Here is a 72089-nt window from a genome sequence, read left to right on the forward strand (position 1 = left end):
CTTTGTATGTTTTGCATATAGACCATTTCGGCATTTTTACTGGAATTCGTTCATTTTGTTTTGTTTTGTTTTTTTTTTCGTATTTCAAAATCCACGTTTAAGTTTTCTACTTTAACTTTCTTTTCTTCGTATGGTTCATCCTTTCTAGCGTGATATATTTACCCATTCAAATGATTACACATTATTTTAGTAATCAAATATTTAATCTTTAAATTGGATGCCATCGTCAAATAAAACACTTGTCAACATCTCAACAATGTACAAAACATTTCAATAAAACAAATTTCACTGTGCCTTTAGCATTATTCAGTATCTATTGACACATCTAAATCCAGTTACTGTCTGACACGGAACCCCATCCGATCCCTTTCCGGACCTGTTATATAACCAAGCTCAAAGCAGCGGTAGACGAACTCGTACCTCACTATTGGAAGCCTTGCGTAGGAAAATGGATCGTTGTTTATAGCTATCATATTGATATTTAAAGCGGCTGTCGGAGCCCTTCAAAGGTTGTGTTGTGAAGATACTGATTAGAAATAACAGGGATATTTGTTAGCCACCCTCCATCCAGGCTATAGACCTAAACGTTCAGAGACTCTGCTAATTCGAGAAACTTTAAAATCCGAGGCCACGTGTATTTATTAGGGTTTGTCGATAATCATGCATGCTAATACAGATTGCCATACGTTAACCAAGACAGACGGGAAAGTGTTGAGTTGGCTGTACAACCATTCGAGACTACCTAGAATGCCATTTTGTTTAAATTTAAAAGCATTTGCCAACTTGAATTGAGACAATTATAAACAATAAGGAAAGTCATTTGTAATGTTTAGACGTAAACATCTGTTTAAAAATAACAAAAATGTAATAACATTTCTAGGGTGTTTTCTTTATTTTTTATAATCTGGGCCACGGTTTCCCATTTCGAATAACTAGACAGCACCAAGTTGAGAATGGGAGTTACTGCAATATTTTCATCTTACGGACAGTAATATCTTTTATAAGTTTATCATTGTTACCGATACATAATTTCGATCAATCTCAATCGAAAAATAATAACCAAAATCCCGAAAGTACCGACCCTTCCAACACTTTATTCGTTGAGAAACAATACACAATGAATTCGGAAAACATACGTACTTGTATATTATTTGGAGTTTCAAGCAGAAAATAAATTGTATTTTTGGAATTAAGCGCAGGTGTTTGGTTTTCAGTATTGAATACTGGTCAAAATTGTCAAGAGATTGTCCAATTTGTCAACGCAACTAATTATTTATCATCGCCATCCGAAGGTATCAAATATTGATGTCTTAAATAATTGATGGGTTTCCTAATTCAATAATGACTTTTCCGATATTTGAAAATGCCAGATGAAAATACTGGAACATAAAGCAAATCCTTGCAACTAAACACACAACCGTAACACTCAATGATATCGTTTTTAATAATATTGTTAGCGACTTCTTGCACTTGTAATTTCACATTCGCATATGATTTGACTTCTCCTCATTAAGCAGCTGATCATTGCCGTGTTTACAGTCACAGCTTCGTAGTTCTAGCTTCATACGAGATCAAAATATACATCTTAAATATCATACACAATGTGTTCTACGTGTGTTTTTGCTTGTAAGAGAAAAGATGAATGATCGATTGGCATTGAACATTACCCAGTTTTCGATTCAGACCCATGGTTCGTTACAATTGACTGTATAGGTCATATACATTATCAAGGCCCCGATATCTATATATAGCCATTGCCAGTTCTGTAAGCAGTTACTGTTACGAAAGAGTAATCATATCAAGGGAACCAAGATTCTGGGGGGTGGGGAGAAGTCACCAGATTTTAGACCATATCGCATTCATGCCATTTCGGTAGTTGAAAGTAAGCCAAAATCAGTGGCATAGAATATTTGACGATTAGGGACTTAGGAGACTTCAGTCTTTGATTTTTTTCACATAGACGGTATACAAAATACATATATTGAGTAGTACCAAGAACGATAACTCAAATTCAACACAAATACCAATCGGAATATGGTCTCAGTATCGTATTAATTTTTCCATAGATTTCTACAGTGAAGTGCATATTTTTAGGATTTTTAAAAAATATGTAAATTGATTCAATAAAACTTTCACTTATGTAGCATTTCTAAGGACATGTGAAAAAATAATTTCCCGCAAAGAAAATAGGGCGAGTCCACGAAGATCGGACAGAAAAGTAGTCTTGAACTATAAATAGCCATTTTCCCTACTTTCACTTTCATTTTGCACTCACCAAACCAACCTTTTCAGTGGAACATTTTTAGATAAGATTAGTGGCAGATCCAAGATTTGAGTTTGGGTGGGGGGTGTAGCGTTAATTGAATTAAATGCCGTGCAAAGTCAGGCAAAAAATATTATGGAGTAAAACTTATATATTTTTCATCGATTAAGGGGGGGCGTACGCCCAGCACGGCGGTCCTTGGATCCGCGTCTGGATTATACCAATAAGTTTATGAAATATAACGATTTAGCCTTTTTCCATTATTTCTTACAACAACCTTAAGGGGGTGAGTATTTGGTTCTGATGGGAAGGGATAGCAGTTTATTCTTGTCCTGAAAATGTTAAATGAAAATAAATATTCTGGCCTATACCTCCTTGAAAAAAATGTTCTGTCTTCAGTCCAGATACACCATACAGTGATATAGAAATAAATAATCTTTTCCCAATGTGGTTGAAAATAAATTTTCTTACTTGCAAATTTTCTGACCCCACAGATTTGCCAGGCCTCCCTAAGAATCAGAGTCGTCACCTAAATAATTTTCAAATATCTGCTTAAAAAGAGATCAACAAATTTGGAACATTCAAAGCACAACTAAAATTGTAAATGTACATACACAGACATATATTCTTTGTTCTTAGTGCAGTCAAATATGACGCAATGAAAACTATATGACCTATATGTGATTTCATGTTTGTTTTCATTGCAAATGTCAAAGGCTGCATTAGTTCATATCCTAGACATAATGTTGACTTTCATTTTTCTTAAAATGATTTAAAGGGGGGTGATCATTTGTTTTTGGAGGACTGGCTGATTGTTGGGTCAGAATATTTATTTTTGAAATTTCGCGAGTATGAAAAAATATTTTTAACCAGGTCAGAACAAGATTATTTATTTCCATTTCACTGTATGAAGTTATTTATTTCCATTTCACTGTATGAAGTGTCTGGACTGAGTTCCAAATTTAATTTATTTTCTAGAAGGTGTAATCCGAAATAATTATTTTAACTTTTTCTGGACCAGACGATATTTATTTCAAAAACCTAACCCTCCCCATCAGAATCAAATTTTCGTTCCCCTATACATAAAAGCCAAATTATCTTTCTTTTCTTTTTTTCAAGGATATTTGAAGTTCAAATCGTAAAATCCCTGATCAATAGACAAAATGTATCAAATAGAGGGAAAATACTTAGTTTTGTTCCTTTCGTATTTATCTTAAAAGGTTTTGATCTGTTACATTTATACATTTATAAATTAGCAAAGTGATGGTTTTAGGATACAAACATTGGTGTCTTCGATTTGGTAATGAAGTAGCTTCATGGTTTATTGTTTACAGGGTAATGCTTCAGCCGCCCTGATATTTGTTTACAGGGTAATGATGCTTCAGCCCTGATATTTGTTTACAGGGTAATGCTTCAGCCCTGATATTTGTTTACAGGGTAATGATGCTTCAGTCCTGATATTTGTTTACAGGGTAATGCTTCAGTCCTGATATTTGTTTACAGGGTAATGCTTCAGCCCTAATATTTGTTTACAGGGTAATGATGCTTCAGCCCTGATATTTGTTTACAGGGTAATGCTTCAGCCCTGATATTTGTTTACAGGGTAATGCTTCAGCCCTGATATTTGTTTACAGGGTAATGATGCTTCAGCCCTGATATTTGTTTACAGGGTAATGCTTCAGCCCTGCTATTTGTTTACAGGGTAATGATGCTTCAGCCCTGATATTTGTTTACAGGGTAATGCTTCAGCCCTGATATTTGTTTACAGGGTAATGCTTCAGCCTGATATTTTCGAATTGTTCATTGCAGGTCTTATATTATGTATGTTTGAATAATAATTTGTTAGTATATTTCATTAATCGAATTAAAAAGATTTTTAAAATATAGTTCTAAACAGATATGTTAGGTAAACCTTATTAGGTATTGTTTATTAGGTACTCTTTGAATTAATACGTAAGTCACATTTTTTTACACTGGCTTATGACTTGATAGCATAGAAACTCTTTCCCTGTGTGCATCTACATGTATCAGCATTTGGTAAACATCACACAACTTCAAAATTTAAGCTACAAACGGTAGGTAAAATTACGTGTAGTATTGTATAACGAACATCTGGCATAAAATGAAATTTTGACCAGAAAGTTATCTTAACTAAATGGATTAAATACATAATTTGGACATTTTTCAACATCTCCAGTATATACGTGCTTACTACTTGACAAATGCATTTAATGTATAAGAATTCAAAAGTATGTCCTAAAAAGAATGACAAGTAAAGTTCATTCGAGCATGACAAACGTGTTTCCGTATTCTGATACATTGTTAACGATACGTTTGAGTCTATTCACTTCACTCTTGTCAAATTTCAGAGGAATGCAAACTAACCATTGTATTGTTTGACAGATAAAATACATTTTATTGACTCTTTAATGCTGTTTTAGCGATTAAATAGCCAGGGCCAATTTATTCCGCCCTGTCCGACACCCATTAAACACACCGTTTAATTTGACAATTAGTGAACTCAAGACACATTGTCAAAAGAAACCGTTATGCTAATTATCAGAACATGAAAAGACTCATTTCTCAGTGGGTTGTACCGGGGAACAGTCGTGGGAAAATAAAGCTATATAAGTTTCTGGCGATGCATTGAAATCGCGTTTAATCAAAGACTAGATGAAACAATTCCAAGTATCCAGCTTTAGACTAATATATATACAAGTATGCTGTCAACAGACCTCAGCGTGACCCCGATTAAGACTATGTTGTCAATAAAAATTCAGAACAAACTGCAAGGCAACAGAATGAATTTAACAATTGCCATTTACATCCATTTATTTTAGAGTCTGTTCTGTGCCACTCCGAACATATCTTACCATTTGTATCTTAAATTGTACATATTTTTTTCGGTATTTCTTGGCCTTCGAACTCTTCTTTTTCCTTGAGGGTTCCTCTGCAATGCTTGCCTGGTAAAGGAGTTATCTGGCTTTCATAGCATGTATACTATCCAGCACCGTATCTGCTTTTACGAGCTGCCAATGATAGATTGACATTGATGATTTTCTTTTTTTGGTGGTGGGGGGGGGGGAGGCATCTGATTTTCAGTTTTCAGTATTTGTCTGAGGCAGTTAATTGTTGGCGAAGACTTTTACCTTGTTTAGGGGTCATTTTGTAGTTTTCAATTTTATGTAACTATATTTAAGGTTAAAGTTCAATATTTTAGAGAGCTCTGAAGTCACAGCATTTGCTATTTATTTCAAACTTTTGTCATTGTTTTATGCAAAACGTCAGTGGTTGACTTTTAAAGGTTCTGATAAGGTATGATAATGGCTAGTTTGATGGCGTGGATTTATGATTGCTGTTAATTCAGAATGTTTGTTAAGATTGAGTAGTGTGGAAATTATGAATATATATCTTTTGCAAATCCTTTTATACATTGCATCTACACCTACTGAAGATTTTAGGCACAAACTGACGATAGTCTCCTTAGAATCACATATCTTGCTTCATTCATGAAAAATGATGGTAACAGCTGAAGAAGATGTTAGTAAAGATACAAAAGATCACAACTTTTCGTTGAGGGTATTTCTCAAGCCATTATTATGACATTTCAATGCAATTTTTAACACTATTCGCAAAGAAAATCACTGACTACCTCAGCTGTTACTTTGATTGTGCTATTGCGTGTAGATAACTCGACAATTACCCATAATGAGTTTCAACGGCGAGTCATTAGTCACTTATATCATTAAAACGTCACTAAATGACAAGCTAATAATAAGATACATCTTAATTTTCATTTTCGAGTTTAATTTTATTTGTTCAAATTTCGTGAAATTAATTTTCCTCAAACTCAATAAGCAGGTGTTGACGAATGAATTTTCTGGGTTAGAAATTGTCATTGTTACAAATTTGACATCGCATGTCTACAATGGAGTGTCAGTTACGAGAGCAAGTTAGAAAATGGTCGTAAAATGATAATTGATGTAATTAATCATAATCTGATAATGAGTGACGGCCATGGACGTATGTTTCATAACAGAAAAGCAGTTGAATGCAAGTATCTATATAAGCCATGGATGCTTAAAAGTCTTTATGTCAATAAATAGAAAGTTAAAGGTAGAAATAAAACATAACGATACAAAATGTGAAAATCTTTAGTTCGCGGAAAAGGAAACTGATAAAAGATATTTTATTCTAAGTCTCAACCCAGCTGTAAAAAATCTAATTAATTCTAGAAAATGCTTGAAATCCTTTAACAGGCACGCATTCGACTTCATAAAACGCTATCGCAACAGATGTAAAATCAGACTTTACACCAATTAAAATAATAAAATTTACATCTTATTCAAACTAATGTTTTGTTCTGGTTTAATTCGGCTGGAAACAAGCCACTCGACGGAGTTGTTTCGGGTCAGAGGTCTACGTCTTTAAAGGGCATATCGTCACGTCGCGTGCTACCAAGGAGCAGTTTTGGCGTTTGAAGTGGATAAAAAGTTAATTTGTCTTCGTGTTTTGAAATCCTGAACACATAATCGATGTTTAGGCCAAAGGGTTTCCGTCTGCAAGAATTGTTTTGTTTGGAATTAAGATAAAAGTATGACTGTTCTTACGGACTAAACAATGAAAAAAAACTTTGAAAATTATGTGTTGTCTCCATGGACATTACTACACAATCAGGAAGAAGTAACTGCAGTTGAATCCTCATCGTTATTCCCAATATTTTATAATTATTGTTGTCCCTATAAAATTCACATACAGAGCTAATCGTTGTTCAATAACAATTATAACATTATACTCGTTACATCAACTACCGAATTCAACAATTTTCTATTTGTTTTCAAACATTATAATTCAAGAATGTCTGTTTTATTCAAAGATGAAGGTATTCCAGATTTTACAATTCTCCATTGTAAAAGATGGAAACAATTCATATTTTGTCTCACTTGATGTACATCTATAATAAAATGTGACATGAATATAATGCGAACATGTTTCTATATTGATATGAACCAACTGCTGCTCAAATAATATAGAAACGTATTACATTAAGAAATATTTTATATACATAAAAGCATTCTATAAACGGATATTAGGGTGTATTAAACACAAACACCTGCATGTCTAGATCTATAGAACAACAAATAATGGTACTCCTCAACATAAAGACATATTCCTTAATGCGCATTTTTATAATAAAAGTAACAACATTGCACTAAGTAACCTTCCTACACGTTTTTGTATAAATGTCATTATACTGAATACTACCATTAATATAAAAATGCCAACTGCTTTTCACATTCCAAAAAATAATCATTATTAACGATATCATACGAGGGAATATGATGACTGTTGTGATGCAGAGTAAAATATGCCATCCGATGATTCCATGAATTTAGAATAACTAGTGAATGTACACCATGATACTTTGATTACCCAAAAACGTTCGAATAACACAAAAAGTACATTTACTTTATCATAATGCAACTAAATATCAAACCTACATCAAAACCGCCTAGCTTAACGAGCCAGGTGCATGTCATTTTTGGAAGAAATAACATTTTTCTGCTTGTCAATTTCTGCAGTATAGCCAGTCAGTGGAAGATTCGTGTCTAGATAGGTTGAAAATTAACACCAATCGCCCTTGATGACCAGTGTTGACGAATTGCCGTAACTCCGTACTAACAAAGATATTAACCAAACATTTTGTGTGCAACATTTAAACAGAACAGTCCACGCAAAACAGATCTCAGGAGATGAGGAAAAAGGACGATATCGCGACAATGTAAAGAATGTAGCCTTTTTGAAAATGAAAAGAAAAACATTTTATGCTGAAGTGTCCATAGTATTCAGACAAGAAACCGTGCTACAGCTGCTTTTACGTCTAATGTAACTGTTATTTTGCTAAAGTTGTATCAATTATGGACAAATCGAACCAAATCATTCACACTGTTAATAATATTCCTTTTTTAATACAATTCTTAGATAGGATAAAATTCTTCAGATGATCCAATTGTGCTCTTACTTAATATTTTTACGATAAAAAGTACATCATACATAAACCTTTAAAGGTCGACTGACTGTAATAGAACTCGTGGTTGTACAGAATGTTTAATATATATATATATGCTGTGAGCACTAATTACTTTTTTCCATAAAAATGCGAATTCAATACGCCATTCACTTTATAACTCATCCACTCAGTAACCACCCAGAGACATGTAATACTGTATATATATTCGACCAGTTTGTTAAAGTGGACGTCTTTCGTGCTTTAGGGACTTACGATTTTTTACCGACAGTGGGACTCCTTTCCTCTGACTACTGAAAACAGAAAAAAGTCTTTATCCTCATAGTCATTTGCAAAGTTTTTGGTTGACAAGAATTGGAGAGCGACCTGTAAAAATTATGTGTGACCGTTGCATTGTTGTGTGAAGCGATTTGCGCAGACTTGGCATCTGACATCGTACCTCACGATGAATGGAACCATCTGAATGATTAGATATTCGTCACAACAATTCATTACGAGGGACAGTCAAAGAACCCAACCGAATGTCGGGGATGTATATATATGGTTTGAGGAAAAATTTAGGTAAACAGGATTTTTTTACAAGTTTGGCTAAATCTCGAGATTTGACACGAGCACGTAAGCGCAAAACTTTTGAATTTTGTATATGAAATATGGGGGATCCCCACCAAAAGCCGGTAACTTAACGTCTATGCATCGATATCATCCTCATCTTTATGCCCGTTTTTCCTCATCACTTTCATCTGTAGTTTCTGTTTTTTCATCATGATTTGTACTAAAATACCTACACCAAGTATCTGCCCTTCGGCCAAATCGTGTAACTGTATTTTCACACAAAAAGGGACGCTTCTTTTTTCTGGTAATTATCCCCCCTTTATAGCAACATGAGCAAAATGAAACCCCCCACTTGCCAGTAAAAAATGATAAGCCTTTATATCAGTAAATAGGACATGAATAAGAGGATACTTAAGTATGATGCATTATTTATTTTCTCCGACATTTTTATATAAAAGTAGAAACCTTGAACTATTTTATATCGATATACATCGAGAGATAAGTAAAGGATTTAAACCCTTAGCAAAACAAATTTACTATTTTCTTAATCTTTCCCACAGGAAAAAACACTTGAAAAATTGCAGAAAAAGTTGAATAGTCTATTCTCTCCAACAATACTTTTTAATGATCTTTGTCAGGTTAAAGCGGGTCACTTATTGTTGCCGAGTGAATCAAATGGTTATTTAAGCTCTTCAATTTGTCAACCTTCATCTGTAAAAAGGATTTTATATGCCACTTTATGGACACAAGGTCACGTCAAATGCCATTTTGAAAATTGATGTCAAGTGTTAATTGAACCTTAAGTCAAACGACAATAAATGTATTCTTTTTGGTCTAAAATGCCTCATTTCACAAACTACAGTAGACTCCTCATTGAAAAGTCGGAAAGTCCTTAGTTGCAAGTTAGGATTCAACAAGATATAGTCAGCATCCACCACCGAAAAAAAGCTATATATGTTGTGTAAGTGACTTGCTACAAGTCACTTAATCTAAATTTAGGAAGAAATGAAATAGTAGATTGATCACATGCCTCGATCTGAGAGAAAACTTACTTTACGTTGCAAGTAAGAACTAAGCCACTTTCTCAACAGGCACAAGTGGTGTTATCAGAGAGGTTAATTACACAGAAAATATTACAAAGGGACTCGTAGTCGGTATAGATATGTAGATAAAAATATATTCTTTCTAAATATGAAGCCGCATGATTTGTAATGTTATTTTAAGAAACATTGCGTATTTGTAAGATATTTTAAACTACAAACTGCACGTATCATATATTTTCGTTGCAAGAACAGCAAAAAATAGTAAATGTGATCGTTTAAACGACAAGTTATGATTATGACATTAACTTTATTTTACCGAGCACAACCCTAAGTGCCACGCATGAGAATCATCTGGTTCACACCATATGATTTTCATATGAGTCGAGCATATGGCAATCTCGAGTTTCGCGTTTGCAAGCGCATGACAATCATGTTTTTTTTACGTGTTTCCAAGTTAAAATCAACATAATATGACTATCATATGATTATCATATAGATGACACATTTAGCAGTGTAGGTCTACAACCGGTAAAATTGTATAGGCAAAAGCAAAGTAGAATTTCTATTGTGAAGCATTGATCTTTTTATAAATGAATACTTATTAATTAATTTGACTACTTTTGTTTGCCATATTTTCGTGGTTCTTAACAAATTTTATTAGACATTACACACATGGACAAAGGGGAGTAACTATGTTTCAAATTATGCACGTTAGTAACTACTCTTGTTCTTAAATAAAATATTTAAACTAAGTTTGAAAAGTAATAAGGAGTAGCTATAACATTTAGACGTGAAAAATCAGTCAGGTCATCTAATCTTCATCTACAACAAAGAAACAACATTGTGCTTCATGAATATAAATTATGAGTATCACTGACATTACCTTTACAGGCCTGGATTTGACAGGAAAACTTCCCACTATTCCAAGCATTTGGTCAAATAAGATGTTTCTTATCAGTGAGTGCTGGCGAAGTTAAACAATATAAGGTCATGTGTTAAGCGTTTCTAATTAAATTACTACATTCAATGGTTTAATATGATTTAAGTCTTAACCCACGAAGAAAGAAACGGTTTCACATACAAAGCCGGTTGTCCTCAGTTGATATGCACACATGCATATATATTTTAAAATACATTGATTGGAATAGCTTTAGCGCACTCGAAAAATAAAGTGACTTCTATGCCACATTCAAAAAAATTCATTTACCAACAACCTTGTCTATAATGCATGCGCACCGCCATGATGCTATGAATGACGTCTCGACCAGTGGGGATATGCAAACTTATTACATTCAATACTTCGCAATTACTTGAAATTTCATTTTGTTGTTTCATATCATTTTTGCTTCTTTTTTTCTTTCATAAATAATAGTAAAAAACTCTGTGTTCGTGTTAAAAAGTAAATCAATATTTTATGAAGAATAACAGCGATTTAGATCCACTTAAGTTTCAGATCGTTCTGTGTGAGGGCTTATAACTGTATCTGTCGAGAAAAAGAAATTGTTTTTACTTCAGAATCTCAATCATTTAGCGAAAAGAGATGTTTCTAGTTCGTCTGTTCTCTTATCTAGTTGACTGCAATCGTACCCAACTTGGCTTTGTCCCTGAAATATGACATATTATTTGATTCGGAACTCGATGGTTACCTGAGAGAGTTTACACTGTCTGGTTCGTTTCCCGCAAAAAGTGAATTGAAGAAATTGGTTAAATTCGTTATTATGACAGTACAAGACGATAAATGGAATATTCGTACTCCTTTCTGGAAGTTAGCAAGAACTAGATATGACATAAGAAACATCTATTTTGTGACAAAACTACTGACCGACCATCCAAATAGCACTCCTGGTTTATGTATGCTTTGTAACCGTGGGTTCACAGGCGTATATGTCCATCCGACTTGTAACTGTCCTCTACAAGATTTATTATGGGGCTTGTTGATCGAAAATTTTCCGCTTTATGTTTTCACTAAACTTTATCAATATAATGAAGACCAGGGTTTTGAATTGTTGTTCTTTGTCACTGTATCTCCATATTGTGTGGAAATAAAGGCACGAATAAAAGAATGAATGATCGCCCGCTTTAAATTTGCAACAAAATTTTCTTGCTTTACGCGTTCATGTTTATGAAATCCTAAAATTGGTCTATAGGTTAATTGTAAAAGAAACCTTTCATCTGTGGCAACACCCCTTCAGCACCTGCGTATGGAGTTTCCTTGTCACAACCCACGCGTTATGCCAGACCTTGCCGTAACTACGCAGACGTTTTGTACCGCGCAAGAGTACTTACCAATAGGTTCTGGAACAGGGTTATGTTGCTACAAGATTGAAGTCATCACTTGAAGTTTTATGGTCGTCATCATGAACTAGTCGAATGTTACAGTGTATCCATCTGCACCATGAAAACCAATTTTTCAATGTGTAATAGTTTTCCTTTCATTCGTCTACCCTGGACGACTTTTTATGAACAACTCGGCGGGTGTTTCCTGAAAAGCAGAGAACTCTCACCCAACTGGTGCACCTGGTCCATGCTCCCAGTATTTGTGGAGTCCGAGTTGCTCATTTACTCTGTATTATTTTGGTTCTTTTATGTTCTTTGTTGTGTATTTCTGTTTTCCATGTTTAGTCTTTGTCCCTGGATTACACTCTGGCTAGAATCTGGGTTCCCTTGATTAATCCTTCACAACTTTTATAGACTCGACGGTCAGACATCAATAGTTATTTTGTATGCTCCTGTTAGATTTTGTCAGTAAACTATTCAATAACAGAGGCTGATATGCAGAGAAATCTAATTCATTACACATTAAGAAGATATGTAAAAATTTATTTCTAACATCAAAATATTCCTACACAATATACAAAAAGTAAGGCGACTGTGACTTCAAGCACTGGCTTCAATGGCATCCCTCCATTCTCTGTAACATACAACACATATTTTTATTTTTAATCAATATCATCACTGCTTGAAAATTGTTCACATCTTAAATCATATTGCGAATCAGATAATTTGAAATAAAATAAAAATTCATTTTATACATTTCTTACTATTGTAAATTTGTTTTCTGAAATTCACTTTTAGACGGTATGACCCACATTTACGTGCAAACAAACTTACGTGGTCTTTTTTCAAAAACAATTCTGTAAAATAACAAAGACAATACAACTCCATTTTAGAAAGATGAATTATGATATATTTTTGCAATTAACCATTGTACTCTTAATTCTAATTATTTAACTAGAACTAATGGGAACAGGCTCAAGATATGGATCACCTAGGTACACCTGGACCATGAAAAAGAAACCAGCTTTAGTTAGATGACAAACCTATTCAAGCATTTGTTAACAAATATCTTTATTCATCTTTATCTACGAAGTCAATCTATGAAAAATATCCTTATTATCATTATTTTATTTATACTTTAAAATAGAAGCTAAGAAGTTAACGACCCTGTGATATACCAGTATAATTACCTGGTCTTTCGCTTTCCCAGGTAATATCACCAGAGGCTTCTAACTTAGTAAATTGATTGTAATTCAGGTGAGATCTCTGTGCTGTAGTTGTTGACTGTGCCTGTGCTGCACTGAAGTTCTCAAGTTGATCAGGAGTAAAATACTGGAGAAAGCAAGGACATTTGTGACTCACGTGATTCCTATATTATAATTTAATAACAAATTGTTTCTTAAGTGCATGTAAAACTGTGGATTAGATTTTTATTTTGCACCAGCAGACGTTATTTTACTAGACACCATCTTTTAAACATTAATTTGATAGTCTCTCTTAACACTTACACTGAGTATATGAACAGGTAACACTAATACAGAGTGATCAAAACTTTCACTTAGTAGTGGAACAGGTGAGTAACATTAATACAGGGTGATCAGACATTAACAGAACATACTGATACTTAGTACTGAGGCAGATATGTCATACTAACACAGAGTAATCAGACATCAACAGAACATACTTAAATTAAGTACTGGGATAGTTAAGTAACACTAATACAGAGTAATCAGACATTAACAGACTGAACACACTTACACTTAGTACAGGGACAGGTAAATAACACTAATACAGCGTCTTCGGACATTAACGGAACACACTTAAATTAAGTACTGGGATAGGTAAGTAACACTAACACAGAGTAATCAGACATTTACAAAACACACTTACACTTAGTAATGGAACAGGTAAGTAACATTAACACAGAGTAATCGGACATTAACATAACACACTGATACTTAGTACTGAGGCAGGTATGTCATACTAACACAGAGTAATAAGACATTAACAGAAGACACTGACACTTAGTACCGGAATGCGCAAGTAACACTAACACCGTGTATTCCGACACTAACAGAACACACATAAATTAAGTACTGGGATAGGTACGTAACACTAACACAGAGTAATCAGACATTTACAAAACACACTTACACTTAGTAATGGAACAGGTAAGTAATACTAACACAGAGTAATCGGACACTGATACTTAGTACCGGGGCAGGTATGTACCACTAATACAGAGTAATCAGACATTAACAGAAGACACTGACACTTAGTACCGGAATGGGTAAGTAACACTAACACAGTGTACTCCGACATTAACAGAACACTCATATTTAGTACTGAGGCAGGTATGTCATACTAACACAGAGTAATCAGACATTAACAGAACACACTTACACTTAGTACTGGGACAGGTAAGTAACAATAATACAGCGTACTCGGACATTAACAGAACACACTTAAATTAAATACTGGGATAGGTAAGTAACACTAACACAGAGTAATCAGACATTTACAGAACACACTTGCACTTAGTAGTGTAACAGGAAAGTAATACTAACACAGAGTAATCGGACATTAACAGAACACACTGATACTTAGTACCGGGGCAGGTATGTAACACTAATACAGAGTAATCAGACATTAACAGAAGACACTGACACTTAGTACCGGAATGGGTAAGTAACACTAACACAGTGTAATCCGACATTAACAGAAATCTCATATTTAGTACTGGGACAGGTAAGTAACACGAACACAGAGTAATCAGACATTAACAAAACACACCTGCACTTATTTCAGGGGCTGGTTTGTAACACGAACACAGTCTAATAAAACATTAATAGAACACATTAACACTTATATGTTGTACTAAGGCAGGTATGTCACACTAACACAGAGAAATCAGACATTAGCAGAACACACCTACACTTAGTACCGGGGCAGGTATGTAACACTAATACAGAGTAATCAGAAAATTAATAGAACACACTTACACTTGGTACGGGCACAGGTATGTATCACTAATGCAGAGTAATCAGGCAAAAACAGAACACACTCATACTTAGGTAGTAGGTAAGTGACACTAACATAGAATAATCAGGTATTAACTGTACACGTTTACATTAAATACTGGAAAAAGGTAAGTGACACTAATAAAGAGTAATCAGACACCGACAGAACACAGTTATACTTAATACTTAATCGGCAATTAAAACTGCCACAAAGTAATCCGACATCAACAGTGCAGACTTATACTGAATACTGGAACAGGTAAGTGGCAGTAATACAGAATAATCAGACACTGACAGAACACATTTACACTTGATACTGAAACGGTATTTTACAAGAACACAGAGAAACAGACTTTGCACTGAATACTGAAACAGTTTAGTAACATTAACATAATATACTTACACTGAGTACTAAAACAGGTAAGAAACTGATCTGGTTGGGAGCAATACTGTCTATTTGGTCTGATGTCAGGACACTTATCTCATCTTGTGACAATCCACCTAAATGAAGAAGATAATTTAACTCGGTTCTCATTGATCATTTCTCTTTGGACAAAATATCTCATTTTGGACCTGTTTTTTTTTTTGCATTTTTTGGCATTAGTATTGGTCGGTCTGCAGTATTCCAGTCACTAATGTTTTGATTAAGGGAAATGTTCTGTTTAGATTAGAATTAATTGAAATCAAATAAGGCGGAATGCTTTTTAATTTTATTTTACAAACTCATGATTTCACAACCAATTGTAGGACAACGTATGTTGTGAAAATGAAGCCGAGCAAACAATTGTACTGATTATAGTCACAAAGACAAATTTTAATATCAATGTTATTTTATTCCAATACTAACCAACGACAATGCCGACTGACGATACTGTGGCCCCATCCCAGGACCCAACATTACTTCCATATACATCACTATTCTTGGCAAGTGTAGCAAAGGCTTTAAGCTGATTCTCATCACAATTCGTTAATAATCCAACTGCATCTGATGCTTCCCTATATCAAGTAAATTTAATTGAAAGCACATTGAAAAAGATTTTTTTCCTCTTTAAAGTATTAAACTCGTCTGGCCACATAATGGGTAAACAAATTTTGAAGGGGAATAAGATCAACTAGAAAAAAAACTGTGAGCAAGTTCACAAAGAGAATATTCTGTTTCAAATGTATAAAATGCAATACATACAAAACCCTTAGCTGCATTTGCTCCCTTTTTCGCTTTTAGTGTCTATTAGTTACATATTTGATTACAATGAGCTGTTAAAAACTTACAGGTAGGCACTAGGGGAAATTGTGTTAATTTCTGAAGCACTCATTCCACATACAAATTTCCCAAGTGACGTTAAATCACTTCCTGTCAAACTACTGGGTTGTCCACCTGCTTTCACTTTATTCATAAAACCTGTGAAAGCTGCCTGCTCCTGTTGTCAAAATATATACAGTCAAGATAATGTTCCAAATAAGTACAATGGAACTCTTTATTAAAAGTGAATGATAAATACGATTTGGGGGTTTTATTGTGTTATTAAGAATAAAAAGGAAAAATCGTATAAAGAGAATTTTGTTGCATGGATGCTTTAAAAACAAAACAAGTACTATCTTTTAAAAAAAGATAGCCGACACAGTATTTTTTTATTTCTTTTACTTGTAATTTTCTACATTTCATTCAGGAAATATATATACGCATGGCACGCAATTTTCGATAGTTTTTTCGAACGCCACTAAGTTATCAGAATTTAGCCAATCAGGAAACAGAATTGCAGTCAGGTGACTTGCATTTCCCAGAAAGATCGTCTTTAAGGTCAAAGGGTAAAAAGAAACTATACCGATTGCGTCGGGAAAAAACACACCGCAAGGAGGACAAACAACATACATAACCGTTAGACTTTTTCCTTCGGCTGAGAACTCAAAAACTCTATTTCATATCAATGGTAAACTCTGCACTACATGTAATTCATAGGTAACTATAACCGATTTACCTGCGGCTTTGTCCATCCTTCTTTTTCACCGAGTGTACTAATGCTATCCCTGTCAACATTTAGAACTTCAATAACCGATTCATTAAAACCTTGAATAATTGTTCCAGCAGAAGAAATTGTCTCAGACGTCCAGTTACTGACCGAGCCATAAATCTGCAATATTAACGAAGTTTTAAAGATTTGAATTGCATAAAAATGTTGTTTACTGACTAAATCATACATTAATTTCTTAGATATGTATTTTTGGTAAACTTAAATTGGGTTTAATATGTAACTTGTAAGATGCTTTTTGTAGTTACAACTAGTAATATATATATATATGGATGTCAGTTATGCACGCCAATGGAAGAATGTCAATCATGCACGCCAAGGGAAGAATGTCAGTCATGCACGCCAAGGGAAGAATGTCAGTCATGCACGCCAATGGAAGAATGTCATTCATGTATGCCAAGGGAAGTATATCAGTTATGGATGCCAATGGAAGAATGTCAGTCATGCACGCCAATGGAAGAATGTCAGTCATGCACGCCAAGGGAAGAATGTCAGTCATGCATGCCAAGGGAAGTATATCAGGTATGCATGTAAAGGGAAGAATGTAAGTCACGCATGCCAAGGGAAGTATGTCAGTCGTGCATGTCAAGGGAAGAATGTCAGTCATGCATGCCAAGGGAAGAATGTCAGTCATGCACGCCAATGGAAGAATGTCATTCATGTATGCCAATGGAAGAATGTCAGTCATGCACGCCAATGGAAGAATGTCAGTCATGCACGCCAAGGGAAGAATGTCAGTCATGCATGCCAAGGGAAGTATATCAGTCGTGCATGCCAAGGGAAGAATGTCAGTCATGCATGCCAAGGGAAGTATGTCAGTCATGCATGCAAAGGGAAGTATGTCAGTCGTGCACGCCAAGGGAAGAATGTCAGTCATGCACGCCAAGGGAAGAATTTCAGTCATGCATGCCAAGGGAAGAATGTCAGTCATGCACGCCAAGGGAAGAATGTCAGTCATGCATGCCAAGGGAAGTATATCACTTTCAGGTATGGTCTTTAGCATATTTGGCAACAGTTGAACACAAAACATACTACTATACTTTATTGGGTTAGTATTTTTGTAATCAGTTAAAAATTTTACTTAAATCAAGTGAAAGTGTAGGCAAAATTAAACAGTTTATTTCTAACATATGACTGGACATTGGAACTTATTAGGAATGCTGATACAAACCGTTTCCATTTTCTCTGAGAGTGCCACTTTTTGTTCTGAAGACCATTCAGTAACTTGTCCAAAGGTGGTAAGACAATCCGAGAATTCATTATCCACCAAGGAAGTTAAAACAGCCACGCTTAGTACGGGTAGCCCGACTGAACCAAGGTCTTGTATATCAGAACATGTAAGGGAACCTAATACAGAGGAAATCTTCATTTAGTTTTTATTATACTGAAGAAAATAAAGAACTTCTTATGTCAAAGTAAAATATGAAACTTGACTGTATTAAATCATTGAATCTATCTGTGTTTCTGATAAGGTCAGTCAATACATAGCCATTGCTTCAAAGATGAATGTAAGAAAAAGTAACTCAACTGAAGGTAAAAAAAAATGATTGAATTTTAAGTTCAATGGGGTAAGAGTGTCAGTCAAATCAAATAAAAGTAAGTGTCCATGAACTTAAATAGCTCAAAATCGTTCTTTTGGAAATATTATAAACAAAGGGATACACGACAACAACTAAATTCATCATTAATTTTCAAATCACTGGTTTAAGTCCTTGATATAGATTGTAGTGACAGTGAATTATTTGGCAAAATTGCTACTGAAACATTTCATTTAATTAATAGCTAATATTTTAGGTCATTAAATTAATTTTTATGAATACTGAATCATTTGCCTCCAATCATCAGCTGTCATGTTTCATTTTCAATATAAGGTTCTAATATTAATGATATGGGTATTAATGACATAAGTGTACATGTGACTCCATGCAATCTGTCTATAGAAAGCCAAAAACACCTGGTGCAGGGGACTCACAAATGAACTTAATAAAATTGATAAGATCTGACAAAAAGCAAAACAAAAAAGAATGGACAGGTGGAAATAATGGAAAGAAACTGAAGATGCCCTACGTCCGCCATGGAATGATTTGGACTAAGTCAAGTTTATTATTTCATTTTGAAGGAAAACAAAGAAGCGAATACTACAGGGGTATTAAATTACACACTTAAAGATAGTATTTGAAATGTAAAAAGCGTTTTCGGTGAGAAGATTCAAATATTCCCATAGATCAGTTTTTCACCCATAGGTATAGCAAAATGACGTGTATCATCAACTAAGGTGTTAAGTATAACGACTGGTAAATCATGAAATGAGTTTTGACAAAAGGAAACATACAAGTCACTTTAATTTTTGTTAGCACTTAATATAATATAAGCCCTTTCAATCTAGGTATTTCAAAACCTATATAGTATCTTACATGTATTTCAGCTGAGGAGAGCCAGTTGTGATTTTGTGAATAGTATGCCATTGGTATTCAATATAAATAACTTCATCCCTCATTTGCAAAACCAAAAATCTTAATGTCATTACAAACACAACTCACTGTTAGAAGTCGCTCTCTTTCTTCTTGTGTTTATTCCAGCCAGTTTTATTTCGATTATTCTTTTGAAAATTTCCACCGTTCCTTCTTTCTGTTTTAACCTTTCCTCTGTTGTGAAGTCGTTTTTAAAACCACTTTGTCGCCTATTTTTCTGAGCAACTTGTCTTTCTTTAAAAGCTTCGATCAAAGAGTCCGCAAGTTGAAATGATTCCTAGTGAAACAGTTTTTAAGACATATTTTCATCAAAACTACATATATATTTCAGTTATATAACTGTTGCGGCAGTGTAGAAAATATTGTAAAAAAATAACAGCAAAGAACATATTACACAATGTCCCCGGAGAACAAAGATTCCACATTTAAACACATATAGCACAATGTGCCATAAGAACAATATTCCATATTTAGACTTCTACACATTAATATAAATATAATATTTGGAACAGACTAACGTACAAGCTGTTCTCGATTTCAATTCCTGTAATATTACCTTAAAATGATACTTATTATCAGATATAAGATATATAAGATATAATTATGGAAATGAATGACAATTTTTTTTACAAAAGAAGTTTATATATGTTAAATATGTTAAATCTGAATTTAAAAAAAATGAAACAGAGGAAAATATATACCGAAGGTATGACTGCTATTTCTTGAGGTGTAAGATCTGCTACCAATGTCTTTATTGTCATCAAATCTATATCTGTCATATTGTGTGGAGGATTTCTGTGTAACATTGGAAACAATTATTATGTGTGTTTGATATGAAACTTAACAAAGTATCAAAGTCTCATGATTTTTTTGTTTAATTGAGTCATGTATTAAATTGGATGTTTGGTAAATTTTATACTGATGTCAGTTAATTTTGTGCATATACTAGACGTATTTACATATTTCAATCATTTCCCATCCTCGTATCTTCGTTTTAATTCTAAATGACAGAAAAATAGACTAAAATTTGATTGGGTTGTTTTTCATGACATTTTCTTTTATTAGTTACTTACATTACATTACTTCCAATAGCTAGTTCCACCAGTTTTCTCCTCTTTCGATGACCCCATTGACAATCCACCGCTAAAGACCCAACTTGTTCAGCCAATACATCAGCAGTAAACCCATCAAAGCTTGCTAATGGTAGAGCACACATTAAAGCACCACAATTCGTCATATTATCAGCACTTATTGTTGTCAAATCCTAAAAAATAGTAAATAGATTTTAACATAATGGTTCATTTGTATTGAAGAGATGTGTTGTAGATATATTTTTACAGTTTAATGAAAAGAATTGTACATGCTTACCATAAGCGAAAAACAAATGTTACAGGATAAATATGTGGCAGAAATAAAATAAATTATCTTTTTTTTCTTTTTTACGCTTTTTTGCATTACAATACCTACCATACAGTGTGAACAGAAGTGTGCTTTAGATTTAATCTTTTCTAATGGTACTGTTGTCACATCAATCTGACCAATAACAGAACAAATATCATCAAGGTGCTCAGCTCCATATTCAGATAACTGTTCTTCACTGAAAGTTGTGGTGAAGGACATTATAAACCCATGTACTCGTTATAACATACTGGTAACATTAATCAGATATGTATTGAAATTGTAGTTTTAATATTTGAATACATTTCGTTCCAAGAATATTTTTATTCATGAAAAAAAACATACAATTTTTACTTTATAACGGATCCAAGAAACTGTCCTGTACAATCATTGTTTACTTACTTTTGGTTAAATAGAATTTCGGGATCCATGTTTTCTATATCTTCTGTAGTAACAGTAGAACTATCAACTTGTTGGACATTCATGTATTTCTTAAGGATAAGCTTTTTCTATAATAAAAGACATTGATTTTACACTTTGTTAAAATAACTTGTGTTAGATTTGAAGGCATGATATATCTTACATACACAGTTCAATGAAACATGCACTTACCTTTTCACAGATCACCAAAAATTTTTACCTGAAAAATAAACATGATTGCCATGATAGTGTTTTGGTGTGGTTCGTGATCATTTGACAGATACTAACTAAAAGAAGTTTAAGATTTTTCATTGGAAGGACTATAACAGTTGACATTTAATTACACATCAAAAGCTAGTTTTCTTTTTCTGTACAAACCTGATTTCCACTTAAACACTTCGACGATAGAAACGCGTCTGACACTTCGAATATCTGTGAATCAGATATGTTCCTCAGATGTTTCAGAGGCATTCCACTCAATATATTGGAGTCCTTTAGAGTGATGAATACTTCATTGGTCCAGTTAATGTTCCTAACATCAGGTATACCAATGATCCTTGTTAACTCTCCATACAGGTATCTGGCCTGTAAAGGATAAATGCTATCAAATTTTCATTGCAAGCTCAGTTATCAAATCACAACCACCTTAGCGCGAACTTATACATATATGAACGTTTATAGTGTATAATGAGTAGGAAGAAAAGCAATAAGAAAAATGATAAAGCTTGAGATATGTGGAAAACAGCCATCAAATATATTTTTATTCAGATTATTTTTAGTAAAGGTATGTACCTTTTTACAGTCTGCCTTGATAGAAAAGGGTTGACCAGAGTGTAGCCCGTCAACAATCTGCTGCCCCATGTCAACACTCTGTCGTAACCATGAAGAGGGTATGTATTTCCCTAAAGATGTCTTGGCTACTTCAATCAATATTGTACCATTGTTTCTTATCTATGAAAACGAATTAAAAACATAAATACTTATATACAAAGGAAATACCAATCATCAATGCAGAGATAAAGAGGTTTCTGTAAATAATATGACTGAATAAATTGTAGAAATTATTCAATTCTGTCAGCATAATATCTAAAATGCTCATTACTTGACAATTTTGTAATGGATGTACTTAACAAAGAAAATTTATAATTCTTTGTTCTGACTAATTTCAATGCATAAACCGAAATAGAGAGTATTTTGAGAAGGAAATAGCTTAAATTTAGTTATGTTATACAGTAAAACGAAGCAATTAAAATGGAAAGTGTTAACTGATAAATCAGGGTTTTTTTTCAATTCATGCATTTGTTACTCTTTGATAATTACAATGTTTCATATAACATTAACGCCAAATCATAGCAATTATAACATTGTCCAAAGCAATTAAATAGATACCAATGTTTAACTAACTTTTCCTATTATTTTCCTTATAGTTGCCTTTGCAGCAGATCCACGTCCAGATTCAAACACATTCCTCAGGTCATTTATCACATCTAGAGTTATTTGTGAATCGGGAATTTTCTGAATATCCATTGGCCGGAGGCATACCTTGATACTTCTAGGTAACCCAAGAAGTTGGGAGGATTCTAAATCTCCCTACAAGGAATCATTATATCAACATATCAGAAATAAAAAAGGAACATTGGAAAGTTTATCATGTTTTTAAATCATGACCATATTTCCGTATATACGTCATGAAAAACGATATGACTATCAGGTCTAATACTCAAAACGTAGGACTAATGCAAATACTACCTTTTATGTTAAGACTATATATACACTACTACTATAAAACACTTCTTAAATCTTTATGAGTGAGTTACGTTCTAAAAATACAATGAATATGACGATACTTACATTTTCTTTCTGTAGGTAAGAATAGTACTTTTTCAAAACTCCCCTTGCCTAAAAACAAATATAAACAGAGTATAAATATAAACTGCAATATGGCATTTCATTTCTTTCCATGTACCAATGGCATTTTAAAAATACGCTGTTCGCAACAAATTTATTGGACTCGTGATGCACACTGGATTACTCACTGTGGTCTTACTCCACACATTTTTACATGTTCTATGGCGTGGACTTTAAAGCAGACATTTTTTAAAAGAAAGTTATGAGCAATAATTTAAGTTATTGTGATACTTGCATATGCTAGAAACGTTCGGGAATTTATCAAATGTGGATTTTAATCAACTCGACAGAACTTGAAGAGAGTCTCACATCTAAATTTCTTTCTGTATGGAAAAGTATTAAACATTTGACTTCTCTACCAGTAACCATCTATATTGCTTTTTATCATCAACAACTAAGGAACAAATTCAAGATTATTTTATTTCAACAATGTTTTTTTTTTCAAGATAAATGGTAACTACAGGTATCAATTTCTATTTTAAGGTAAAGACAATGCATACTTTCTTCATAATTACTCAAATCTGTAACAACTATCATTACTATGTTGATTTTATAGAAACATTCTGGTTCAGTTTTGTAAATTTCTTTTTCAACAGACAATCGTAATACCAATGGGGACACATTCATCACCCAATTTGTTTCTACAATCCTATGAAATCGCCCCGTGTAGGTCCGGGTGTTAAAAGAATAGGCCTGCAGCAGCGCTAAGCTTGTCGTAAAAGGCGACTAAATAGTGCTCAGAACCCTAGCCGGGGGCTAGAGCGCTCTGCCCACAGAGCAACTGGGATGTGTGCCCCAGGTGGTGGAATGGGGTACCCCTGGCGTGTTATATACTGGGGTTGTCAGGCTATAATACGGAAAACCTGACCGCAAACCATAGTGGTGCACCGTGTTGGGAAAGATGCCACGTTCCTCGCACGTTAAAGAACCCTACTGTTGTATTCTCCCAGAGTAGGAACCATAGGGCTCCGCCACAGGAGGCTACATTGCCCGACCCTACCCACCTCTCCCTATTTGCAGTGGCAATCAAAATTTGTCGACCCCATTGTCCTTGTGTCCCATCCCTTTTTCATTTCATCATTATTTCATGTTCATTTTATCATCAATTTCATGTTCATCGTCTGAATATAGCTGAAATATTGCTTCTCGGACGTTAAACCCCAACAAACAACAAACAAACAAACCTATGAAATCGAATTCATCCAGGGTTTACTGTAACAAAAAGAACCCAAGTAAACACAGTTTTCATTTATATCCGCTATTGTTTTAGGATAAATATGACGTTCTATCACTGAACATTCCGCGATCTGGTTGTTATCTTCATCTAATATATTCAAAGGAGCTTAAAATTTAAGACCCAACAGACACACCACAGTCTGTCTCGTATCCTAATCTTTATCTATCTCAAAATTCCCATCGTCAATGTGGCAATATTGTAAATGCCACGGAATGGAGTTTTCATTTTAATGAGAGCCCATTTTTTCAATCTTTTTATGTTTTATTCATTTTTTATTTGTATTTAGTTCCTTTTCACCTTTTAAACGTGGCTATTGTTCACTAGTATTTTCATTTAATAGTCTCTGACATACCTTTAGCAAGAAATTATTTTCACTATATAGATTTTTTTTTGTAAGGGATAAGTGTAACATCCAATAGTATTCTGAGTGAAATACTTTCCAGCAAAAATAAAATAATATTAAATTTAATCCGGGGATATCTTATAACAGTTAAATGTTTTCCATGATTATTAAATTGTTTCCATACTCAACCTAAAGACGATTAAACACACAAGTGTCTGAAAGGTTTTTCTTTAAGGGTACTATAAAAAGTGGGGCTAAAAGGTTTGTTGTTGGGTAAAAAGAGTTCAGAGTGTTATAGGCGTTAACGATTTGGATAGTTTTTGATATGACATGTTATCCAGGATCTTTTTGGTGTTAATTTTCATGCAGGATATTTTCAGATATTAATAAGTATCCTGGATGATATTGTATGGAATGTTTTACACACAGTGTTTTTCATCCAGGATATTATTAATTGATAAATATTATCCATTTCATCAAGAGTATGAATTCCGTTCACTCTTCATATGTGAATTATATTCATGATATTATTTAATGGTATGAAGTAGTATATACCGTGTAAAATTATGTTCATCCTATGTGAACAATTTTCTGGATATTATTTAATACTGTTGTATATTAAATAATATCCTTTGTACAATTAGGAATACCTCTAGCTTTTTCATAATAAATTACAGTAGATATCATAAGAAGTGGAAACAATTAAATCGGTGAGGAACATTTTTCATAGTGAAATAATACCGAAAAAAAATTAATGTGAAGTAATTTCCACATGATAAGCTTTCATTTGGATAGTATTATATCTTACATAAGCAGCTCATACAAAAACTGGTGAAACAAAGATACGTTCTCAAAAGATGATGCCATCTACGAAAATCACTAATGAAAGACATTTGTCATAGATTTTCTTCCTATTTACAAGACCTTCGTCCGGCAGCATGGTGAGCTGGAACTGCCCAACCTTCATGAGCACCCGAGTTCCCCCATATTTTTATGGGGTTCGTGCTACTCATCTCTATGTGTATTTAATTATTTCATTTTTAATTTTGTTTGTCCTTTCTGAACATGTTTTGGCCCATTGAATTCCGGACTTTGATATCCCAAATTTCACTTGCACTTCGGCAAACTAGATTTATTATCTGCAGCAGCATACAGATTTTAGCTGTCACTGAATCATACTCATTTTTGAGACAATCTGAACAGTGTCCATTCAAAAGAACTCTGGTATATATCTGCATCTACTCCTGGAATCGACATAGGAGGAAAACTGACGAAGAAACTTCAGGGAATAATTTTACATTATTTTTCGTCACACTTTCAATTATTTATGGTTTTATTTCATCCGTTCATGTTGATGTATGTTGCATTCCAACTCACTTGATATTTTATAAAGTATTAGATTATCAAAAACGCACTAAAAACTTACTAAAAACTATTTTTCAACTAGAATACAAGACTTTATATGATCATCTCAAAAGGTAGTCCGAATTTCCTCTGACCATGCAACCTTCCTTTTTTTTATTTGGAAATTGAAATGTCAGGTTCAATACCCAATTAAAAAAGAGGAGGGTCGCAGGGTCAGACCTCCTTATATTAAACACGACTACCTTTATATTGAGTACATCAGTTTGTTCAGATATCTAAAGTAGAACGACTTAGGAATATGGGATGATGTCTGAAATAAAGTAAATGGAAATAATGGATAATTATCCAATGATTCCTGGACATTTTGGTCAGTATTTATGTTGTACTCGATGCATAAATTTCAAAATCGTTACCAGACCAAGGCAAATTCAATTCATAATTTAACGTCACATAAGTTACTAAGCTTTCTGTGAGGATCATATGAAAGATACAAGAGACGTTTTGACTGATTGGTGCAGCACGAGATACGTAAACACGACAAAAAAAAACACTTCTTGTGTAGCATGTATATCATGGACGAAATAAGACTGGAGTCACTATTTTTGGATGACATACTAGTAAAGAAGAACCGAACAGAATACCCGACAGAAATTAATTTGTCTTTTTTTTTAATATTTTTGTCTGGAATGCATCATAAACAATATTAGACAAAAGATAAGAAAACCACTGCCTTCAGTGTGGACAACACCCTCCCCCACCCTCCCAAAAAAAAGAACAAACATTTTTTTAATTGAAAAATACATTATTAAATCACGACATACACTGTGGGTTCAAAGACTGCACACAGACTGCACATTATATTACAAAAAACCTTTGTGATAGGCAACAGCAGCAACCATTTCAAAGTAAATGAAGTATCTTCATTCTTCATGTGTTCAAATTTAAGACTTCATTTCTCTTTTTAATATTTCAAGATATTTGTCAGATGTAAACATGCAATCCGAAAGTGTAGTTTAAAGTGAAATGCAATATATATCAAAAAAACTCACGACTTGACAATTGAAATCAACATTATTCAATGCTCCTTCAGAAATAGCCTCCCCAAGAGGTGTAGTGGGTATTTCGTTCACTTGGGTAGGAGACAGGGTACCAAGCAAGTTTTTCAGACATAGGATTTTCTCTTTTGTATATACAGACAAATCTTTATAATTGTCTAGTCTCTCCAGAACTGTTTTTAGCTTTCTAGCCTGAAAATATATAAATAGAACCTGATTAAATCATAGTTAATAATAAAATTATCAGTTTTATTATTATGCACTGACAAAGAGAAATAATAGCCCTAGTAATATTTATTTGAGAAACTAAAACGAACAAAAAATGAGATAATAAAATTATAATCGAACTTTTACCAAAAGAAAATTAAACAACTTTCACTCTATTTCTTTAGTGCAGTCATGCGTTTACTTTTGTCTTACCTTACTAATATCTGTAGTCCTGTTTCCAATCTCGCAGATAGCATCCTCTAAGGCCGAGGCATTAAGTCTGGACAGCATGCGAACGTCATTCATAATCAAAGAGGAATACCTAAAATGTTTAGACACCATGGTCATCTTACATCATTTCGCATTTCAACTATATGAATCGATGTCTTTCACATTCAATGATTAGCTTTTTTATGATGTTGAAGATATTGATTATAAGTGGATCGGTAATATGGACTAAGTTATAAGTGGATCGGTAATATGGACTAAGTTATATGTGGATCAGTAATATGGATTAAGTTATATGTGGATCGGTAATATGGACTAAGTTATTGAGTAAAAAAATATTTGTTGAGTGGGTTGTGTTTGACAATAAAGAGGTTAACATTTCAGTTACATACTGAACAATCTCTTCTGAGGTCATGGAGGAAGGGTCAGATTTTTCCTCCTTTAAAATTCGTCTCATAGCCGCTTTGTCCCTGATCGACATCTTAGCAGAGCTACTGTCAAAAGTCTGAAGTATCTGTAAATGTAAGAAATCAAAAAATGATGAAATAGAACTGTTATATTACTTACTTGTTGTCGAGTGTTTTGTATCAACATGTAAAAGATGAACAAGTGGTTATCTTCGAAAACGCAAAATATTCAGTTATGAAATATTTGTGGTGGTAAAAAAAAATATGCTGTTTGAACTATTAAATTAATACTAGTAATCTTTGACACCACGAACAAGATAATAACCACTGTCCTGTGCTCTCCAGACATATTTATACCACTTACGTATTTTACAGACGTATTTTAACCACTGACATTTGTTTTACAGACGTATTTTAACCACTGACATTTGTTTTATAGACGTATTTTAACCACTGACCTTGGATTTAGCGACATATATTAACCACCGACATATGTTTGACATACGTATTTTAACCACTGACCTGTGTTTTACAGACGTATTTTAACCATTGACCTGTGTTTTACATACGTATTTTAACCATTGACCTGTTTTTTACAGACGTATTTTAACCACTGACCTGTGCTTTAGAAACATATTTTTTCATCTGTTTTAGGTTACCACCACATCCTTGTAGGAGCTTAATTGCAAGTGTCTTTTGGCCCTCGTCTTGTGTTTCTTTCAACACCTGTGTAAGCTTTTGGTTTATCAGTTGTTTGACATTTTTTTCAATTTCTTTACACACTTTGGCCCCTCCACTTGACTGCATACTAAAATGAACGAATCAGTTTTTATAAACACCTGTTTCAGGACAGCCTGAATGTGAAACCACTAGATCCAGAGTCATAATTACTCTTAATTTCCAATGGCATGAAAGAAAAATGTATAAATAAATATTACCACCGACTTGTTCATAAACTTACAGATTAAAGAACAATGTGTTTGGGAAGATTCTGAGCATGTTTCTATCTTCCAGGATCTGAGGTCCGTGGATCTGTATGTTATTTGACCAAACTGTGTCATTCCATTGTCTCGGGTCACCATCGCGATCTATCAAAAACTGTCGAACAAATCTAGCGGATGGAACAAACGCCTGAAACATTGTTTTTTATCATCTAATAAAGGAAATATTTAGAAACATACATATAAAACAAACCACCACAGGGTACTAGTTTATAAATCGATTTATTATATAGTAAATAATATTTTCCTATTCAAATCAATAGAAAACAAAGCATGCAATATATCCCGGTATTTGCACGCAAACTTTCATTCGTATCTGGAAAAATTCGGAGACGTTCCGAATACGTTTTTAAATTTATTGCAGTGTTGTCGTCTGCTAAAAAATGGCTGATAGGGATATTGACAGGTTGTTATAAAAATGGCAATGACCTCTTTATATAGATCAACATATTTCCGTGTTTGGTGACCGTTATTGTGATTCCATTTTTCTTTCAAATAATACAAAAAAAAATGCATTCCTTTCAATTTTACTACAATTTATCAAACATTCATAAATTCATATTGCACTAGTTCATATATTTATTATGTATCATATTTGAACTAGTGCAATAAAACTTATCCAACGTTGTTAAATGCATTATATGCAACAAATTAGTATAATGTTAACTGAAATATTTATTATTATATAATAAAAGGGTTATTGCATGAATACTTTGAATATTGTCCCTCGCAGAATATTACATTGCACTCGCAAGCTCGTGCAATATCGTATTCTGCTCGGGACAATATTCACCAGTATTCATGCAATAACCCTATGATATAGACTAATATGCATTATATTTTCAAATATATAACATTACTACATATTTAATTGAAATTACATCGTTTTGCATATGAAATAAATGCATTTTCTGTATATTATCTGCCACCTGGGCATCATTTCAGAGAGCACACGTAAGACTAACGTACACGTAACACTGACCGGATTTAAGGGGAAATACTTGCTATTCAATTTAGCCAGTAGAAAATATTTCCACTTGCTAAAAAATTCCAGTGGAATTCTATCTGTAATATAGGTAAAGTCCAGAAATAACTCAAAAAACTTAAATTTAGCAAATGTAAACTTTCAGTACTTGCTAAATTTAGCTAGTGGAAAAAATTCTGAATAAATACTTAACAAACCAATATGACTAACGCGCACATACGGGTGACGTAAGGTTTATGTGCACTAAGTTCTATTGGTTTAAGGATTTACGTGTACTGACAGTGCTTTATGAAACTATACCCAGGGCAATGTCTGCCATGAGCTTTACTGACGTCACTTCCCCACAAATGTTCAAAACGTTATATCCTGTTCATCGGCGATATCACATTACATGTAACTCTGTCAGTTGGATTTGTGGATCACGCACTTTATCGGCTAGCCTTTAATGTTTTTCTTTTTTAAAAAGAAAAATATCTCAGGTATGAAAATATGTAATAAACAGAATAATACATGACTTTTTTTATATTGCCTTTGTTATCAGTCATCTATTGATATCGTCCCTCGGGCCGATATCAAGATCTTGGCATGATGACATGGGCAATATTAAAAAGGTCATGTACTAATCAATAATTATCCCCAAAAATAGACTTACCAAAAGTTGAGATCTTATATCTGCTTTGATTTTTACTTTTTTGTCAAATACTGGCCTCGAAATACTTATGAATGGTCATTCCCAAAAATCTGACATTTAGATTTGAAACATATTAAACATGACAAATTTCAGTCAAACAAACCGTTGCACTACTGGAGCAAACTTCGAATCCATATTGTTTCAGAAACATCAGCTTAGCCCGACAGTCTAAGTACTTCAGCTGTCGACAAACATCTAACTTGGCCGAGGAGGATAACGATGTAATGATTCCTTGTAGGGCCGTATCCTGCATAATATCGCCAATAAATGAGCTTCAGTTAAAATAAGTTTTTAATGTGTTGGTATATTTTGATTTTACAAATGTCACGAAAACCCGAAAACCAAAATAAATTATTACACTGATGTAATGAAAATATCATAATTCTGTAACAAACAATATTAAGTGTGTCTCTGGAGAAAACTAGAGTGCACTCGTAAAGTCAACATTTGCCGTTCTTTGGTACTCTTGAACACATTTCTGTTATTTAGTATTTCCAGTTTATTTTTATCCTATAATTACTGACCAGTACTCCTTTTCATACATCATTTTTTTCATACATATATTTTATTCTGATTTTTTGCAGTGATCATCATTTATAAATATTAGTTCTTTATAACTCAGCAAATTCAATTTAGTTTTAGATCTATATAACCAGTAATAGACTAACCGTCAGAAAATGTAAGAACTTTGTATAAGGTTTAATGTCATCAATTTGTGAAGTACTATTAAACATGGGTTCTGTTTGGATTCCTTCAGACTGCTTAGTATGTTTCAGGTGGAATATTATGTCTAGTTGCTGTCGCACTGATACAGTGTCGAAAAATAAAAGAATTTTCTTCATATCTTCACAGGAAATGTAATCATCAAACGCGTCTAGTCCTAAAATACAACAACAAAAAATCCAATTTAAAATAACTGACTGAACCTGCACTTTACAATAAGCCAACTAAGCGAAACTATGTGTTTGTTAATACGCAATTGTCTTCTTGAAGTTATATTTCCTGACAAATTTCTAGAATAACTCACTCACAATAAATTGTCCAGAAACTCATATAGAATATTAAAACAACCATCTCTTACAGTAAACATAATGATAACTATTCTGGAATATAGATTGCTACAATTCATTGACAGTGGAGGCTTGTAATGCTAATTATGGAGATAGAAAAAAAAACCTGTTTTATGAAGTCAGTGGAGTGGTCTGAACAGGATCAGATCTGGAATGAAAGTACATGTATAGGGAAAATATGTAGTAGATATTCTTGTATTATCTTGATCGAATATTGCTGGCTTATAATTTAGGAAAAATCAGGAAATTCATACCAAATTGTTAACTGTTGCTATAGAATGGAATATTGACAATGTATGACAATTCTTACAACTTTTCTGGTTCAAATTAGCGTTGAAAGATCTAAAGTGGTAATAAAAAACTGTAAAGTAGTTATCTGAATTACATTTATTAACGTACCTTGCATACTCATCAGTACCATCCCTCTTCTAGCCATTTTTACCGAAGCACTGCGCATGAATGGCAATGAAAAATTGTACATGTAATCTTTTGCGAAGCAAGGAGATCGTTTTGCGCAGTTCATTTTACAAGTGGGAGGACAAGTGAAATCTCTTCTGGGGAAACTTCTTTTTAAAAGTTCGTAATAATTCTGGGGATATTCTTGTGGTAATCTTTCCTTTGCATATTCTGCAAGTTCATTTTTTGTAATGTTTTTCATCATTGCTTCAAGATGGTGCAATATCATTTCCAAATTAAAGAATTCCATTTGACAGTTTGATTGATCAGGCGGGCAGTGGTGACTGGTTTGGCAATTGGGTTGATCAGGCGGACATTGGTGACTAGTCTGCATGCAATTTGGTTGATCAGGCGGACATTGGTGACTGATTTGACAGTTTGGTTGATTAGGTGGGCATTGGTGACTGGTCGGACAGGAAGGATCATCTGGTGGACACTGGTTACAATTTGTAGAATTTTGAGGACATGGTTCTGAACTAGATTGGTGTTCGGTATCGTTGGTGCCAGTTACTGTTCCAACTGAGATGACAAACACCAAGAAAGCTAAGTAACAAAGAAGAAATATTTTCACTTCCGATTTTCGACCTTAAGTACAGCTCTGCCTTAAAACAAGGAAGATGCTTATAAAGGGTAATTCATGCATTTCTTAATACCAAATATTTTTGATTGCAAATCTTTCTGTAGGCCCAATAGAAACTGTATTAGGAAAGATAAGTGCTAATAAAAGTAGTCCACTGGAGATATTAAAACTTAAAATTTGGTTATGTTCTACTACAGAAAAAGTATACGAAAATTTCCCGCCAGAATGTTTACACTATAACCAGTAAAAAAAATATTTCACGATAAGTAGCAGATCCAAGGATATGAACATAGAAAGGAGTTGTTTTTAGGACCTATCAATATACAGTTTCATTGATTATCTTAAGATATGATGAATCACCCCCTGCCTAGTTTTTAGGCAGAACCATACTTAAATGGCATATTTTTTGCCTTTCCACAATTTCGTTAAATATTTTTCTTCTATTTTTACTAGATGTTATATATGAATGATTGATTTGGTTTGTAATAAGCCTCCTAATAGATTAGTTCCATTGGGGCAAATATGTTATTCTGTGTGAACTATTTGGCGCTGTGACCACATTACCGTTGATTGGTCCGCGATTCATATTCATTAACTGATTAACTCAGTCAAAATAACGTTCAAATTTTAACTTGGAAGCGATTAGAAATTAAATTATAAGAATTGTCTTTAATTTTTGACTATGTTTGCTAGTAACCAACGTTAGGACGGTTTACACCTTTTTATTAATTGCTATTTGATTGATGCAGTGTAAACTGTACCCACGTTGGTAATATCGGATAACTAAAAAACTAAAAAAAAATCAACCCGTAAATATTGAAAATGTAAGTATTTATAATGCTGAGTATGTGTTACAAAAATAGCACAGGTAAGCCAGAAAACAAGATACCATAATATGGAAAAAGTATACTATCACATGTCCATTCACATCTTGAAAGCATAAAAATATATTTACTTTTAAAACTATAAAGCTATAGATTTGTTGTACAGAAAATGATTTTGTTAGCTTAAGAATATACTTTATACCCCCTGTTTCTAATTCGGAATACTTTATACCCTTGTCTCTACTTTCGGAATACTTATACCTGGTGTTTCTACTTCAGAATACGTTGTGCCTGTTGTTCCTATTTCAGAATACTTTATACCCGTTGTTATTTTGTATAAACTAATTTGATACACACATTAATTCATATTTATAGCTCAAATTTTTACAGTCATCAATAAACACATATAAATACATACAGAAACAAATAAAGATTGGTACTATTAAGTTAATGGTTATTGTCATAGGTAAAAACCCAGGACTACGAAAATGTATAAATGCACGAACTTGAAATCGGTAATTTTGTTATTACATATATTTTAAAATAGTTCACAACAAAAATACTCATAGTAAATTATATGTACCACGCATCACGCACGATTTGAAAAAAAAAATCTTCATAAAGAAATAGTTAAATATCAAGACAAATTTTAGAAGTTCATTTGACCCACTAAGTATACAGATGTCTCAAGAGTAACATTACAGTAGTCAAGCAATATGACTTGTTTTATATCAGAGAAGAATAAGCTATTCCTATTAGCTAAAACACTGGTATAAATTAATTATACAATAGTACCTGATGTAGAGGGCATTATCATGTGATTGCCCACGGGACAGTGACATTGCCTGACACGTTGATAATGCCATGAGTCACAGGCGAGGGCATTGTCAATATTGAAGGCAATATCACTTCCCAACTTAAATAATTTAAAAACACATAATTAATGATTAATGTGTAATTAATTGATAATATAACAATTATCAATTTGCAGGTTCTCTGCAGAGGTATTTTCATTATTCGTTTAATTCATTGCAGCTCATCTCGAAATTCTGAACATGAGAAAATAGAAAATAGAAAAATTATTATGCAAATAAACAGAGACGAAGACACAACCTAATAATACATCTAATGTTCATATTAACGATGGAGGCCAGGTCGCTCATGTGCTTTCAATATTCTGTGTGCTATAAAGAAACTGTTATTGTTGTCCGGTCTTTGTCTCTGTACGAGTACCACTGTTGCCTTTAGTTTTGTTTTGAAGAAAAGATTGCCTTTTTATTTAACATAAAGTTATTTATTTTCTATTTTTATTCATGTTTTCGTTTATCATTTGCTTTGTTTTTTTTCCAGAAATTTGAGGCTTTAAAATCAGTACTAACGAGAGAAAAAATCTAACTACTCACCAGACAGTAATATCTTTTTCTTTATTCCAAATAACCTGGAGAAATATTAACAAAAGCCTGAGTATCATAAGTAATGACGTCACAATAGAAAAAATGTATTGATATTTTTCATTCTGCTCGGCAGGTCAAGTTGTCATGACCTAAACGTTTGGAGAATTCATTTGTAAATTTCGTTCTTAATTTAGAAAAAAAACAGCAAGAAGGTCTTACATTATATCTGGTTGGTTATCAGATATCTCTAACCGAGAGAGTTAACTTTTCGAACATTCATAAAACTGTGCCATTCGTGTTTCTGGAAGTGTGCAAAGATTTAGAGACATTCAGAATGCAGCACTCCTCATTACCAAAATAACTGACTCAAGACATTCAGAATGCAGCATTCCTCATTACCAAAATAACTGACTCAACTGGCCAGGTAGTCTGTGATGTCTGTAACCGCAATTATACAGATATCTACTTACATGCATACTATGTTCAACTGTGCTCTAGTAATGAGGGGCCTGATGGGTTATTTTCGTTCTCCGTGATTGGCGCATTTTCGCTATCGTGATCCGTTTTTCGTGATTCGTGATGAAAGCATTGTTCGTGAATTGTTTTCATTGGAGTTTTATGATCGTTTTTCGTGATTGAGACATTGAGACACATATTTCGTTCTCGTGATTTTATGTCCATTACGGAAATAAAGAGTTCCATTGAGTTGTCTTTCTTGGCTTAAAAGTTGAAGAGGCGGGATTTAATTTAGAACCTGGAAGAATTCAACACGTAAACAGGTAATAAGCCAGTAATGTATTTGATTGCGGCTTAATTGAACCAATCTACAACACAAACAACCAGCTTCTGAATCTCTATTATCGAGATTGATTGGGGGTACTCTTTATATATTTTCGTGATCCGTGATCAAGGAAATTTATTTTCTGTGAATCGTGATTGACAAAAAAAAATCAACTCGTGAATCGTGATGAAACCCCCCTCCAAATCAGGCCCTTCAGTAATACACAACGTGTCATCAGCATTTCACTTTTACACGTACTAGTTCGGGTGTACTTTTACAGTTTTTTATATAAAAATAGATGTGGTATGGTTGCCAATAAGACAGTCATCCACCAAAAGTCAAGCAACGAACAATTAAAATTCTCAGTTCAGGTCACCACACGGTATTCAATGAAGGACAAAAGCCATACCATAAAGCAAGCTGTAAAAGGCCTAAAAATAAATGAAGTGGAACTATTCGTAAAAGACGAAAATCGACCTAATCAATAGAAAAAAATCGTAAAACGAATAAAATTGAACAAAAAGAAAGAGACATAACCTCTGGACTACCTGTACCTGGCTTGGGGCAGACATATAAAGTATGTTGCGGGCTTAAACATGTTTGTGAGTGCTCAATCCCCACCCCCTAACCCGGGCAGGGGTGAGAAAATACAACAATAAAACGAACCATACAAATTTGTTTCATTCGGATATAACTCTTGAGATCGATACAAAATACGTAACTTCTAATAAATTGGACTAAAGACAACAAGCTGCATTCAACTCGAAAGAGTACTCGCTTTTTCTGCAAGCTAGTTCAAAATCAACTGACAAGCACACCTTGTCTTCTCAAACAAAAGTATTAATTAAAATACGACCAACGGGAATTAGTGAATATATATGTGTACGCATACTTAGTCATTAATTATTGTTTTAGTATAACAGTTTCCTTGTATCTCATTTATGAGGAAATAAACATATGAATGTATGCTTTGAAACTTTCTTTGGACGTCCTACCGGTGCAAAAATCTCCATTTTTGTCAATGAAGCCACGATAGCGGCTGAAATTGACCTAGGCCTCACGCGAAATCTTGCTTCGTTAAGCGGGTCATATTTTACAGTAGCACTCACAAGCATCCGCGATCAAGTTTCTAGACACAGACCATAGTCAATAGTCATGACCTTAGGAGAAAAGTAATCTCATTGGTTCCCGGCAGGTAAATATTATAAGCGACCCTAGGATCGCTAAATATATATATTGGAGAGAATCTTGTGGAACAAAAATATTACCGAGTGTCAGGTTAAGTAAAAAGTTGCTATAATGTTTTTTTAAAGATGGGTAACTACACAAAAGCGTCCCCTAATGTACAAAAATTGTAGCCCTCTTTGCACTGAGTTACCTTATTATACACAGATAAGAAACTATTTAAATAATTTCTGATGTTTTTTCCTTTTTTGCTGTTTACAACATGATCAAAGTCATGTTACTAACTTGTAAACAGTTTCAAAATCATTGTAACAAGCTCAGTTTGCATGATTATATTCTATTGTTATTTTTTATCTTAACACATAAACACAAAACAATTAACAAAAATCCGTTGAAAATGTGTAACATATCAGTCCTTGTCTTAGTTTGTTGGTAAATATTTTATTCACCAAAAGTCTTCAGTTTATGTTCATTTGGAAGTTCACACCAATGCAGTTAATTAGAATGGGACTGGCCAATTTTTCTGATTTAGCCATCGAGTATATGGAATCCAAAAGTACTGAAAGATATAAGTTGTTTGAATACCCTTTTGAGTCTCTTAGGGCTGCTCATGATTGGGATTCTGTTAGTAACTGTAGTACTGTAAAGATGACATAATCCACCGGTGAGTAATCGGATAGAACTCTGAATATGTCCTACTACTGGTTGAGCTGTTGTGTTGATGCTCTTGTCTCTTTGTATTAATTCATATTGATGGTAATTAGACAGACGTTGTGTACCTTGTTGGTGTCACATTCGATTGAACCAGGGCTGGTTATGAAAACCGAAATATTGCTATTAGAATGTGCAGTTATCAAAGGCAATATAGATATCAAAATATGCAAAATTGTTTTAGAATTACAATCATAAATCTTCGAAAGATCCCGTTAATTTTGGAGGGAAAGCATTATTCGATCACAAGAACGTCCATTTTCATATGTGGACGGGTAACATTAAGAAATGCTTGCTTCCCATTTCACCAATATTTCTAAGTTGTTTCTTGGCGTATTTTGATAAAACCAACTTTTTAGGGAAAAGCAGTTCGTGCTGCAGACGATATCATATTTTTTCAGGACGTAATGATAAGCTCAAAGCGTATTACAATATTACAAATGTCTCCCCTTTGATGTGGACATTGTAAAAATGGAAAGAAACCGATTTGAAGACAACATTTTAGACATTTTTTTTTAAAGTTATGCGAACAGCCCTTTTTAACTATATTGACAATTTATTACATAACCCCAAATGAAAATATGTATAAAATGTTCAATCAGTCTTTTTGTTAAAAGACTTTTTGTCCGTATTTCAATTATGTCACACATCTCAATTTTTTCGACGTTGGCCATTGGCTACTTTCTTGCTTACCGTTGTAATATATAACAACGAATAGTAGTTTTACCAAAGTTTATTCGCACTTAAAGGATTGTATAAATATTCAGAATTTCATGTTTATTCCAAAAAAAATAATGAGTTTTATTGTCTAATAGTTGAAAAATACGCACGTATGTTGTGATGTCACGTTGTCTTTTTTTCGACGTTTTCTTCACGTTGCGTTCTACCCAGTCTTTATCAAAAGCTTTTTTCGTTAGCTTTGAGTGAATTAATAACTGTGAAATTTTGAATTTTACATGTATATTCTGTATATAGTTTATTGTAAAAATAATGGTACTTGGTTGAACAAGTATCTAAGCGCAGTATTTTGTCTGTGTCTAACCAAAATGTCACAACATCTAAAATTTGTATATTTTATTAAAAATGTATTTATCCACCTCTATGGTTTTATCATTTCATTTTTTTTCTTTGGCTTAACAATTGGGTTATATATATATATGTAAAACTGTGACTAACAAAAATGTCACAAATGTTTTTTGACGTTTCCAAAGTAATGCTCTGTTTTGCGACGTAAAAACTCTTTCAATGTCAATTTTTAAAAAAAATAAAAAGTATTGCAAAGTTACGATACTACACTTTTTTTTACGACTGTGGACGTAATGAATAAAAAAAATTACGATTTTAGCGAATCTGATAATATAATGAAAGACATGTTGAAAAGAAAACAGGAAAAAGACCCCTTATACCTCAAAAACCATAAGAGATATCAGAAATCTGATTGAAAAATGCAGGCAGGATTATTAATGAGGAATCCAATGAAGAATCCAATGAAATAAACAAAAATCAAAATCGAACAAGTTATGGAAATGTTTTAGGCTTTGTCAAATTTTGACCCCCTATAACTTGAAAAGGTCCAAAACACACAAAAGCTTCTGTACATTTGTTTAGCAGAATTAAATAAAGAACACATTAAAAATAGAATATTTAAAATCGAAAAAAAAAATCCAGATGGATTTTAATAAAATACGTTTTTTTACCCTTTTTGGCCGCTTTTTCTAAAGCGGCAGGGGCAGCAAAGTCCAAATTAAATAGGAATCTTCTTAGTTGTTGGTAAATCATATCAACATTTCAGAACAATTCGTCAACCACAACGACGATGCGGATGACGACTGCGCCATAACGTTATACGACCGCAAGTATTTTTTTCGTCGTAAAATAAAAACGGGAGATTTCGCACTCAAATTTTCTCAAAGAGGGAGATTTGTCAAGATTTTTGTTTTCTCGAAATGTTTAGCAACAGACCTTATAAAATTACGAAACGAGTACATGTATTCGGAAATATCAACATACATCTATACATTAGAAATATAAAACCAAATAGGAAAGATTCACAATATGATTTCCGGGGGGGGGGGGGGGTGCTACTGACTTTTGTGCTTTTAGATTTGTAAGCTTCCTGTTTTTAATGAGGGTGTTTTACGTTTTTTTAGCGCATCACGAAATTTGTTTTCATAATTCCTAACATTTTTCTCATGGTATAAAATTTCCTTCAAATCATTTTTAAGTGGTTGATGCCGAACTCTTTACCATATCAGGATGTAATCTGATCATTTCAATTCACCAAAACGTACGAAAAATCAATATCGAATCGGATAATTAAATAATAAAACATGTCGTGTGCATTATTTTAAGTAAAAAATTAAATATGCACACTTCTTTTTACATGTAACAATTATAGAAAGATGTACGTCGCAATACAAAAAAAGACGTCAAATTTTGCCGCTTTCGACGTTACCAAAAATGACACCAACATCGTACGCTACGTCACAGCAAAAGGCAAATTCACATGCTTTGACAGAATTCAACAGTTGTTTAGCTACAAAAGCTACAAAGCACTTATTTGACTTTGGGAGCACTCTAATTTTAAAAGCTTTTAGACATACATATAAAAAAATGGTTCAATCCCATGATAAACAGAAGCAAATTCTTTGTAGTGAAATTGGTGCAACAGAAAAGACATGGGAGATTGTTTTAACATGTATATTTTTAAATGTGTATGACCAAATCTATGTCTGAAAAGTAAAAAAAAAAGTTGAGGGTAATTTTTCTCCTATTTGTTTCGTCTAGGTGTCTTGACTGCTCGGTTTATAAACCATGTTTTGAAAAAAAAGCTTTGTATCTAACAGAATAAAAAATCCACAAGAAATCTGAGCGATGGCTTACTAGTGATACCCCCGCTTTCAACCACGATATAAGGAAAATAAACAAAGTCCTCGGTAAACAGGAAGTTGTTGTCGAATTTTTCCCAAAATGAATCCCATAACTGCGGGAAAATACGTTTCAATTCCAAGCCACTGTGATGAGTAGTTGCAGAGAAAAACGCGACAAAAATGTCTACTTTCAAAATATAAAGTAAAAAATAAAGTCATCGATTAACAGGATTTTTTCGATTTTATATCCTACCATATGACATACTTGTGTTAAACCTCAAGCCACTTTGATGAATAATTGTCGAGAAAGTTAAACGAAAATTTCAACTTGCAAAATATAATGTTAAAATAAGGAAAGTCCTCGGTAGACAGAAACTTTCGAAAATAGACCCCACTAAATGGCATAACTACTGGAAGAATATACTAGAATTTCAAACCGCTGTGATGAGTAGATGCCTAGAAAAGTGCGACGAAAATTTCAACTTTCAAAATATAATTTAAAAGTAAAAAATAAACAAAGTCGTCGGTAAACAGGAAGTTGTCGATTTATTCGAAAATGTATATCATCAAATGGCATACCTATGGGAAGAAAGTTCTAAAATTTCAAGCCGCTCTGATTAGTAGTTGCTTAGAAAACTATAACATAAACAGTGTTACGGAAAAATGGAAACACGGACAAGGGTAAAACTGTATATCCCCCTCCCCTTCGAAACAGATCTAAAGTTTTAAAAAATACTTTTCCCTATTTAAATATTGTACAATACATTTTTTTATGATTTAAAATGTGATCAGAGCAAACTGTGAAGGCCATCATTGACTCAGTGCTTCAGTACTTTAATTATCAATTAAGATCGAAGATATACCCAATTAAGATTTAAAAGCAAATAGTTAAGTCCACTTCATAAGTATTTTTAATATATTCAATTGACAATTTTTACTGCGAACTAAGTATATTTAATTTGGTTTGTATTAACAACGATCCAATAACCTGTTACCAGCACCTGATTATTTCTGTGCATTTACTCGAATCAACCAATCGTTCATTATATTATATTCAATATGTCGATATATTTAAGTTGCCTACAAACGCGATATTCTTAGACGCATAATAAACCATTTGATGATTAGCCAGAAATGAAAATCGAGATTATAGTCATCGTTCATAGAAATGACAAAGAGGAATGATGAGTGCCAATTGGAAGAGCAATTTCCAGATATTTCATGCAGAGCCTGGCGAATCCATATATTTACATAAAGAAAGAGGATCCAGGCAATGACTACACTCCCTGTTCCAGACTAATATTTGCCGCTCACTTTTTGCTAAATGTTTATCAAAAGAGTAGCATAACCCCCGAAACAATCCTGATCTATCATCAACTGTATCGTGTATTTTTATTAGGTTACCACCTCGTGACATCCGAAGCCTGGAAATGACAAATAAAAGTGAAACTTTGTTTATAAAAGATAGCAAGCCATAAGAATTTCGATAATGCATTTATCGGGAAGATTGTCAGTCTGTGATTTGGTGATATTGTTTTTGTAATAATTATATTTCACTATTTGTTACAATGCAAGAGTTGTAGGTGCCAGGGTTGGATCCAGGATTTTAGATTGGGGGGGGGGGGGGCACAGTAAAAAATTCGACAAGCGGAGCGAGGCGAAAAAAATTGGAGGTAAAATTTTGAAATATTCTTCTACAGTGGGTGAAATGTGGATATCTTTCGTGGTAAAATTAGCGAGGTTAAAGTTTCACCCTACAAGCGCCAAAATCTACCCCTGGTAACCCATGTTTTGAAAATTTGAGGAGGGGGGCGCACGCCCGCTACGCCCCCGCCTGTATCCGCCCCTGGGTGCTTCAGGGCCTTAAAAATGTACATGCACCAGACATAATAGTTTAAATTTTATTCTAAGACTTTGGCGTTTATATTAATGTACGTGTCTTTGGAACTAGGTGCCCTGAAACTAAGCGATTTTACATGACATGCAGGTGTCTACGGGATAACTTGTAGGATTTAGGCTATATAGATTTTTAACTGAGAAATGTAGCTAGTCGAGAGGAGCATGTATCGAAGGACATGCTTTATTTCAATGATTGTGGCTAAAGTTTGAAAGATTTGTTTCGACAGTTGACAGTTTTGACCTGGAAATCTTTTAATTGAATTTCGACTTGAAAATTTAGAAACTGGGAAAGGACAACTAGTAGTTTGTAGTTCAATTATGCAGCATGTTGGATGTTTTGTGTTAATTCATCTAGGTGTTCCATGTAGACCAACATCGAACGTGAATATTCTGCAATGGCGCACTGCATGCTACGATGCATTGCGAATTGTTTATTAAATGTCCTTCATAATCAGAATGATGAATTTAAAAATAACACCAGAAAGTTCAATATTAACCATTAACAACAATAAGCTTGTGTTATGATAGTTTGAATTCGATCCCCCATACTCTCTTTTTGTCCCTGCTTTTATCCCATATTTTTGGACTTTGACGAATATTTAGGGCGTAGAAATTCAAACGATCGATATAAATTGATTCAGTACACGAGTACTTTGATTTTTCTGGGCATAGCGATATGATATCGTTATTCTTCCAGATCCACAAAAGAACCAAGATTCTAGCGGAAGTCACCCGATTTTAGAGCCTATCGCATTCGTGCCATTTCGGATGTTGAAAGGAAACCAAAATCAGAGGCATAGAATATTTGACGATTAGCGACTTTGTAAACTTCAGTCTTTGATTTTCTATTACCATCACTTTCTTATAACGTAAATACCAAGCTTCTAATTCAGCTATTTTTATATTGTGTTAGTGTATATTATATTTGTCCTCGATTTTTAAGCCATGTCAATAATAATCTATGATACCAGTGTAGCCGGGCCCGGGGTCCTCGAGAGTTCTGTGTACATCGGAGTAACGCGTCTATTGAATATTTTGTGCTGAAGGGATTTTTACCGAAGCAAGCGGTATAGTTTTGCTTTTTACCCTTTGACTTTATTGATGCTCTTATATGGAAACGCAAGTCACCTTATCTCAATTCTGTTTTCCGATTGAACAAAACCTGATAACTCAGAGGCGTTCGAAAAAAATGTATCGAAAATTGAAATTGTGTGCCATATGTTAGGTTCTTGAATGAAATATAGAAACATTTAAGTAATACTGAGTCGGCTATATTTTTGAAGATAGTACTTGTTATATCTCTGACCGAATTACATTAAAAGACACAAGCTCCAAACAATGTCTGACGTTCGAAATTCACTCTAGACCCTGCAGCCAGCCCTCTCAGAGAATGCAAGGATCTTGCAAAGTCGGAAAAAAGTCCATGATTTAACGTTATCCAATGTTAAACGTTTTTGATTTAAATAAGGTTACACTATGTAGATGGGATTGAGGTGCACCTTTTCGTACACAAAACTGACCCGGTCTAATTTTGTAAAACTTAAAAAAAATAAAGGGTGAAACATGGTGGAAATATTGATTGTGGGTAGTAGAGCATTCGTACATAAAATAGATACAATACTTGTAAATGTAAAGAGGTGTATAATACATGCTTTAAGCTATCCTGAAAGATTCAGGTCCTCACCGGCTTGGGTTCTTTTCCCTGCACCAACTGGCTGTTTTTTCAAAAATGTACAATTTCGCACGAATTTAAAAAATTAAAACCATGAACAAATGGGCGGAAAAGGGTACACTTTTATTTGTTTTTTACAATAATACCATGCCCGTTTACTTTTTCTGGCAGTTTTAAGGTGCCTGATATTTTAGAAAACCTGTTTTTTACAATTAATTTTAGGAAGGCACCCAAAGTATTAAGTGTCTCAATTTAGATTTATTTCCACAAATTGTTATAAAGTTATCTGCAGTGACTTATCTATATAGTGGAACTTTTTTTTCGGGGAATTTTGAAGCCTTGTCTGCAGCTGTTAATAACAGTAATCAAGAGAACCAAGGTTATATCGGTGATCAAAGAGTAATCAAGGGAACCAAGGTTATATCGGTGATCAAAGAGTAATCAAGGGAACCAAGGTTATATCGGTGATCAAAAGAATGTAATCCAGGGACAAAGACCAGACATGGAAAACAGACATACACAACAAAGAACATAAAGTAACTACAATTATACAAACAAAGTAACAAAAGCAAATGAGCAGCTGGATATCTAAGGCATCGACTATTTTTATACTGGGGGGATCTCTATCCAGAGTTATCTTCCGTTGCACTCCCATTGATGTTTGATGGGACAATGATCGATAACTCTGGATAGATTTTTTTTTGGGGGGGGGGACGATGAGGTTATTTTGAGAAAAAAATATTCCAAACTTGTGCAAAAAATTGTACTTGGTCATGAACAAAAAATTAAGTTATCATTCAATATCCCTCCATATACTTTACATTGTATTTTTTTTAAAATTCCACCTCCTGCTATAAAAAATATTATTTTCGCGTTTGTGCGAAAATAATCTACATGCAATGCCAGCAATAAAAATGGCTTTTTGGTATTCTTTCGCAGAACTTGAAAAGGGAGCATTCAAAATACGCCCATCAAGCGATACTTCAGTACAAGGGACATTTATATATGACGGCACAAAGGAAAGCTGTGAGATCCCGTCTCGTGCATACCATGAAAATTGAAAACGGTCTACGCTAATCCTTCCGGTGTACTTGACCTTTTTTAAGTACAAAAAGGTGTTAAATAGTATTTAGGTATAACTCTAATCATATTTTGAGTCAAAATTATTTCATTAACTTACGGTAACATTCTCTGTTCTACTTATCATTAACTGGTACAACGGAAAACGATAAATAAAACTGCAATTCTCTCAGACGTAATTTCAGGTGAAATGACGTCAGATAGGAAGTATAATTAAGGAATGAAAACGTATAGACCTATTCCGGAAATTTTTAAATGTTCCGAAACTTGCCAACACGTTGTCAGTTATATTCGAAGGTTGACTGTCTGAAATTAGACATTTTCAGATGCAGTACAAATATTTAGCATATGAATGGGAAAAAACCCTCCCACCAGAACTACTCGGAAAACAAATGTATTTTTATAGTTCCTTATCTAATATAATTAGCATGGTCCAGATAGGCGCACTTATATTATCATGTGGATTTTTTTTTCTGAGAAAAACTTTTTTCACCCTGAGCGAAAATAACTTTTTCATGGCCAATCAAAAACATTTTCTAATTTGCATACAAAATTGACTTTTGTGACACAAAATTGAACTTTGTCTCACAGAATCGAATTTTGTGACACAGAATTGACTTTTGTGACACGGAATTGAATTTTGTCTCACAGAATTAAATTTTATCACACAGAATTGACTTTTGTGACACAGAATTGACTTTTGTGACAAAGAATTGACTTTTGTGACACAGAATTGAATTTTGTCTCACAGAATTTAATTTTGTTTCACATTTTGAATTTTGTGACACAAAATTGAATTTGGTCACACAAAAATATACTGTTGTCTCACAAAATGGATTTTGATTACAAAAAGATCAAGTCTCATTCGGCGCTCCGTAACTAGGAGTAACTTGTAATTGGGTTACAAAGCTTATCTACTGAGAACTGTAGCTAGTTGAGAGGGACACACACACATATATATATATATGATAAATTGAATTTCGACTTGACAATTAAAAAATAAGCTGGAATGGCCAACCAGATTGATTGATTGATTGTTGGGGTTTAACGCCCGAGCAGCAATATTTCAGCTATATCCAGGTGATGAACATGAAATGGATGATAAAATGAACATGAATTGATGATGATGAAATGAAAAAAAAAGATGGGACAAAAGGATATTAGGGTCGACAAATTTTGATTGCCACACGAATAGTGAAGGGATGGGTAGGGTTGGGCAATTTAGCCTCCTGTGGCGGAGAGCAAAAGTTCCTTCTACTATCGAATACCACAGCAGGGTTCTTTAACGTGCTTGGAACGTGCATCTTTCTCAACACGATACACCACCATGGTTTGTGGTAAGGTTTTCTGTATTATAGCCTGACAACCCCAGCATGTAATACACCAGGGGTACCCCATTCCACCACCTGGGGCACACAACCCAGTTGCTCTGTGGGCAGAGTGCCTAGCCCCCGGATAGGTTTTTAAGCACTATTTAATCGCCTTTAACGACAAGCTTAGCGCTGCTGCAGGCTTATTCTTTTGACACCCGGACCTGCAGGGGGTTGGCCAACTAGAAGTTTGTAGTTCAGCAATGCATTATGTCGGTGAGTGTTGTGTTCATTCATCTAGGTGTTCCATGTAAACCGATATAGAACCTGAATGTTACGCAAACTGGCGCACTGCTACATTGCATCATGAATTTTGATGTATGTTTGTGTTTTGTAATGTCCTTCGTAATCAGATATAAAACAAGGAGTTCAATATTAACTATTAATAACAATAGGCTTGTGTTGATATACAATTGAATTCGATCCACGTACTTTTCTTTTATCCCACAGTTTTCAATTTGACGATTTTTAGACATAAAAAAATCAGAAGATCGATGGAAATTGATTCGGTACATGGGTACTTTGATTTTTTTTTTTTTTTTTTTTTTTTTTTTTTTTTGTTGTTGTTGTTGTTGTTGTTGTTGTTGTAAATTTATAAATTTTACAGTAAAGTACTCTTTGTAACATTAACTCATGATATATCTCTACCATCATTTCTAACTCCTAACACAGGTACGTGTTGGGAGAGTAAACCTATTTATTACTTTATAACTCGAAAACCGTAAATAATATCTGAAATCAAATTGAATTTCCATATGAAGGAATTCAATTTAAAAAAAAAAGCCGGATTCTGGAGCTTTTTTTACGCCGGATTTTGTTTTTTAAGCCTGAGTCGGGATCAAACAAAAAACCTTTCAGTTGTTGCTCCGGACGCTACACTTGATAGCTATATAAGGTATAATGTTCATCTGTTTGGTGTTTTTCACCCAAAATCAATTCATCAACCGTCTTATCAGAGTTCTTCTTTAACAAAAGAACACAAAAAAATTACACCGTTATGGTTGTACGGGTGCTACAATTTAGAGCAAAAATATTGAAAATGCATTTTCACGAGTTTTGAATTGTTACTAGTGTTTATACTTTCAACCATCTGATTTTCCCCAAATTTGCAGTTTAGTAACGCCAGGTTTTTTTCGCTACAGATTCCAGTTAAAGAGTTGTCAAGGGAACCAAGATTCAAACAGAAATCTAAAGAATATAATTCAAAAAACAAAAACATGAATTAAACAAAAAAAAACACGCACAAATAAACAAAAGCAATTGAGCAACTCAGATTCCACAAAAAAAAAACTGGGAGCATGGACCAGGGGCGTCGCGGTAGGGTAAGCGTCCTCTGCAAGAATAACCCGCCGAGTTGCTCATACATTGTAAAATGCCATGCCCGGGGTAGAAGGAAGAGGAAAGGAAAACTATGACAAGGTGAACAAGTCGGTTCTCATGGTGGAGATGGATACACAGTAACGATCAACGAGTTCGTGACTTCTGTACTTTAAGCTTGTAGCAACATAACATTGTTCCAGAAGCCTTATTATAAGAAGCTAAGTTAGGTACAGTAAGTCCGCGTAGTTACAGCAAGCTTTGGCATACTAGTAACGTATAAGTCGTGATTTGAAAACTCCATACGCAGGTGCTAAAGGAATATTGCCACAGATGAAAGGAAACTTGACAATATGGAATGAGAAGTCATATAGTTTTTTCATGTGTTTTCCTTTACCGTCGATCTCTAAGTGTGCATCAGGATATGAGGTTGAGTTCATGGTGTATGTAGTGTCCTCAAGTTTTTTTTTGGAGTATAAGTGAGGAATAAAATTTTCCGAAAGTAGGATTGCTTAAAGATAATATGTTATATCTACATTGCGAAAACTGAGATCAAAGGATCTGGCTAAACGATGTTCCTTCTTTTGAATTAGATTAGCAGAGTCAGCCTTATAAGAATGAAGGAATAGGTCAGCGAGTGGCTGAGCACTACTTGTTCCCATTAGAATGCTGACCTTTGAAATAAGACTCGTATTATTAGTCGGACATCGTCTCTTTTAACCCTGAAATTAAAAATTTATTTCACATTCATACACAAACATTGTATGATATCGTTTTGATAAAACAAATAGAGAATAATACATTGTAAAATCCTAGCTCGTTGTCTCTTTTTTTATTCTTTCAATCATGTGCACTTCCAAAAAATGGGTAATACATTGCCTCTTTTTAAGATAAAGTTTCTTCAAGGTGCGCTTCAAATGTGAGAACCCTTTTGCATAGTAAACTTTTAAAAGTTGTCCGGTATTCATTATTCTTTGGTCGCGTGTTTTTAAAAAATAAATTCTAAACCGTTTATACAATGCATCTTAACTATGAAATAGGATGTATTAAATCGGAACTCTGAAGTATGAAGCTAAGCTCTCAACTATGAAGTCAGAAATCGGAAGTATAAAGTAAAACTCGTAAGGATGAAATATGAACTATGAAGTATGAAGTATGAACTCAAAAGTACGAAATCAGAACTCAGAAGTTTGAAGTATGAACTCTGAAGTCTGAGGATACCTCTCGCTTCTTCCAGTGAAAGGTGAGAAATGTCCTATTCTTGAGTGTTCCTTCAACGACTGGCCAATGGAACAGCAAATATACCGGTTCATCGATATTGGCATTATATTATAGTTACTCTATAACGCATGAAAAACCAAACTTCCAAACCACGAAAATTTACAAAAGCTAGACCTAAGTTCCGTAATAAGGACAACCGCAAAGGGTTCAGCGATTGGATTAAAATATTATCGAGAAACATATACCCTCCCCTAACTTTTAGCAAATGTGGAAAAAAAATACACACACCAACAACACGCGATAAAACTCAACTCAAAAGAGGTCTCAGCCCATTGTAAGAAAGGAAAATAATAAACAAAGCAAAATAAATAAATAAATAAAATATTAACAATTGTACTGACATGACAAAGCACGGGCTTTTCTAATATGGTAATGCAACAGAAAAAAAAGTTTTCTCAGCGATAATACCATTATATCAGGTACATTGTAAGGGTTTTGAGTTAACTTTCGCTGTGAGACTTCACGAATTTCATCCGTCCTTGTTTAAATTTTACGTCTATATTTAACCCAATAAAAATTGTTAACAATTGAGCTAGCTGATATATAAATTGTTGGGTCCAAAGTCTCACATAGTAAAGTATGTATTTGTCACATTTGAACGATATACTGCATAACATTCTGTAAAACTGAACCAATTTAAAACCGCCCATGGACTTTGTACTCAACTGAAATGTTCACTAATACAATTATTATGTAAGCAACACTGTTAATTTAAAATTATAGGTTGGACTTTGAACCTTTCGGAACGAAATGCGTCTGTTGTCTTTTGTAATCATTTTATTTTGAGGACGGCGTTCAATTTCTTGATGCAGAATACAATGTATTTATTTTCAAGATTTTTGCTTAGCATATTAACAACTTGTGAGTGTTTTATTACAATTTTAATATTATCCTGTTTGACAGATTTTTTTTTCTAGTCCTGGTTTTCCAACTTATCGATCTCCTAATATATTTCTTCCCCAGACCCTCAAAATCTTAGAATGATATGCTTGTTGTTGCACTACCTTCATTTAAACAATAACATCATACTGGATGTTATTATTATTCATAAATATGCCGTTTTTTCCTTCATACTCGGTTTTCTTAAAGCATAAAATCAACGTCATTAACATCAACATGACCATCTGAGGATCACTTCGTGGAACGTCTTGTACTGCATTTGCTTCCGGAATAACAATCCTAGTCCAAATAGCTGACGAAATATTTAAACACTACGTAATATTTCATCAACCCTATAGACATACATATATCAACGAATCGGGTTCGAGATCACGCCTCTATGTATTTAAAGAAAACGATTTTGCTTCCAGCCAATTGAAACCAAATTTTAACACACACCCATCGCTACACTTGAATTAAATTGAAACATTGCTTTGTAGTTCTACAGGAAACTTTCATGTGGTAAGTAAAGGCTTCGTATTTTCTCAGACTTTACTAATCAAATAATTATATTACCAAAATTTGTAAAAGAAAATAACATAACTTAATCAAAATATATATGTAAGGAAATAATAATAATAATAATAATAATAACAATAATAACAATAATAACACATACGAAATATTTTAGTTTGATACAGTAACGTCCGATAAATATTGTTTATACATAAAACTGGATAACAATGAACCTCACAATCGGCTTGCTTAACGACGACTTTATGTAGATATTGACGTCGTAGTATCGTAGAATCTTCAGTCTATTTTTGTTTCGTGTTTAGTTTGTTTGTTTGTTTGTTTGTTGGTGTCCTGTGTTGTGTTGTGTTTTTTTTTATTATTATTATTTTTGGTATCAGTAATGCCAAAATAATCGAATTTACTTACGAACAAAGATGCGTTTTTTGTAAATTTCTTGTATTTCTTTGAAGTGATTGGATGGGATTGCTAAACAGTAATGAACTCAGCTACGCCTTGTATAATATACACAGACGTGCGTCAAGAAAGATTTCTAAAGAGAAATCCAAAACCAGGAAACACATGTAAAATACCATGACAACTTTACAAGTGCAAAGTAAAAGACAACCTAGTTTGTCTATAAAGTTTATCAGCGCTGGTACTGCAGCATGCTTTGCTGACATGGTTACATTTCCTCTGGATACAACAAAGGTCCGTTTACAGGTAAGCACTACTTGATTCCATCTCGACAAAACAAAGGTCCGACCGTCTTCAGGTAAGGACCAACTGGTTCCATCCCGACCAAATATGGACCCCTTTACAGGTAAGTGCCAATCAAACTCCACCAAAGATAACAAATGTCTGTCCACTTGGTAGTCTCTACTTTTTTTCTACAATCACCGATTATACGAGTTGAGCAACTCTTGAAATAAAATACTCATACTATCGAGGATATTTTGAATTTCGATTTGGAAACTTTGGATTTGTGGTCTCGTAAATGGTTTGTGAAATTCAGTTCTCAGAAGACAAAAGCATTGCTTACTACTAATAATGATACAGATGAATCAATATCAGCTTATTATTTAAAGATGAAAGAGTACAATTTGTTTTATCGCATAAGCATCTAGGCGTTACTTTTGACAGCAATGACAGCAATGGTAAATTTCACACGCACATTCTTAATATTGCTCAGTCTGTTAGTAGAATATTATGCGTCCTTAAGAAGCTTAAATATGTGTTGAGTAAAAATAATCTGGCTCGTATATATTTAACGTTTATTCGACCTGTAATGGAGTATGCATGTGAGGTTTGGGATTGTTGTACAGAGCTAGAATCTGATATTTTAGAAAAAAAAATACAACTAGGAGCTGGCGGTATAGTAACAGGTTTGCCCTTGTTTACCAGCATTGAATCTCTTTACTTTGAAACCGGTTGGGAACAGTTGATAGGCGAAAACATCGACGCCTCATCCTTTTTTATTCTATTCATAATAATACTGCCCAGAATATCTTATTGATCTATTACCCCCATTAGTAACTGAAGTAACACAATATAACCTGCGAAACAATGATGACTATGATGTACAACAGCACCGTTTGGCTAGCACTAGTAAATCATTCTTTTTTAAAACAGTAAGAGATTGGAACTTACTTAATTCCATTCCAGAGGTTTAGGCATTTTCAAAGAGCGAATCAAGTAACCTATTTCAAAACCTCCCATTTATTATAATTATGGGATGAGACGGATAAATATAATTCATACGAGACTTAGAAATACATTTAGTTCATTAAATGATGATCTCCATCAATATATTAATGATCCGTCCTGTAGCTGTGGCCACCCTGTTGAAGATGCTATACATTTCTTTTTGGAATGCGAAAATCACACAATTCATAGGCGAACATTGTTTGCCCAGATTAATCAATATGACATTTCGATTGAATTGATATTAGCTGGTGATGAAAATTTAACTGTAAATCAAAATATTTATATTTTCTCATGTATTCATTCATATATCAAAAATACGAACCGGTTTTCATGGTAAAAAAAACAACACTTCTCCCTCTTCAGTCACCTTGTAAATATTGTATGTTTATTATGATCAAGGAATGGTCTGATTTTTGTTGTATTTGTTTTATTTTCATTGGTCTAACAATTTTGCCAAACAAGTTTAGTTGAATTTCAATTGGTAATTTGTAGGACCGTCGGCCAGTGATAGAAACTGAATTTGTTGTCAACATAGACCAATCCTAATTTTACGTAGACAGCACTGTACATTTTAAAGCAACTTGAACCAATTTCATTATAGACCTGATTGATTTTACATGGACTCGGTCCGTAGGTCCGTAGGTCTACTACTAATTTCTTTCACAGCGTCCTTACTTCAAAACTTAATACATTGCTCTTAGTTAATGCGTTATCTGCGAATTGTTTTTTTTTTCGCCATTTCAAAATTACATGTCATTGTAAAAGTGAACCCCAAATAATTAAAATCAGTTGTAAAAAGTTTGATTTATTTTAGTTCCAAAAATGCTATTTTCGTTTCATTTACGTTTACGTTCATCTGCCAGGTGCCACATTATTCACCATGTACATCTAATTACTTTTGTAAATCTTCAGCGGACTCAACTAGCACAGCTGTATCATATGCATTAAGCAATAAGAAAAGTTTCTGATTTTTTTCTAATTAGCTATTATGCTGTCCATTCCGGTTATATCTTTGCTAACCATAAAGTTTTCTAAATCATTGAAAAATAGAGCAAATAAAAAGGGGAACAGATTTCCCTTGTCTGACACCAATTGGAATAATCTTTCCAAAAACCGCTTTTATTTTCTTTTATATTCCGTCATTTATTTCTTGTATTGTATGAAACAAACAAAACGCTAGCAAGAATGATTTTAGTTTTTAATGGAGTCCGGATTGCTCATTTACTTTTGTTTCTTTGTACATGTGACTTTGGTTAAATTACAACAATTTGAGTGTATGTAATTATATTTAAGCTACAAGGAGAAAAGGCGCTTGCCACTCCAAATATAACGACTAAGTCCAAGATGAAATACAGAGGACTTTGTCAGACTATTGGTTTGATAGCAAGAGAGGAAGGCGTACGAGGGCTATATAAAGGTTTAGTACCTGGACTTCAAAGACAGTTGTGCTTTTCATCGGTCCGTCTTGGGCTGTATGATGATTTCAAAAATATGTATTTTGGACTTCTACATCAAGGTTAGTTTTACAGAACTTTAAAATAATGTTGGCCAACTTATATACTATTAAATCTTAGTTCAAACGTCTACACAGATGCCAAAAAAAAGGGAAGATGATCGTTGAATAGAAATTGTTACAAACAAGCACATCAATACGATTTTCAAATACTTCATTACCCAAAGAAACCGATAAAAAAAGAAATGAGGAATTTCAATTACACGAACTTTTGTCTCGAAAGACTTAAGAAGTACAATTGCCCATTAGTAAACATTGGAAGGGCTCGAGATTAAGTGGATTTGTACAAAATATCTTTTAAACTTGTCTGTTTAAGCTTTCATGTAATATATTTTAGATTCAAGATCGCAAGAAATGCCCATATCAATCCGGTTACTTGCTGGAATCACCACTGGTGCAATGTCTGTACTGTTAGCCCAACCGACTGACGTAGTCAAGATAAGAATGCAGGCCCAAGGATTATCCAGTACCCGAATTTATAGAAACTCAATAGAAGCGTACAAATGTATAGCCACCGAGGAAGGAATCAAAGGGTTGTATAAAGGTTAATATGATATATGTTATTTACTAACTAATCTATCATATATTGAGTATTTTGGAATTGCGCTTGCAGTGTTCATCTTCAAGACTTTTTACAATTGAGGTTCAATATAAAGATTGTAAATATTGGCAATTACCGTAAGCCAAAAGTTCATATATGCGATAGATAGTAGGTGCAAGCAAAACAAACAAAAACAACAACGACAAAAACAGAGAAAGTGATTCAATTACTTCCATGTTTTATGTATATATTGACTGTGTTCTTTCATGTATGATATATATGGGAAGAGCAGGTGTTAGCTGTTCCATGAAACTTTTTCGTGATCTTTAGTTGGAAGCCAAGTCCACTGTTTAGATGGATAAATATACAACTGAGATGTTTTGAGTTCCGATGTTGTCAGTTTAAAATCATTAGTAATATCATATCTGGAGTACTAATTATTTAAAAAGTATTATTTGGATTAACATGGTAAAACTTGAATTGTAATGTTGGTCAATCTACGCCATGTTTCGTGCCAAAGTTACTCGTGAAGTAGTAACTGCAGCAGAGATACCTAGCAACCATCCTCTAAACCATCTTACCTAGCAACCATCCTCTGAACCATCTTACCTTACTTATGTTATCCGGGCCCCTTACTTGATACATATTCAAGTTTGAGGCGAACCAGCGCTTGGTAGGCCTGGCTTTACATCTATATGACATTGTTTTTTTGTTACTCAGTATCGTATAAGATGTTTTAGGACTCTATTGTATTAACTACATCCACAGAGTAATAATTCTCAAAAAAGCATTTTCCTTGTAGGTTTAATACCAAATATCTTAAGAAATATAGCAGTCGGTGTTACAGAAATGGTAACATATGACATTGCAAAGGATGAGCTCATAACTTCAGGTTTTCTGTCCGATGGTATCCCCTGCCACCTTCTGTCGGCAGTTATTGCCGGATTCGTGGCTGTGGTTGTATCATCACCAATAGATGTTGTCAAAACAAGATATGTCAACTCTACACCGGGGCAATATCCTGGCGTCCTTAACTGTGCGTATGCTATCTACTCGTCGAGCGGCTTGACTGGTTTCTATAAAGGGTATGTGTCAGTTAAACAACATTGTGAAACGAAGTCTGTCATCATTTAACAACATACCAATGGAGCTCCCATAATAGAATTAATCGTACTTTCCAATAGTTCCACTCGCTTTGAAAATTTTCTTTGGCTCGTTCGTCTTTTCGCCTGGTACAAGTACATGTAGTAAAGATTTATTAACTAAAAAACAATTATTTGTTAGAGATAAAATATGATCCCATTTAATACAGCAGATTAACTAATGTCAGTTTGAATTTGTGTTTCAGATGCGTTCCATACTTTACCAGAATCTGTTCCTGGAGTATTGTTATGTTTGTAACATATGAACAACTTAAAACCTTTCTTAGCAGTAGAAGTAAGAACTCCGCTCTCCCAACCGAACTTGAACGAGAGAAAAGTGTCCGTTTTCAAACACGAATGTAAGCCTCAAACCTACAAACAATGGATTTTATACCTTCCGTGTATAAAATGTACCAAGTTCCCTATTTATATTGTCATTAGCCCTCCATGCAACCATGAGTCTAGCAATATCACATTATACATATTGGCCATTCTCTGATTTTTACAGAAAAAAATATTTTGTATCCCCTTAATTCACGTTCAAATATGTGTGCAATCCATTTGTTATCATTAGTCCGTGATGTGTATATGGTCGGAAATACCCGACTATATACTAATTTTTAAAAAAGCCGTTTGTGACTGTGTTATCGAAGTGTCTATATTATTATTAACAATTGTCAAAATAGTTCACATAGTAAGGTAAATCCGAAAATGACGTTCAGATTTACCAATAATTGGTCGAAAACTGCCGACATCGCCTTAACACGCTTAAAACTATAGGGATGACCATTAGTTTCTGAGGTGGGCTATGCAGATTTTTAGAATATTTTTTTGTGGAAATAAATATTGTAATCCCAAAGAGGAAGGAAATAAACATTAATTTGATCCTCCAAAATTTCCTCGATCCATCCTCAAAATAGACCTTATTTGGAAATAAATATTTTGATTCCGCATCGGCAAAAATTATTATAGTCAAAATCAAGTGGTCGTTTCCTAACAAACATCATGAGTTTAAGATTTATTGAAAACAAACTGAATATTCCCCTTAATTTAAAAAAAAAGTTAATATAATATTTAATCTTAGAATTCTCAACCAGAATTTACAGGTAAAATATAGCTAAAAATTATACCTACATTTTAGAAACAAACTGAAATTGTTAAAACAACAACCAGGATGACACCTTCAAATGAGTCAAATATAGGCAGATTCGGGGTTTAGACATGCTGCATTTAGCTCGTCCATTACTCTTCCTCAACAGAAAACACTTGAAATTCATACGACACAAAATTACAATATGATACTGGCTAACAAGAAACAATTTACACTTTAAAATCAATGTTTCAGCTATTATCTTGTATCAAACAATATCATTAACTTTAATTTGTAGCGTGAATAATGGTACTGTATACTACAGTACTTTCTGTAGCTGTATAAAAATAAAGTCAGAAGAACCCACAGTATCATTTGGTTTCAGAGCTAATATAATGTGCATGTATATTAAGTACATTCACTCTACTGTCATTAACCTCCATTTAAAATCTGTTATTTTTGGCCGTGTGTAGTATTTATATCTGAGTACCTAATTAAACCCTCATCCTTTTCACAGAGTTTAAGAGATTCATCAGTATCTGCTTATCTGCAAAATGAGAAAAGGAGCAAACATATTTTTTTACTTTACAAAAACTATTACATTGCATAAATGTTGCTTTATATTATAACATTGTTGTATATCAATGCTTACATGTATTTGATAGAAAATGTTGATTGAGTATATTGTAGTTATTTCTATAAATTGTTGGTTTAGTGTATAGTAGTTACCCGTATAAATCGTTGGTTGTCAACTTTCAAGCTTTAGTATAAAGAGTGGAGAAATTGAAATGAGGTTGTATCAATCTACATTTCTGAGCTAATTTTTAATATGATATTATACACATAAACAAGTTGAAATACATTGTACGTTTAAGAACTTAAAGGGTAAGGTAAGAACGCTAAGGGCTGCCGGCTGCCAACTATTTTGGAGACGACTTATTCAAGCACATGAACAATGCAGTGTTCAGGAAGAGCATGATAAACATCCGCAAGCGGATTGACGCCCGGCTTGTCACCAACGAGGAGCAGATACTTAAGCCGGTTGCCAAACAAAACTTTTTTTGCCGGGTCATCTTCAGCGAGCAACCGACAGTCGTGCACATGCGCAAAGCTATAGAAAACCTTACAAGACAAAGCAACCTTCAGCTACACGGATACCGAATCTTCTTGTGAAGCGTTGAGACACCGGACGTCTACGAAGACATAACAGAACACGGGCGGCAATGTTTCGATACTTCCGACTAGATAGTATTTTGGCGGTGATAAACAGTAAGTTTTTGGAATGTTTAAAGATGAATGTCGGATCACTAGACTTGCTACAAGTCCCTCTCTTTATATTAACGAATATATGAAAAAGTTTATTAATTGAATGTATCCCTCTGTTAGCAAATCTACTAATTATTACAGGAATTAGTAGTGGTGTTATCAGAGAGGTTAATTACATAGATTTTCTGTGTCATATAAATAATAAAGAGGGACATGTAGCAAGTCTACCGGATCACCAATGACTAAGTTTTTGGGGTTCCAAACAGAAGAGTCAAAATGGACGAAAGGAGTGAAAAGTGAATCGTGAATAAGGAGATCTTTTCGCCGATTACGAGGCCTGCAAACACTCATGGTCCGGAGCTGCGGATACCTGATTAACACACTTGAGTGTCGCAAGAAAACCACATCAGCTAACGATGATAAATGTCCTATCCCGCATGACGGTTTCAGTAGCCTCGCTCTGTCACGGCTTCATCAGGATATAAGTGAACAGGCGGCATGGGCGTTAATATAATCCGTGCCAACAATCCACTCTCAAATGTTGCCTGGCGCCGACATTGTAACACTGGCGCACGTTCGATTTCTCTAGCCGTCCGCTGACATGCCCAAATCTTGAGTTTATCCCCTTTCCGATCTAAGAACAAGAGCCTGCTTATCTCATCAATCGGAACTTCTCAGCCTTTCTAGTTAAACCGAAGAAAAACCATTGAGGCACTTAAGGGAAGAATCTGTCCGGAATTTTGACCGAACCGATTCTAAAATTGTAGCTTTGCTGGTTCAAATTTTTACCATTACTTTTTTACCAGCTCCTCTCTTCGCACCAAAATTCTTGACTGAGTTATTGTTCTTTATTTCTTGTTGTATTTAACCAATTTTTTAGTACCACCTGGTGGTTAGAACTACTTTGAGTCGCGTATGACTACAATCCGACAACTTTTTCAAGAAGAAATTCTGCTTTCTGCATCCGAGGTTATTTTTTAGTATAGTGGAAATGACCGAGTAGTTCCGATTGCTTACTCCATACTCTCCCTGATGCAACTTGATAGTCTCGACTTCATTTCTCCGGCCAACTGGCAGAGCTTTCTTTACCTCAAAGCCGTCGCAGCTGTCACCATCCTTTTTCCCTCCTTCCATCTCGCGCTTCCCTTCGTCCGTAAAAATGGTCATTTTCATTATTTATAATTACAAATTGGTGACGCTATGTATTGAATCCAGACCACACTGCGCATGTGCGAAGGCCACTTTCTGATGTACATTTTTTTCCATCATTCCCTCCAACACTACCTTGGAGGTTGTGGTCGCCGTCCCAAAATTCAGGGATCTTACTTAACAAAGCTGTCAAGTTAATGTGCCCCGGATCCTCCATGAGTGTGTTCTATTCTTTTTTCTTTTTTTTTTGTCTGATTTGAGGAGTGGAGTAGAACTACTGATGAATGAAAAAAAGTTAGGATTGTTATATTCAAACATTGTAATTTAAGAAAACCATGAGAATCAATAAATCCTCGAATGGTATTAGTTTTCACAGAAACCGATTAAGACCTGTCGCTTGGTTTACACCATGTTGATGGATTTTCTTCAAACGTTGGCGAATTGCGGGTAAAAGTAAATGATTTGAAGGCTTGCTTTTTACCTAAGTCAATCACGGCGGATCACTTCTTTACGTATAGGAGCTGGACTTATCTATAGGATGTAAATTTGGGCGCGTGGGGGTATAACATGCGTGTTTTATTCTAATGAGCTAATATATGAGTTTGGATTGACTTTATGAAAAAACATATTTATAATTACCTGTACAGCATTTTGTAATAGTTGGGTATAGGTATGTTAACAGTTGCGTACTTTTACAAATTATATAAATATATAATAAAAACAATAGAACAATTGACGTTATAATCTGTGTAATTCTGAAATTTCCTTTTTTTAATTATCGCTATCAATCAAATGCAAAAACACACTATTATATGTATTGTAAGTTTCGATTTGCTGTACGTGTTTTAAGAAGTAAAAACGTTATAGCTACACATTTTGTTTTGATCCATGCATAACTTATAATCCAATAAAACTGTGTGTACTGATAACTGCATGGTATAAATGATAATTTTTGTTCATGGTAAGGTAAATTTTAACCGGAAAGGGTTAAAATCCATTCACTTCAAAGACATTGAAGTGGTTCAAATATTTATCACCTTGGTTCAAGTGAGATAATAAATGAATGTTTAATGGTTTAAAGGCTTTTATTAAGATATGATATTTGGGGAAAATGCAAGTTATTGGTAGAATGGAAGAAAATTGGTTATTTTCTGGAATATCAGAGAGTCATTACTGTCGCATCGAAACTGTTAATAGAGCACCTAAAATGAGAAATGTATTGGATGCATAGATATTTAAGGTCATATGTCCATAGTGTCAGTTTTACAGTGCTTATTGGCTAAAACTTAAGCAATTTCGATCACGTTGAAGACTTTTAGGGGAAAAAGTCGCAATCTTTTACCTACATTGACTTGAAAGCTTCAATTCAAAAATATATTCCTAATGATCAATTAAAGGCAATAACAAAAAATTAGAATATCAAAACAAAACCAACTGGAATAGAAAGAAAACTGAAAATTTTAAAATTCATGTTAATAAGATTATGATAATAATTGAAACCCTAATAAGCCCAAGTCCAGGATCCCAAATCCATAACAACACATTTCCAAAGAGTCCCCAAGTGACCCCAGCTTGTTTTTCATATACTTGGGCCAACTTTGAGACCCCATTCAGTCTTCCACAGGATTTTCCCCACATGGGCCTTCATATGGTGAACAGGTCAATATATAATGACTAGAATGAGTCCAAGTCCAAGATCCCAAATCCATAACAACACATTGCGAATGAGTGCCAAAGTGACTTCCATAGTGCAGAAAGAAATCACTATACATTAGACATTATATTATTGAAACCAATATATACACATGTAGCTTACAAGCACGGACCATAGATTTTCTGGAGGTGGGCTTGGAAAATTCAAGATGTGCACCTACTTCTTCGAAAATGTTTCGTTAATTTTTACACGTCTTACAGATCTTACAGATAGTTTAGGCATTTTGAGGGAATAAAATTCGACTATTTTTCTTTGACCCATGAGTTTTCTTATGATGAGAATTTTGGCCAGAAGTAATGTTTCTGCATATATTTCACCTAACTTGAAAGGTGCTTTCAGCACCAGGCAACATTTTTTTTAAATCAAGGGCAGAATTTTATTTCTAAATCCAAGCTCCAACTCACCTAGTCCCCCCGCCTATGCACCCATTCCAGCTACCCCCCCCTCCCGAAAACTTAGTTGTCCATGCCAAATAATGTTCTCAAGTTTGGATCTATGAATAAGAGGTATATCTGTGTTAAATCACAATTTTCCCCCGTTTTTTACGCCTGTCCTAAGTCAGGAATATCTGGTCTAAAGGCTCATTTCTAATTAAGTTTGTCGATTTCCCCCCTACATTGTTTAAAAAAATTCACCTGGAAATCTATAGTTATTTATAAAATATTACCTATCTGACAGTACTTAAATTATTGATTTTCCGATATTTTTTATAATGTTATATCAAGGCCAGGCAGCTGACTGCAGCCTGCCCTGTTGTGCCAATTAGTCCGCACTAATCATTGAAGACCCATAGATAGCCTTGGCCTGTTGATTTTTTTTGTCAAGGAAGGCTATTATAGCCTGAACTTGACTTAGAGATCGTCAGCAATTGGGATTCAACCAAAAGTGGGATATTGCCACATGGAACCGCCTAAATATTCCGCGGTTTGTTCTCTTTACCCTCCCCCTTTTCCACCTTGCAAATTTACATTAGTATATCGCTCCACCGCCGATCAATATGTGATGTTTTATTTTTTGTAAGAGATGGGAGTATTATGACATTAAAGCTTTTGTAATATTTGTTGAATTGCAATATTTCTATGATTATGTGCTTATTTAAAACTATTAGAATTTTGTCTTAGCGAGCAGGACTATTTTTTTTTCTACCTGACGCAGGTCAAACACGGTACCTCCAATAACCGACAACAATATGGCGTCGGAAGGACAAGTGACAAATTTCAAAGTACTTACACCATATTGATTATTACAGACTTTCGTTAGCTATCTAGAAAGTGCTGGAATACTAATAAATAAACTTATTTGCAAGTATGTTTTAATAACATAGTGAGCAATTACACCACCCAAAAACGTGTTTTATTGAGGTTTTCGGATTTTCATTACAAGATGGGTCATGTAGCTTTGAAAGTGTTAATGTTTTGTCAATCCTACCAATGAGTTAAATATAGTCTACTGTCATGACAATAAAAATCTATTGAGAATGTCGGGAGCTTCTAATAACGGATTTTCGGAGCTGCCATGTACGCTTTTTGTGATGTACAAAAAACGTAAATATAGTTTTATGTTTATGATTACAGTGAGGGTGCGGAGTTGGCATCTCTCCTTTTTATGGGAAAATTATAATGTTCAAATGTAAAATTGACAAAAATGGCAAATAATGTCCTAGCACTCCGCTTTTTCTAAGGAACCCAAGCTTCCACCCCTCATTTTCAAAGTGTGTGGATCCGCCTGTGCCAGATCCTAAAAGTGTTCGATGTATACTGTTTATAAATTACAGGTATTTTTGTGAACAATTTTTATAAAAAAATATTTTTACATATGCTAAAAAGAGTTTTCAAGTTGTTCTATACTTTATACACATTGTACTGTTAAACACATGTATAATTTAAATCCTATAGATATCATGTGTGTTTTATTTGATCCCAGGAATTTGAAATGCAAGCAATGTGTACATGTACATTCATAATAAACATACAAATGTACATGTAGCAAACAATATGAAGTATTTAAACTAGAAAATAAACATTCGAATCATGGAATTGTTAAATTAATATGATTTCAAAGCAGAAACATAAACAATGTCTGTTTCAAAGGTAAGAATGAAAGGCAGTATAATTAATATTTAATCTGAATTAGATTGGAATGAAATGAGGCCATGTCGCATATTTATCACATTCAGTAGTTGATCTTGATCTATCAAAAAGAGGGATATCTAGTAAAAAATTGGTATTTATATGTAGCCAAACAAACTTTTAGAGCATAAAGAGTCCCTGCTTATGACATTCCTGCTGAAAATTTTTCTAAATATGTTAAAAACGATTTGATTACACTTTGATTGTATCAGAAATTGCCCCATTCTCAAATTTTCAATCATTATCATTGTGGCTGGCCTGTGATTTAAATAATCTCTGTCACACCCCTAGGCCTAGATCTATATCGCATACTGTATATCACACCCCTAGACTTATATTGCATACCCTAAATCACAAGCCCAGACCTATTTTGCGTACCCTAGACCTACATTGCATACTATACAAATGCTTATCACACCCTAGACCTATATGGCATACTGTATATCACACCCTTAGACCTACATGTATATCGCATACCCTATATCACACCGCTAGACTATATCACACCCGTAGTCATACATAATGATATGCACATCATATACTGCATATAACTCCCCTAGACCTACATATATATGGCATACCCTATATCACACCCCTAGGCCTATATGACATACCATATATCACACTTTAGACCTACATGTATATTGCATACCCTATATCACACCTCTATACCTACATGGCTACCCTATATCACATCTCTAGACCTACATTGCATACCCTATATCACATCTCTAGACCTACATTGGCTACCCTATATCACATCTCTAGACCTACATGGCATACCCTATATCACATCTCTAGACCTACATTGTATACCCTTTATCACATCTCTAGACCTACATTGTATACCCTATATCACACCCCTAGACCTACATTGTATACCCTATATCACACCCCTAGACCTATATTGCAAACCATATATTACACTCTACACAGAACACACTTGAAGTATAATTAAAATATTTGTTTAAATGAACATGACATGCCAAATCTGTATCTGATGCTGCGGTATTAATCCTCGACCTATATCACCCCACGACCAATAGCCCTAAGTGGGTTGACATAGAAGTCTTGTGTTGATACCGCATGTGATACAGATTTTGGCACATAATACTCAGTATGGAATGTACATGTGTATTATATCCATATAGATGCAAGTCATGATTGATTATCAATATGGTTCTTTCTTAGTACATTGTCAAGATATACATTTAGAATACATATCTTAAAGTTAGATACAGGATTTTCTTGACACATGAAAGACACAGTCAATTAGATCAGAAATTCTATGTCCATGAAAGTGGATTGAAAATATGATGGATATCAAGGCACCCAATAGTAGACCTCACCTAAGAGCTGATTTTCAGGGATTCATACATGTACAATGTATTAGGTAAGTAAAGGTATACATAAGTTTGTTCATATACTTCATATGTACACAATGATATAGAATTTTCAGAGCTGGTGATAGGTCTACTGTAAACATTGCTAGTGTAGAACAGTTGTCATATAGCTTAGCAAAAGTTGCAGTTTACATTTGTATGTCTGTGAACATGAAATTTATACTGAAAACTACAAAAAATACATGTGCATGTACTCTAACTATGGTTACTGGCATATGCAGTACAGTATTAATTTAAGATTTCATACATGAAATTATTATATTTGTAATATAATAATGCATGTATCAAATTTGTTATATACTTTACAGTGTGACATTAATTCATTAATAAATCAACATACAGGGATGGATCCAGATATTTTGAAATGGGGGGGGGGGGGTCCAGACGTCATTATAAATCATCAGGTAACTAGAAACCATACATAGGAGAAGCCCTAAAGCAATATCATTAGTAAACGTTCCAGTTTCTGTATTTAGGTTTTGTCTAGTACATGACAAGACTTTAATTTATTGTTTTAAACTCTCCACTTCAAACCACTTCTGGTTATGAGGGATGCTGTTTTAACAATGACCACCTGTCAGTCAGGTGAAAAGTAACATATTCTACCCTTACTTATGTTACCTGTTATTAACAATTACTGAAACAAAGATGTGCTCATGAAGTACACTTTACAACATTTTTGTACAGTTGGTTATGTTTTATTTAATATAAATTTGAATTATTTTAGAGAAAGAAGTGTTTATTTTTTCTTAATTAAGACAGCTGATAGAGATATTTTAAGAATAACATTTCAGAACACTAATATATACTTATTGCATAAACTTCTTATAATGTAGGACAGAAATTATGTTACAGAAATACTGTTTGCAAAATTTCAATCCACCAGCACTGACTAGGTGGCTTAAAAACCAGTAAAAACCTGGGACAATGAAAACCACCCAACCAATATTTTTGCCTGATTTTGCACACAATTATATGCATATGTAAGAATATTTCTCATCAAGAGGAGGTTTCTGTATTTCCTTATGATGTGGCTAAAATATATGTATATTTTCATGCATTTACATATTGTAACATATTGCAATTATCAAAGGCACAGTTATCACTTTTTCCTTGATTTCTTTTCAGTGGTAATCCCTTTTAAAGTTTCACAAGATGTAGCGAGAAGAAAGCAAAAGGAGAATTTGTGCTGGGACACTATTCAGGCATGAAACAAAGTTCATGATTCTCAAGTGCTGGTACATGTCAACATCTCTTAATAAAAACTACAAATATGAAGTCTGATTTCGTAGCAATTATTAGTTGGCAAAACATAAGAGTTACTTGTATTTTAGTATAATACATATTGGTGAAACAATCATGGAGAAAAAAATGAAAGAAATGCACATACATTATTGAAGGCAGACAGGTATAAAACACTCTGCTTACGCCGAATAATGATTCCTTGTTTGAATTTAAAAAATTCTTAGATAAAGGTAATTATTTATTGTAAAAAAGTGTATAGTTTAGACATTTTCAACTCAGGGCCTAATCTAGACAACAATGACAAGGACAAGCTTTAGTAAATTCTGTTTGAAAACTAACAATATTGACATATTTGTTCATTTAATCTATTACAAATCACTGTCAAAGAGAGCACAAACAAGGAGGAGTTTTTTGCTCATTTCTCCCTTTAGATTAGGTCCTTGGTCAACCTAGCTTCCCTAGTAAACAGGATTTATGTCTACTTCATGCATCTCCAACCCGAAATTTCAAAGCGTGGATTTTTTCTTACTTTGAAAATCCATCTAATATTTATAGTCAAATATTAACAGTGGAGATTACATTTTTGAAGAAATGCTGGTTTAGGTGTAAAGTGTCAAGAAATTTGAGGACATAAACGTACACAGCCAGAAATACCAAAAACAATAAAAGAAGAAGAAGATCCATAACTACAATAATAAATAAGCAGTATTGATATGCATTTCATTAAAACAGATGGTTCTCTTTAAAATAACTAAGTTTTTGACCGGTTTATTTAGCTTGCAGTTTGGTTACATGTATATTTATGAGGTCTTTCTTCATTCAGTGCCTCGGCACTTTGATTTTACTCAGGTTGGATGTTTGTCTCTTTGACGTATTCACTCTTTCCTCTCGTATTATTTTAAAAACAAAAATATATTTTACTATAGTATAAAGGCCCATTTCTTTTTACTCGGAAGTCATGTGACTTCTGAGTCTTATAACTAATTGATGTCGATCAAAAGGACTTCCGATTGATTAACCGCCAAAAAATACTTCCAACGCGAAAGAGATCTGACGGATGAATATTAAAATGTATCAAACTGATTATTTAGTATAAATACATTGCCCGTTTTTACAGTATACGATTGAAATTATATTTGCTATAATTGATTGTCAAAGAAAAATTAAAATACACATATAGAAGTTTGAACTATATTTTATTTATGCCTTTGATATCCATTTATGGATTCCACGTGATTACGTTTAAACTCAAAAATAGGTTGTAAAGATTACACATCGAAAAACAAATTAAAAATGGAATGAAATGAAACAAAAACAAAAAAAGAAAACGAAATTTAAATTGAAATTTTGAATCGTCAGTTTTGGGTAGATGTTTGGTTTTAGTAGTGGTGAAAGCGCTGATCCCGTTGTAAATCATTAGTCTTTTTGGAAATACATAAAGAACAAATTACCATCAGCGGATTATTAAGTTTCTAAAATATTTACAAATATCTCATGACTTTCGAGGTTTCAACGCCTTCGGCGCATTGATTGTGTTATGCGATATGTAACGTGCGAAAGACACGTCCCTAAGGTCCAGGTCGTATCCCAGAAATACCCTTATTGATTTATCATTTATCTACCACCGTGCGAAATGGAGGAAGATAGTCATGTTTTGTTTGTCCGTCCGTCCGTGCGTCAAACACTTTTAAACACAACTTCAATTTTCATTAATGCGCGAACTTCTATGGAAATTTGCACAGCACGAGCTCAACCTTAACATACTTCAAGCTGTGTATATTGAGTTTCCTCAATATTAGAGTATAGAAAATATACAAATAAGATTTGAGGTATAATCGGCCATTGATGATTCCAGTTGCACGTCAGTATATATACAGCACTTTTTTTTCAAATACTAGTTATAACAATCTTTAATGAACTCAGTTTTTAACTCAACTAGTATTAAACTTATGTAATATTGTACCATCAATCTGCATCCGTTGCAGTCGTCGTCCGTCCGTCGGCTTCACCTCCTGTTTTTACTAAAGCCTTCTCCGCTAAGATACTAAGAACGGATTATAACTTAACTTGAAAGGGATATTCCTTAAGACTTCCTCGGGAGTTTCTAGTATTTTGTAGATATACCATAGTAATGATTTCTTCATTTTCCTACGTATCAAATCGACTAGAGTGCAGCTATTTCGCTGTGTATATACATATAATTTTATCAAAGTTAGGGACAAGTAGCGTTTGAGGTAATCATTACCGATGTTTTGCCTGGGGGTACTCTTTAACTTTACAAGTGTAACTGGATTTTGGTGAGATTTACTGTGAAAAAATATACTGTGTATCGTAAATAAAGATATCCTGATATGTTTTTCATTCAAAATATACCCTTCTGAATTACTAGAATCGCGGTGCTTCCACTTCATTACAAGTCTAGTTATTGAAAACAAATATATCCACAAAAATATTCTTTTAAGTATAACTTGAGTTATTTTCCTAGATGATGGTGTTTGTTGTTCATTCCAGATGTAACGTACATTACCAGCTACGGCGGACGTTATACTGGTCTGATTAGTTGTAGCAATCTCGTCCTCGAATGCATTAATAATTGAATAAACCAGAAAATTATTGTTCTTATCGAGTTTTTTTTCTACTTAGATGACAGAAAAGCTTGACTAAGATTGTAATGATTATATGCTGTTTTCCTGCTAATCTTATTTCTGGCTTGATTAATATTCTGATTGTATTTTTACTCATTACTAGAAATACTAGAAATGATGTAAGGAAAGCATAAATCGTTTAGAATTGACTGATTAATGGTCACCGACAACTGCAATGGTTTCATGTGTAAGAAAATCAAACACAACATTTTTATGAAACGCCACGTTGTTTTTGGACTGATGCCTCGGGGTTCTGACGAATGCACAAACATCATGCACGCCTCTTAGAAGCAACAATCGAATTTTATTTTAAAATTTATACAGCTGTGTCAAAATAAACCCAGAAATAAGTTCTGGTTATAGGCTTAGTTGAAATGATTTTCTTATTCCAACCAATTTAACTATTACAAGAACACACAATAACTTAATGAAGTTAATTCTTACAATGCTTGTTTAAAATATATTTCAACATATTTTCATTTAAACAGCAGAGGTCTCTGTGCATTTTAATATTTATGTAGCGTCCCCCTTTTAATGTCCCATAATTGGCACTACTACTAAGGGGGTTTTAACGTCCTTGACGGCAAAAGATTTTTTCTTTGTGTTCTTTTGAGTAAATAATGTTTAAAAATGTATTACTAATCGAAATTTATTCCCAACTACTGGAGCTCGGGGTGCAGCCATATTTTATCGTGCTTTTGCAGAGTTACCTCCCGTAAGAGCAGGTGTAATTTCGAAGTCTCTAATCGATGTTCGTGCGTTCGGATTCGGGTGCAGAAAAAAGAGGTAACTCGAATGAAAACGGAATCCCCAGTAGACAAACACAACAGTGTTTCTAAAATTTACAGGGTGTTTCATTTTGTTGGTAGGTTACACAAAGATGATTTTCATTTGTATCCCGGGTAAAAAAAAAATTTTGGCAGGGTCAGTAGAACGAGAAACTCCCTTTTGACTTTCGAGATTTTATAAAGTATCGTCGATATCGGATGGAAAACCTTACGTGTTCCGAATAGACACCTGCTCCAAAGGGGGATAAATGTGTGCAAAATGTTGGTCCGCAAGTCGGGAATAAAATCTAAAAAGATGATTGTGTTGGGTTTGTCGAACACATCCCTAAATAAATTGCTCGCTAACTTCACACTAAAATCCAGGTGTAATTAAAGGTGATCATTAAAGAACAGACTAAAATTATTATATCTTTATTCTTATAAATCTATTGATATAGAGGACATAAACAAATACAATTTGAGACACAAGAAAAAAAACACAATATATATAAAATCATGCACATAATATTTACATAAAAACAAGGAAACAGACAGCAGGCTTGGTTGCTTACCCAGGAGTTCCAATGCGCAAATTTATATATTTTATCAAACTACAAAGTTTGAGAATTAGAGAAGGCTTTTTAGCTGACAACAAGCTCGAAATTTGAATGTATTGTAATGATTTAGATAATATCTTGGTAAAGTTTGTTTGCGTTTGCGAGAAAGAGGAACATCCGAGAATATAATGATATTCATCACATAGTTCCTTGTAATTTGCGAAGTGCAATAAACAAAATATGCACATGGAAAATTTATGTTATTTTTCAACAGACAATTTTTTTATTGCCAACTCTTATAAATTAACTTTAAAACATATTTTTATCATTAAACACGAGAAAAGTAGCTCTGAATTTAACTGAATATAGGCGTGTCAATATTTTTTATCCATTGAGATACAACAAAATTATTTTAACCAGTATTTATCTCAAATTAATTTATTACATAATACACAGTGTCTGTTTTCTTGAAAAATTAGAATATTAAGATATTCTTCGAATTCAAATTTGGTTTTGAAAATTCTGGAGTTAATCTCTTTGGCGAGTCATTCAGTGTTGATCACCACTTTTGAACAAATTGTTCAATCAGTCTCTATACAAAAGCACATTTTAGCCATTCGTTAGAGAAGTTTCTGTTTCCCAAGTATCTGAATAACCACATTCGTTTAAGATTTTTCTAACATGAAGAACTGAACTAAGGGTAGTGTTATCTTGATCAACCAAAATTAATTGTAGTATGTTTATATAATATACATGAAGTTTTGGAATGCTTACCGGTCACAAGTTTTGGAATGCTTACCGGTCACAAGTTTTGCCCAATATAATATTAGTCGTACTTTTATGTCAAATTTAATTGGGAATCTACCGAGTTCACCATATATCATGTACAATGTAATTCGAAATTCGGAGTAGACGTTTTTAAGTTTAGAAGTATTTTACAAAATTTTAAATGAACCTTTTTCCAAAGCCCTATATCTCGCAATTATATAATAAAATTGGTTTCACCATTTGATCAAATACGTATTTTTGTAACTTTATATTTAGTTTGTATTTCCTTCCTATTTTAAGTACGCCATACATTGCTTATTTTACCTTGTCTGCTAAACTCTTTTTAGTAACATCTAAATTACAAGTTTCCGTAAAAGTAACTCCAAGATAATTGATTTCTTTCACTTTTTCAATTACATTTTTTAAAGTGCATGATAGAACACGAGGGAGTCTCCCCGTGCCAAATATCAACTCTTTTGTTTTATCGACATTAACTGTCAGTTTCCAGATACCACATTAGTTTGAGAAGGCAGTCAATAGTTTTGTAAATCATATGCGGATTCAGCCATTAACACAAAGAGTAAAACAAACAGCTTAATGTCTATTATATCTAGACATGTTTCGATTTCTGAAAATACTAAATTAGCCCATTTATATTGTAGACAGTATAAAATCTTCCAGATCATTTAAAAACGTAGAAAAAAGAAAAGGCGACACATTCTCACACTGTCTCACACCAGTAGTCGGATGTCATGTTTCCGAATGTAATACATGATATTATATTTGAATACATATAAGATATGACATTATACATGTTCCCATTCATGTGGTTCAAAAGTGGTTTATAAGCAAGTCCGTTTCGCCAAACTTTAGCGAAGGCCTTTTTGAAATCTATATAAGCACAATAAAGATTTTTTCACTTAGATTTTAGAATTTGGAACAGAGTATGAATCGCACGGATATTATCTACCGTGGAATATTTTCGTCCGAAGCCGAATAAAATTAATTCAGACGCATGCAGGATAAAATAATATGTTAATATTTTGTAATCGAACCTAGAATTACCAAATACAACACCGTACTCACGAGTAAGGTCGGTTATCAACGAGGACCACATGACTTTATCGAATTGACAAAATCTCAATCCAGAAAAAAGAATATTGTAGGTAAAGTAGCACCTGCAGCGACAAAAAAACCAGATACATATGGTTATCACGCACCGTATCTTTGTCTTGTCAATACAATATTTAAAAAGTGTAGAACAGCAATAACAACAAGTACACTCGCAGTTACACCAAAGCCTTCCATGGTGAAACCCAGTTACAAGGTCAAATAACATACCGACAGTTATGGTAAGTACATAACGCAACCCTAGTCCTGTGCCAAACACTATCCAAAAGAACATTAGCGCTGGATTTGGAAGTGTACTGAATCCTATAATACCGCAAAATGCGGCCAAAAAAAGAGAACCATAACCTCCAACTAAGTGCAGCACGATTATTCTGGCTATTTCTACTGGAATCATATATTTAACCAGCGGTAATAGACTGAAACTAAAATAGCAGAATAAAAAAAAAAAAACAGTTTCGAATCCAAATGAAACCAGTATGGCAGCATAAAATGTTTTCTTACGTGCAACTTCGGC

At 33.8% G+C, this 72089-nt stretch overlaps 2 protein-coding genes and 1 pseudogene across 3 annotated transcripts; 1 reads left to right on the forward strand and 2 right to left on the reverse strand.

Moving 5' to 3' along the window:
• Window positions 1–12685: 12685 nt before the first annotated feature.
• LOC148614895 (uncharacterized) lies at window positions 12686–45663 on the reverse strand. Its single transcript, XM_088589392.1, has 26 exons — window positions 45549–45663; window positions 35260–35294; window positions 32396–32995; window positions 31595–31806; window positions 31030–31173; window positions 29211–29380; window positions 28868–29057; window positions 28235–28356; window positions 27828–27936; window positions 27402–27599; window positions 23351–23398; window positions 22904–23089; window positions 22292–22450; window positions 21878–22084; window positions 21482–21588; window positions 21149–21278; window positions 20755–20945; window positions 20383–20476; window positions 19751–19958; window positions 18382–18557; window positions 17160–17312; window positions 16453–16601; window positions 16031–16179; window positions 15587–15684; window positions 13354–13495; window positions 12686–12797 (listed from the first exon to the last, which is right to left on the reverse strand). Exons 1-26 carry the CDS (start codon window positions 45554–45556, stop codon window positions 12718–12720), a joined length of 4065 nt encoding a protein of 1354 aa, XP_088445518.1. The 5' UTR covers window positions 45557–45663; the 3' UTR covers window positions 12686–12717.
• A 5010-nt stretch (window positions 45664–50673) lies between these two features.
• LOC148614896 (dicarboxylate carrier UCP2-like) lies at window positions 50674–56136 on the forward strand. 2 transcript variants are annotated; one of them, XM_088589394.1, is made up of 6 exons: window positions 50674–50817; window positions 51282–51531; window positions 53809–54031; window positions 54366–54572; window positions 55372–55654; window positions 55918–56136. In XM_088589394.1, the coding sequence occupies exons 2-6, from the start codon at window positions 51403–51405 to the stop codon at window positions 56072–56074; spliced, it is 999 nt and encodes a 332-aa protein (XP_088445520.1). In that variant the 5' UTR covers window positions 50674–50817; window positions 51282–51402; the 3' UTR covers window positions 56075–56136. The 2 variants fall into 2 exon arrangements, with proteins under 2 accessions (XP_088445520.1, XP_088445519.1); XM_088589393.1 differs by lacking the exon at window positions 50674–50817 and having other exon boundaries at window positions 51082–51531.
• Window positions 56137–69690: 13554 nt separating this feature from the next.
• The window catches only part of LOC148614897 (uncharacterized), a 3220-nt pseudogene continuing 821 nt past the window's right edge, over window positions 69691–72089 (reverse strand).

This window comes from Perna viridis, chromosome 6, assembly GCF_037379345.1.
Source record: "Perna viridis isolate PV_CMFRI_1.1 ecotype Kerala chromosome 6, ASM3737934v1, whole genome shotgun sequence".
Lineage (NCBI taxonomy): Eukaryota > Metazoa > Mollusca > Bivalvia > Mytilida > Mytilidae > Perna > Perna viridis.

Excerpts from the sequence above, each read along its gene's own strand:
- LOC148614895 (XM_088589392.1), bottom strand. Across the intron at positions 29,058-29,210 it reads AACACATTGTTCTTTAATCT|TATGCAGTCAAGTGGAGGGG; the intron begins GTAAGTTTATGA and ends CGTTCATTTTAG. Across the intron at positions 13,496-15,586 it reads TACCTGTTTTAGTACTCAGT|TATTTTACTCCTGATCAACT; the intron begins GTAAGTATATTA and ends TGCTTTCTCCAG.
- LOC148614896 (XM_088589394.1), top strand. The coding sequence starts at position 51,403 with ATGACAACTTTACAAGTGCAAAGTAAAAGACAACCTAGTTTGTCTATA. Across the intron at positions 54,032-54,365 it reads TTTTGGACTTCTACATCAAG|ATTCAAGATCGCAAGAAATG; the intron begins GTTAGTTTTACA and ends AATATATTTTAG. Across the intron at positions 54,573-55,371 it reads AATCAAAGGGTTGTATAAAG|GTTTAATACCAAATATCTTA; the intron begins GTTAATATGATA and ends TTTTCCTTGTAG.